Source organism: Periplaneta americana, chromosome 14 (assembly GCF_040183065.1).
Source record: "Periplaneta americana isolate PAMFEO1 chromosome 14, P.americana_PAMFEO1_priV1, whole genome shotgun sequence".
NCBI classification, from domain to species: Eukaryota; Metazoa; Arthropoda; class Insecta; order Blattodea; family Blattidae; genus Periplaneta; species Periplaneta americana.
In genome coordinates this window covers 142,345,452-142,403,439 of record NC_091130.1, presented here as the reverse complement: position 1 = coordinate 142,403,439, position 57,988 = coordinate 142,345,452, and the positions used below count along the sequence as shown (strand labels likewise).

The 57,988-nt window shown below is 36.2% G+C and overlaps 2 protein-coding genes across 2 annotated transcripts; one reads left to right on the top strand and one right to left on the bottom strand.

Annotated features, from left to right (window-relative positions):
- Nucleotides 1-578: 578 nt before the first annotated feature.
- On the bottom strand, nt 579-11,592 carry LOC138713777 (tRNA-uridine aminocarboxypropyltransferase 1). Its single transcript, XM_069846188.1, has 5 exons — nt 11,349-11,592; nt 11,123-11,260; nt 6,673-6,734; nt 2,585-2,721; nt 579-1,120 (listed from the first exon to the last, which is right to left on the bottom strand). The coding sequence occupies exons 1-5, from the start codon at nt 11,559-11,561 to the stop codon at nt 696-698; spliced, it is 975 nt and encodes a 324-aa protein (XP_069702289.1). The 5' UTR covers nt 11,562-11,592; the 3' UTR covers nt 579-695.
- A 406-nt stretch (nt 11,593-11,998) lies between these two features.
- On the top strand, nt 11,999-35,504 carry LOC138713776 (gustatory receptor for sugar taste 64f-like). Its single transcript, XM_069846187.1, has 10 exons — nt 11,999-12,133; nt 15,262-15,537; nt 18,328-18,446; nt 20,354-20,539; nt 21,521-21,798; nt 24,905-25,059; nt 26,711-26,873; nt 28,248-28,337; nt 29,999-30,210; nt 34,585-35,504. The coding sequence occupies exons 2-9, from the start codon at nt 15,380-15,382 to the stop codon at nt 30,098-30,100; spliced, it is 1,251 nt and encodes a 416-aa protein (XP_069702288.1). The 5' UTR covers nt 11,999-12,133; nt 15,262-15,379; the 3' UTR covers nt 30,101-30,210; nt 34,585-35,504.
- Nucleotides 35,505-57,988: the final 22,484 nt, after the last annotated feature.

The following is a 57,988-nucleotide window of genomic DNA, read 5'->3' as shown; positions in this document are numbered from 1 at the left end:
CTCATATGAGTGCGCTCTTTGAATAATGACATAATATATGTCAAACATGGTGTAATGCCACAAAGAGAGAAAACCAAAAGGAGAAAGATTCGATCCGGTGCTGTGGATTGAGCCTCGGCATAGCTCAGTGGTAGAGCACCCAATGCATAGAACTGGGGGTCCTGGGTTCGATACCTGGCACTGAAGCGAATTTTTCTCTGTCATTAACAATTGAGGACCGTTTTTGCAAAACTTGCTAACTGCAAAAATGAGATTTTGATGGATTCATTAACATAAGGCAGACCTCTACATGATGTTAAAGACGTTTTAGTAAAATCTGATTATTTCTCTTCACTGTAGTGTGTCAAAGTGTGATCGTTTTTCCAAAACTTGCTTTCTGCTATGTAAGAGTTACAGCAAAATTTTGCTTACTACAGTGTTTTGTCTCTCCTGTAAAATTTAGTTTTTTCAGTTAGCAAGTTTTGCAAAAAAAGGTCCTCAATTAGAAAATTCTGCTGATTTTTATATCTGAACCCTAATAATCACATATTTCTATACATTTTTGGGTACTGCTTTTGCATATGTGTCCTGGGATATAATCCTCAAGTGTGACAATAAACTCTTCATATAATCATTCCAAAGAAATAAGGTTTTTGGGAGAAGGGAAATGTTCTTTATTTGCCAGACTTACAACAATTTGAACAGTCTTCCACATGTCATTTTAAAGGTCTCTTGTATGCACGTAAGTCCTCATGATCATAGAGTTTGTGTATTTTACTGTACATGTAACGGAAAAAGAAAAGTAAGTTATCATATTCACCATCATACGGTCCAAAACATTCAGACATGTCTGTGATTTTGTTCTGTTCATTATTTGCACATTCAGGATTATTTACGTCAGTACTTGCACCATACCCTACATCAGTCTCCTTTTTTGTTTCGGTATCCCTAGTGTCCTCAGTTACAAGATCGTCACTTTTCGGCATTTCTGGTAGTTTAACTTTTCTTTCCCATGCTGCTGTGTGGAGTTCCACTAAAAACTGATGGATGGCTTCTACTGTAGCAAGATACCAACGTGGACTACCATTCTGATGTCTCCAAAACTGGGAGATTCTGGACTGCAGAACTACACATGGCAAATCTGTAACAAAAATAAGATTGAGTTTAGTAACAGTTCCATCTTGAAAAACTATGTACCGATACATGTATCATGAATTCTTCGAGGTAGAGGATACCAGCAAAAGGGATGAGTCAGCTTCTGAAACACGTAAAAGCCCTATTCTGTATAGAATTTTAATACTCTACCATTTTCTCTTATTTTGCAAGTTTGAGACTAGAGTATGCCATTAGGAAAGCCCAGGATAACAGAGAGGGTTTGGAACTGAACGGGTTACATCAGCTGCTTCTCTATGCGGATGACGTGAATATGTTAGGAGAAAATTCACAAACTATTAGGGAAAACACGGAAATTTTACTTGAAGCCAGTAAAGAGAAAGGTTTGGAAGTAAATCCCGAAAAGACAAAGTATATGATTGTGTCTCGTGACTAGAATACTGTACGAAATGGAAATATAAAAACTGAAAATTTATCCTTTGAAAACGTGGAAAAATTCAAATATCTTGGAGTAACAGTAACAAATATAAATGACACTCAGGAGGAAATTAAACGCAGAATAAAATGCCTGTTATTATTCTGTTGAGAAGCTTTTGTCATCCAGTTTGCTCTAAAAAATTTTGTTGGTTTTGGTCAGATCTGAATTTACTTTTAGTTAGTTGTTTTACAGAATAAAATGGAAGTTCGTTGTTAGATGGTTGTAAAATAATATCAGTGTGCTTTTTAGCCAGAAAGTCTGCCGTTTCATCTTCCTTTATATGACAATGGGGAGGAATCCACTGTAAACTAATTTTTTTATGTAGTTTAGTTAGGTAATAGATAATTTTCTTACAATCCTGAATTTTAGCCCTTTTGTAGACTGTTGTGAAATTATAGTTTGTATGGCTGCCATTGAATCTGATATATGACACAATTTGAAATTTATTTAATCTGAATAACAGGTTTTGCAAAGATATGTAAGGTGATTCAAAAGGGATGGTACAAAAGTAAACCTGATTTATTCACGACCGAATGAACTTGTCACAACTGTATTAACATAAAAAGAGCATTAACTTACAAATTTTATCTATACACTACAAAAGCTCGATTTAAGCCCCGTTGGTGACATAACAGATGTCGAGACAGTACTCCAGTTCTGTCCAGACTCATGTCAGTATGTCTTCTGATACTGACTCCACTGCTTTGTGACATGTCATCTCAGGTAGTTCAGGGTCTGTGGTAAGGGAGGTAACAGACACGAAGTGTTTGGTATACCCTCACAGAAAGAAATCACAGGTTAAGTCTGGCGATCGCGGGGGCCAGAGTGACATTGATGAGTCGTATCCTGCATGATCGATCCAACGTTTTGAGAGCAGACACAAGACACAAGCAGTAATAAAGCAATTCTGAAAGAAACACTTCCACACACTTTTAAAGTTGTATCGCATGTCAATATCAAAACTATATTAAAAAAAAAAGACAGACAGAGAGAGAGAGGAGTTAAGTGTCTCACCTCTTAACCGCTGATCCTTATAAATGCCACGGCTTTGATTCCAAGTACTGTCAATGAATATGGCTTTGGTAACTGGAAGTTTTGCACCAACATTTAACCTCTTGGGTTTTGGTTCAGGGCTGTCTGCTTGTGTCTCCCTACAAATGTAAAATATTACAAAGTAGCAGAATTGGTAGAAGTTACAAGGAAAATAATATATTAATTAAATGTAAATAAGAATGAATATAAAGTTTTGATTAGAGCTTGTATTTCATTCATCAGAACATTGGAAACAGGTTAGAAGTATAGAGGGTGTTTCAGAAATACTTTGACAAACCTTGGGGGTATGTTCCTCATACCAAAACAAGAAAAAAAGTTCATATAAACATATGTCCGAAAATCCTTAGTTTCATAGTTATCAATGAAAGAACATAATGAAACATCTGTTACATATTGTCAGCTTGGCAGCAAGTGTTGCAACTTTAATCAGTTCAGAAACTCATAACAATGAAAGTTTACGTATTTCGAGGTACAATCCAACAACTTAAGTTTGTAACCGATAATAATATTCATTTTGTTAGATAATCGAATGATGTTATTGATACAAGTCTGCTGATGCACCCATTGTATCCTAGATGGCTATATGTTGCCAAGGAGACTTGTTTACTACAGGAGAACATTTTGAACATCTGTTATGAGTTTCTGAATTGATAAAAGTTGCAACATTTGCTACCAAACTGACAATATCTAACAGATGTTTCATTATGTTCTTTCATTAATAACTAAAAAACTAAGAATTTTTGGGACATATGTTTATATGAATTTATTTTCTTGTTTTGGTGTGAGAAACATGCCCTCAAGGTTTGTCGCAGTATTTCTGAAACATCCTGTATACAGTATAGCCGGAGTTTGACGTAATGAGCTCTGAGTGGACACTACAAACTACAATATCAAAATAACAGTCGTCGCTCTTGTTTGAGCGAGTGTAGCATAAGCTTCTCATTTGATTCATTCAGAATGCATATTGTTATTTATTGTAATAGAGATACGTGAAGTAGTGACTAGTTTTGTTATACTATACAGGTGTACATTTAATTTATCTATAGGGTGTGTCAGAAAGAACGGATGGATTTCATAGTGCAAGAAAATTGTAAGGATTCATCAAATCAAAAATTTATTGTTATCAACAGATTCACCAATACATGCAGTTTATTTATGGTATACAACATCATCCATATGATGTCCTTGGCTTTTGATACAGGCATTGAGGCGTTTTCTGAAGTTCGCCGTCACTTTCAAAGTCATAGTTGGTGGGATTGCCGCGATTTCTTTACGAATCACCGTCTTCAGTTCGTCCAGTGTATGTGGTTACTTACGCCTTCAAATGGTCCCAAAGAAAGAACTCGCAGGGCGCGAGAGCTTACCATAACCTCGTACAATCTCAGTGCAATAGCATGTTTGCAGGTTGATCGTTGAGGTGGCCGGACAACCTACTGTCTGTCTCCACATTTGCAGGTGTACACGCTCTCCGTGTTCGTCCAGGTGATTTCTTCTTTAATGTTGAACCTGTGGTACGAAATGAAGCCACCCACCGCAAAATTGTATTCCGAGTTGGAATCCTAGCGTGACATCCGATGTCGAAATGAGTCCTGAGTGGCGATCACAGACTCTTCAGACTCTTCATTTTTTAAAAATGTCTCTGCAATGAAAGCACGTTGTACGCCAGACCAACACCATGTTCTCAACTGAAACTGCATTCTCTCGCTGACCAAACAGTCGTGGTCCCCCTCACTTTATCCCTCCCCTCGCTAAGTATCGATAGTTTGAAATCCATCCGTTCTATCTGATGCACCCTGTATTTATATTTTGTATTTTTTTTTAAGTCAGTGACCCAATCACTAGTTTCGTTATATAATAGGCCTACACAAATATATTTAAATTATGTATTTATTCTGTAATTCATTTAAGTCAATGAACCGATGACTAGTTTTGTTCTAAACAGAATACATAATTTACATATGTATTTTGTTTTTTTTTTTTTTTAAGTTAGTGAAACGCGACTAATTTTATTATGCATAAAAGTATATTTAATTTATGCATTTTTAATCCTTTTTAAGTACTAAGTTTTACATGAAATTTCTGCAAAATTATGTTAAATTTATTACAAAAGAAAACTGTGTTTCATTGCATTACAAGGTATTTGCCGGACTATACCTGTAGGAAAGCAAGCAGTTCCTCAGAAACTGGTTGCAAATGTGTTTTATTGATATTTTTTCAAGTTGAAATAATTTAACAGTAGTGAGTAATGAAATACGAGTTCTATTTGTGGTCTGTAGATTATGAAGTACACTCCTTGGTATATTTATTTCTGGTATGCAAATACAAACTTTTGCATTTTCAATTGAAACTTCTCCCTTCTGTGATGAGATGTGAATAATCAACAATAGTGAAAAGTGGAATGTCAACTCCTGATAAGGAATTCAGACATCAACACTCATTGTAAAAATTAAAATATAGAGGTTTACGAGAGACGTGGACCTAAATCCATCTGTGTGAAGAAAGAAACTATAAAAAAGATATGTCTGAGAAAAACAAAAAGAGAAATAGTTCGGGTGGCTGGTTCGTTTTGTTATCAGTTTCAGGGATGAGTTCACTTATGAATATGTCTTACAATGCATTTTAGATTCAGCAACAATGGTAACTTCCCTTCACACTTCCTCCAGGCTTAGGACTGGCAGCAACAATACATGTATGCTGGCGTGTTTAGAAGCTCTCATCTGGAGTATTTATGAAAATAACGTAGAAAGTACTGAAATAAAAATAGATATATTGTTTCAAATAACTATGATTCCAGCCAGAAGGGAAATTAGGACTTTTTTAAAAAAATTGGAAAGTAGAACCATTCAATGACAAAATAATTATAAAAAAATATGGATGCAATCTGCTTTAAAAATGAACAAATATAAACAGTTTATAATGATACAATAGAACCCTGATTATCAGTCACCCTATTAACTGATTGGTGGATTAAAGTTCCAGTTAATAGTTCATCTATCGGAATTTGGGGCATGATATTTTTGGGAGAGCAGGAAGTATAATCTTTTCGCTGTAAGAAAAATCCTAATGTAAACAATAGCACGTGACTGAAGTGAGGCTTCATTGGCCGCTGTTTGGAGATTCTCAGTACGTATTCCCGCCTACTGTTGTACATTCTGTTTTATGTTAAACATTTCCCGTTATTCATCAAGTAGGCCTAACCTCACTACTATGCATTCGTTTGCTTAGGAAGCATTTACTTTATAATTACTCTAATTAAAACTCACATAACTTATTATATACATTTAAGACTATTTGTTTTTCTCCGCTTTTGAGAGGGTTTCCACTCTTATGATTAATAACCACACACAACGAGGATGCAGAAGCCATACTTCAGTACCACGTGCTTACATGAACAACTACGAGCTCAAGTGATGCCAGCTTGTTACAAGAACAGACTACTTCGGTATTACTGTTTGTATTCATCTGCGTTCATAGTACATAACAAAATATAAAAGTAGCTTTTCTTTTACATATCGTTTTACAAATGAATGAAGTTATATGTTTCATTGTATTTAACAACTAGAATTCAATTTTTTATTTTCAAATAATACAAGATGATAGTTTCCAATTACGGACTATATTTTCCTGCGTCGTCTGAGTGTTTCAACTGGGAGCCAATCACGGGTATGGCAGCAACGTGCTTATGTTTACACTAGGATTTTTCTTACAGTGAAAACAGTATAGTTTAGCAATTCTAGGAGAAGAACAACTTTTATTGTTTAATACTTCAAATGTTCACCACCTAAATATGTTCTTGTATGGTTCAGTTCTGTTTTGTACTATACTTACTAATAATCTTGTAAGTTCCAATTGCTTTTCCTAACAAATTCGCTGCCATTTTTCAACAACTGTAAAACCATTCTACTGCACGAAATACCGACAAAAATTATCATGTTAAAACATTATTGACAGTGACAATGTCTGACTAAGTAATACAAAAATGTTTGTTGCATATCAGACACTGTAAAGCCATTTCATATAGTTTGATAAAAATCCACTTTTATACTTACCATTGTGAACTGAACAAATTTCCTACAGAAACAGCGTTCTTGCCAGGGAAAACCAACACTACCTAAAGAAAAGAAAATTAGGAATTTAAAATATTTATTGCATGTTTAATAATCGTAATAAGCTACATAAACACTTTATTGCTGACTTCAAAATGTTAAATTATGGTTTATTTAATGACGCTCGCAACTGCAGAGGTTATATCAGTGTTGCCGGTGTACCAGAATTTTGTTCCGCAGGAGTTCTTTTACATGCCAGTAAATCTACTGACATGAGCCTGTCGCATTTAAACACACTTAAATGCTATTAACCTGGGCTGTGATCGAACCTACAACCTCTAGCATAGAAGGCCAGCGCTATACCAACTACGCTATTAAAGCTGCTTCAAAGTGCTACATACATCATCATCTTCTAGGCCATTAAAGTAGCCTAATTTTGGGAGACCTATTTATTATTCTATCCTAATAATATTAAAAACACAGAATAAATATGGGAAATGCCTGTTGAGAAACTTTTATCATCCAGTCTGCTGTCAAAAAATCTGAAAGTTAGAATTTATAAAACAGTTATATTACCGGTTGTTCTTTATGGTTGTGAAACTTGGACTCTCACTTTGAGAGAGGAACATAGGTTAAGGGTGTTTGAGAATAAGGTGCTTAGGAAAATATTTGGGGCTAAGAGGGATGAAGTTACAGGAGAATGGAGAAAGATACACAACACAGAACTGCACGCATTGTATTCGTCACCTGACATAATTAGGAACATTAAATCCAGACGTTTGAGATGGGCAGGGCATGTAGCACGTATGGGCGAATCCAGAAATGCATATAGTGTGTTAATTGGGAGGCCGGAGGGAAAAAGACCTTTGGGGAGGCCGAGACGTAGATGGGAGGATAATATTAAAATGGATTTGAGGGAGGTGAGATATGATAGAAACTGGATTAATCTTGCTCAGGATAGGGGCCAATGGCGGGCTTATGTGAGGGCGGCAATGAACCTCTGGGTTCCTTAAAAGCCAGTAAGTAATAATATTAAAATTTCTAATTTTTATTTTCAATGGTAAGTAACATTCTTACATTGATCTTTCTGACGTAAAATACGTCTTTGCCCATGCTAAGTATAAGCACCTGTTCCAGGATACATGGCGAAACAAAAATGGCAAAATTTCAAATGCTTATTGTAAAAACACTGAGCCACAGCCGAATTCTAATGTTTTTATAGTTGGGCCATAAACCAATGTAACTTCTGTGATCGCGCCCAATGACGTCATTACGGACATAAGGGAGCCGAAATTGCGTATAAAATTAACCATGCTACACAGCCTCTCTCAGTAATATCTCGGCATCGAGAGCAGCTACAGATCTGTGCGACCATTCATTTGATTTGTAATCGCGAGTTCTGCATTATTAAAGTAATATTAAACACGTACAATACATTTTGAGTGTACGATAAATGCAAAATGTGCCCAAATGCTGTCAAAGTAAGCAATCTTATGTCTAAATGCACGGTAAGTATATTACTGTAGTTTTTTAATCTGTGGTAAGGCTGGAGTGGGTAAATGAAATAACTAAGTGACTGACTGAAGATTATGGTAAATTTTGAGTGGGTTAGATGGGGATAGTTTCAGTGACAGGAGGATGAATCAGTCAATCTTCTTAATGTATCCAGCTGTTTGCCGACAACATAAAGTCCACTATAGTCCACTATAGTCTATTCATTTGTTGTTTTTCACGAGAAATAAGGGGTATTTTGATCGGTGTTCATTACAGATGCCTGTTGCTAGTAGCCATAGTTGGGGTGTGTAGTCAATATATACTGCAGGGCTGTGTCTTCTGCAACTGGTACTGATGATTTTAATTTACTTCTTTTGTGGTTTATGGATGGACAGTATAGAAGAATGTGTTCCAGATCTTCATCATGATTATTACACCACAGACAAGTAGGATTATCAGAAAGGTGAAATCGATGTAGGTACAATTGAGTGACAATGTGACCTGTTCTGGCTCTTGTTAAAAATGTTTGAACATGTCTGGGCAAGTTTTTGTACATTCCCAGGTCATTTTGTTTCTTTTGTACAGACTAAAATTTTTCCTTTGTCAGAAGAGAGCCAATTGTTGATCCATAGGTTTGTAAAATGAGACTTTACTGAAGCAAAGGCACTGGATAGAGATATCACTTGAAGAGGTGTTGGTTGCAAATATGTTGCCTGTTTTGCAATATTATTGACTTTCTCGTTTCCATAGGTGTGGTACATATTTAATTGCATTAAATACAGGCCCCTTGGAGTCGGTAAGTATGCAAATAGATTTTTCAGAAATTTGAGTAACACACTGAAGAGCAGCATCAATAGCTAGCAATTCAGTGTCAAGATTGGAGGATGAACAGGGTATGAAATAACTTTCTTGATATTTTGGAATATAATACCCTGCTCCTGATGTCCCATTATTAGGATTTAGAGATCCATCTGTATAAATTTGAAGGTGATCCTTATATGTGCTGCAGAGTAGTTCCATGGCATCTAACTTAAGAATGTATGGAGGATCATTTTTGGGGTGATTTCCTGGAATTTGTATGCTGTGTTCTGGAATCAGAGGAGGATGAAGACAGTGACAAATTTTGAGTGAGTTAGATTATGGGATAACTAAGTGACAGAAGATAGAGGACTGTGAGAAGGTTAAAAGTGTGTTAGATGAAGGAATAGCTAAGTGACATATAGGTCCTATGTTGCATCATCACTTTTTCCTATATTTCGACCTATTATACAGTATGTGCCAAAACAAACAATGCTGACATTTAAAAAAAAATACTCTGAAAATAAAGATAAATCATTATAACGTGCAAGGTGACATAAAACTGATCCTGTACAATAGAATTTCTCGACAGCTAACAATGTTGTGTTACTTGGTGCCGCATTGTTAAATCGCTCCTGGTACTGCTCTTTAACGTGGCGCAAGCTGGGCCATTCTGACACTCCACTTCGTACGACCGGAAATAATGCTCGACAATAAACATCTTCTCTGTTGTGAGAACCATAATTGCAGAAAACAACACAACACTGAATTCGTAATATGTCAAACTATTATATTTTAAAATAAATATTTGTTTGCTGGGAAAACATAGACAGCAGATGAGCGAAAATTTCAGTATTGTTTGTTTTTCCACATACTGTAATTTAAAGTAAAAAATATCTTTATACTCCTCACATTTTAAACATAGTGCTATTAAAAAAATCAGGTTTTTGGGCAATTTTTTCATAAAAAAACTATACAGAATCCCGGTGACTCATATATATTTTTTTAATTGGTTATTTAGTATCGATGGAATTTGTGATAACACGATGGTATTTGGAGATGAGGATTCACCATAGATTACCTGACATTCGCCTTAAGGTTGGGGATAACCTCAGAAAAAACCCAACCAGATAATCAGCCCAAGCAGGAATCAAACCCGTGCCCAAGTGCAACTCTGGATCAGCAGGCAAGTACCTTAGCCGACTGAGCTACACCGATGGCTAATGACTCATATTAACCCTCTGATGGGCACCTGTGTTTTTTGGGACCCTGAGTTGATCTGTAATGTGCAGTGAATGATATATACATACCTGGGTCACCAGCATCCAAAATATCTGTCTTTTGATTGATTTTGTACATTAATTCACTTCACTAATTTAAAAATTTATTTTCTTGTGATCTGAATTTTAAAAATTCATCTGATGGATAATACACCAATCGAAATATAATTTAATTTTTGGTTTAACTGTATAATAAAATTGTTACAATAACTGGAAATAATAATTACAAGAGATTGTGACATGTCCTTAATAGTACATGAAGTGACAATTTATTACAAGTTGTCTTGTAAAAAAAATTGCAGGGTTCCTTAAAGATTATAAATGCCCGTCTAAGTAACTTCTCCAATATGCCCAGCAAAGAATAAGGATTTTTGTTTACCATGCTACAGCCCTTAAGTGCCCAGATCGACCAGAAGCTGATCAACACTAGAAGAATAAATTTAAATTTTAAATTATGTTTTATTTAACGACGCTCGTAATTGCAGAGGTTATATCAGCGTCGCCGGTGTGCCGGAATTTTGTCCCACAGGAGTTCTTTTACATGCCAGTAAATCTACTGAAATGAGCCTGTTGCATTTAAGCACACTTAAATGCCATCGACCTGGACCGGGGTCGAACCCGCAACCTCGAGCACAGAAGGCCAGCATTATACCGACTGCGCCACCCAGGTCGATTAGAAGAATAAATTATTTTTATAACAAGAATAATGTAAAGTGGATTAATTCAGATAATGACAAACACATCGATAGATCCACTGTCATACTTATTCCATTCTTTCGTAGCTGCTGAGATTTGTTCGTTAGGAACAAGGAAACTTGACCTGCATCTGCATAGGGTCTACTGCAAATAAATGTGGGTCATCCAGTTATTATTATAGCTACCTTCTCGTCCAGTCCATAATCCGGTATACATGGATACGTGTATATGTTGACATCTGATGATAGAACTGCTGCATGAGCTGCAGTACTCTTGCCATCTATTTCCCGCGAATGTTTTATAATATCAATCTTAATCGGCAACTGTAACAGTAACACCAAGGACTCACAATTCACTGTCATAAGTATCACGCAATTGGTTAACAAACTTTCTAAAGCCAGCAACACTAACCTTAACTTTCGGAACATGCCTCTGTAAATCTTGCACTGGGATGTAACAATTATAACAAAAATACTTTCTTGACTTTTTGCATTTCAGACATGGTTGTCTTTCATTCACCTCGTCCAAAATCATCCAATTACCTATCTTCAAACCTTCAAATGGGTCTTCGCCCTCAATTGGCCTCTCTTTTTTGGGATCCATAGCATATGCTTCTGCTTCCATAGTAAACACCAGTATTACCAACGCGTGGAAAAATATTCCAGAGATAGGGAAAAGACCATTTTTATTGCGGAAAAAGAAAATAATCGCATACTTATCCAACTCATGGACATTTTACAGTATTTTAAATTTATAGGGTTATGATAAGGTAAATAGGGAGATAAATTATCGGTATGTATTTGTGAAATTATGGAAAACTGCTGATAGTTGGCAATAGACCATCAATAATCGGACGTCAGAGGTAGTCGTTGCCATGGAGATCGCCATCTTGTTTTCTAAACAACTCCCATGTTTAAAATCGTGTACAGTAGAACCCCGATTATTCGTCACCGTATTAACCGATTCGTGGATTATCCGACTGTCTTTCTCTCGCCCCCCCCTTTTTTGGCTGCAGAAAAGATATGAAGTACTGTACAGTAGCCTATATTAGTACGAATTTTTTCTACAGAGTGTTCTTTTACAAACGTTTACCCTTACACAGTATGTTCTACTCGTCGAGTGGCCGTACTGTCTAACTTCTATGCAAAATGTCTTCCAGAGGTGTTAAAACGTAATGTGCTACAAAAAAAGTGCAAGTAAGTGAAAAGAAAAACTGAGACACCGGCGTAGCTCTGTCGACTAAGGCACTTGCCTACCGATCCGGAGTTGCGTTCGGGCGTGGGTTCGATTCTCGCTTGGGCTGATATTACCTGGTTGAGTTTTTTCCGGAGGTTTTCCCCGACCGTAAGGCAAATTTCAGGTAATCTATGCGAATCCTTGGCCTCATCTCGCCAAATACCATCTCGCAATCACCAATCCCATCGACGCTAAATAACCTCGTAGTTGATACAGCGTCGTTAAATAACCAAGTAAAAAAAAAAGAAAAACTGCGGTTCATCTCGTATCAGAATTAATTGCCAGTGTGGTAATGGAATGTCTTCCAAAAATGTTGAACCTCCATTGCATTTAATATTTTCCTATTTCTCAAGTAGTCTCAAACGACAAAGCATTCTTGAATATCTCCAGTCTTTTATGGGAACTAGTGATCTAAAGATGATAAATCCCTCTAAAACTAGGTGATTGGTGACGATAGAAAACAAAAGATGTGAAACAAATGAATGAGATGTATGAAGAATTGATACTCGTCCAAATGTATTATAATATAGGGTTACCATTTGAAATTTCAAAGGGAGAGGTTTCAGGGGAAGTGAGAGGGTGAAACCTAAAATGCAATTAACACTTTCCCCCTCAAAATCTAAATTGACATGTCTTTTGTTCAAATTAAATTTAATTGAAATAAATAGTTACTTAGACTGGGAAGTTTTGAAATGAAGGTCCTATATACTGTATTGCTAATGATTTGGACGTAAACCTTCCTGCAGGTGACTAGAACTGCTACCAAAAAAAATTGAAGTGTTAAAGATAACTTTGTTGAATATACAGAGTGATCCGTTTGGGTATGGATAAAATAAAAACACCGTAAAACATTTACTGCTGAATTTTATTTGTTGAAACTTTGTGCATACAACACTGAAAGATGGGAGATTCCTCAGAGCTCAACATGACCCCCATTGCGCACCCTGCACAACTCATAACGGTGATGCAATTCAGCCCATGTCCGTTGTAACATAAGAGGGGTGATTTGTTGAAAAGCTTGAGTAATTTTTATTCTCAGATCATCAGTGTTCCTGGGTTTCTGTGAATAGACAATATCTTTAACAAAACCCTATACGAAGAAGTCAGGAGGGGTTTAGTTCTGGGGAGTTTAGGGACCAAGTCAAGAGATAGCTGCTTCTCGTACTGGGTTTCGCCTGCGATCTCCCGCATGTTTTTTTTTTTTAACATAGAGCCTTTTTTTTATAAATGTTCGATACCACAACATTATGGAATCGTATTTAGGTACATTATGCACACAATACTCACGTCGAAATTCCCTTTGAACTCTTTTAACACTCTCAAATTTAGCATACCAAAGAACACATTGTGCCTGCTGTTGATTTGTAGTAGCCATTTTAATTATCTGTCATTTTAATTATCTACCATTTTTATTTGTCCTTTCAGAATATCATGCATTGTTGATTGTCATATATGGAAACTTACTTACTTACTGGCTTTTAAGGAACCTGGAGGTTCATTGCCACCCTCACATAAGCCCACCGTAGGTCCCTATCCTGAGCAAGATCAATCCATTCTCTATCTTCATATTCCACCTCCCTCAAATCCATTTTAATATTATCTTCCCATCTATGTCTCGGCCTCCCCAAAGGTCTTTTTCCCTTTGGCCTCCCAACTAACACTCTATGTGCATTTCTGGATTCGCCCATACGTGCTACATGCCCTGCCCATCTCAAACGTCTGGATTTAATGTTCCTAATTATGTCAGGTGTTGTGTAACTTTATCTATTCTCCTGTAACTTCATCTCTCTTAGCCCCAAATATTTTCCTAAGCACCTTATTCTCAAACATCCTTAACCTATGTTCCTGTCTCAAAGTGAGAGTCTAAGTTTCACAATCATAAAGAACAACCGGTAATATAACTGTTTTATATATTCTAACTTTTAAATTTTTTGACATCAGACTGGATGATAAAAGCTTCTCAACCGAATAATAACAGGCATTTCACATATTTAGTCTGTGTTTAATTTCCTCCCAAGTATCATTTATTTCTGTTACTGTTGCTCCAAGATATTTGAATTTTTCCACCTCTTCAAAGGATAAATTTCCAATTTTTATATTTCCATTTCGTACAATATTCTGGTCACGAGGCATAATCATATACTTTGTCTTTTCGGGCTTTACTTCCAAACCTACAAATATGGAAACTCCTATCTTTTAATCATAATATAACCAGCAAGAAATTTTTCCTACTATCATAATAGCTTTATAATCAATTAATATTATCCATACCCAAACGGATCAGACTGCAGTAGACAAAGTTTCTTTAGTAATTCATCCATTTCTTAGAATGTGATATTAATGGAATTCCGTTTGAAGTAATATAGCTGACCTTCTCAGTTCAATTCTCTCATTTATCATAGACGCATCTTGAGAACCTATACCAGAGAACAGTAGGCCTACTCATTCCATTTTTCACACTTACAGAGGTATAGGCATATTTCTTGTTACTTCCATGTAATTAGGATGACATGTGGAAGGAAAGAGCACCAATGTATTATCTTTATGAATACTGTTATTGTCGTCAATATCTACTGTCATAAACTCGAGAAAACATGTTATTATCTTGTGACAAGTCATTAGTCTTGCAAAAACAATGCCATGCACATACTTGGCGCGAATAATGTTTTAGTAAGTTATCTATTCTATAATCAGTAACCTAGGCAACCCACAGTTTTGTTTGCTATTGCATTACAATAAATTAATGTGTTTCCTCTGTCTATGATAGTACATGGGGAAGATCAACTGTTAATGTTGGTAAATCTTTAACTAATTTTCCCTTGTTTGTAGTCTTGATATCAGATATATTGATTGCAATATGCTATACTACATGAATATTAAAAGTTCGTCAGTGAATTATACTTCATTTGTTTCATATGCATTAACAAATCTTTAATGGCAAGTTAAATGGATATTGAAGAAACACGGTTGTAAAACAGCAGTTTTTGTCATAGTCATGTAAATTTTTTAAAGTGATAGAGAGATGTTTTGAGTACGTACTAATATTGTGTATTTTTTATTACTCTGATTATTGTTTTTTTTTAACCAGATCGATGTATTCACAAAATCAGGAGATAATGTGATCGAAATTGAGAAGAAAAAGTGGGGAAAAGATAAATATATTATTTTCGGCTGTTATGACAAAAAAAGAAGGAAGAGTGTGAGAAATGGATGGGAAGGAGTTTCTCCATCAAATGAAGATGAGAGCTCACTGCAGTAATCCCAATTCATTTCAGAGAGCCATGAAACCTGTACTAGTAACTGCACAGTGTTTTGCTTTAATGCCTGTATGTGGCATCACGAACCACAATGCTGCATCTCTTCGGTTAGTTTTGCTATTAATTCTAAAAGTAAATATTTACATTTCAGTGGAAATACACGTTTTGAGATTCTCTGAATACCTTTTCATTCATTTATCAATGATATTTGTATGAGTAACTACGTGATGCAATCTTGTAATTACGGTAACTCATACAGGATGTAAACAATATAAAGTGTCAAATTATATACATAGACAGTATGGGTCTGCTGAACAAAATGTCTAGTGAAATTTAATTATTTCTTACAGTTTTATTTTTAATTTGTGAAATACCATGTTTTTAAGATTGATAGTAGTCTAATTATTTCATTTTGAATCTTGCATACACTACTTTTAACACTTGAATATAATTAATTGATTAACTAGTGGACGTACTCGTGTTAATTATGTAAGATTTGTCCGGCTTACAGCTGTTTCAGTGCTTCACGCACCATCCTCAGAGCCTACTAGATCACGGCATCATCTCGAACTTCTCTGCCTGTTAAGTGGGTGTGTTTTATTGTTGAAAGGTGTTGAAGAGTGAAGTCGAATAGTGTGTGTGTACTGAAATTGATCTGTGTGTTGAGAATTTGATCGGGGTGGTTTTAGTGTGTTTGTATATTTCGTATTGTTCTAGTGTATTGAGTTTTTGGTTCTTGGGTTGTATGTGTAGTGTAATAGACAACATCATAAGGAAGACAAAACAAAAACTTAACAAACGCCGGAACACAACACAAACACAAGAACACAAGAAATACATCACACTAACATATGAAAACAAAAGCACACATAAGATCGCATCTTCATTCAGAAAACGGAAATACAACATAACATACAGAACAGAAAACACACTACAAAGACATCTCAACACACAAAAAACACAAACAAATAAATACGACCACACAGGTGTATACAAACTCACATGTAATAGTTGCGATAAGTTCTACATAGGACAGACAGGCAGATCATTCCAAACACGCTACAAAGAACACATTAAGGCAATAACCAGAGGACACAATAATCTACATATGCCGAACACATAACTAATGCTAACCACACATACAATAATATAAATATAGACATGGAAATCCTACACATACAACCCAAAAACCAAAAACTTAACACACTAGAACAACATGAAATATACAGACACACTAAAACACAACCTGATCAAATTCTCAACACACAGATCAATTTCAGAACACACACACTATTTGACACAACTCTTCATCACACGAATGCACCCACACAACAGGCAGCGAAGTTGAGATAGTACCGAGATCTACTAGGCTCTGAAGATGGTGTTGAATAGCACCGAAACAGCTGTAAGCCGCACATGCTTACATAATTAACACGAGTAAGATCGCCATTTAATCAATTATTTATATTCAAGTGTTAAAAGTAGTGTACGAAAGGTTCAACATGGATTATCAAGAAGAGAATAATTTGATACTTGTTTACGGCTATTCCAAAAGTACTCTGTAGTCTAATATCACTATGCCGTTTTCTTTTGAGTCTTCTATGGACTGGATCTTGCGGTGGATTGGTGACAATTACTCGAAGTAACGGATTCATGTGGTTTAGGAAAGAGTGATATAGTCTAATGTAGGTAGCTCTGTCTTAGAACCTCCATTACCTCAGAAATACATAGGTCGTCATGCAAGTTATTGTTGCAAATACGACTATACCAAGGTCTGGTTTCTTTTGTTCGTAAAAACATTGATATAAAACTCCCATCTTTAAACATAACATTTGAAAACAGAACGAGAAACACAGGCTATAGCATGACGTCATATTCTTAGTCATGACATAGCCAACTTTGAACAAGTTTATACCAAATGCACGTTTAACATGAGTTTAATATAGCAATTCCTTTGTTTTTAGGAATTTTGAACATGTATTTACATTAGGCTATTATCACAATGGCCACAACTATACGAAGATAACCATGTGACTCCGATTTGTGCTATAGCCTAGGAACTAAAAAACTTCCGTATCACTACTGATACAATTTTTATAAAGGTTTAATTTTATGTCTTCGTAAATGGGTCACATGGTATAATTACAAAGGATAAGTTTTAATGCTGAATATTACTTATGTCCCAGCCACTATAGGAACTTGATAAAACACCTTGAAAATTCCCTGGATTTATAGTATTGATTAGTAGAAATTGATGTGATCACTGGGAGAGCTGTAAGCCAACCCAACCTGCCCTAAATACGTACCTTACTTATGTATGAAAATCGTCATGCGTGAATGATGAATACGGCCATATTTCGTTAATGTAACAGTGGGTTTCAGTGTCGCCAACGTAGTAATAATACCACACACCTAATCAAACCTAACCTAACCTCTCTCATAATAACTACACACCTAATCTAACGTAATACACCTAATCTAACCTAACCTAACCTAACCTGTGACATAATACTACACACCTGTAGCAACATTCCTCACATTTAGTATAATTTCGTATGCATGTATTGCCGGCCCTGCTGCTAGTGTCGGTAGCCATCTAGTGAAAGTGGATCATAATTCCATGAAGAAAATATGGCGACTTTCATAATAATTACATTTAATTCGTTTAGTCTTTGTCTTGTGGTATATTAAATGTGTCAATGTAGTAATAATTCTATCTATATATATAGTACAATAAGAATTGAAATGTGTTGTAGTTGTGATAAAAGTATTGAAAATTGGTTTGTAGCGCCACATTGGCAGTGATAAAAATGTGCAGTATTCGTTCATTGGCCGGTGAATACTCTATATTGACCGTTTTAATAATTTAAATATTTACATTTTTCTTTTGTTTTCAGATTCAAATGGTTGTCCCTTCGTGTCTTTTATAGTGTCGTTATTATTATAGGTTTAATTGCCATGAGTATATTCACTACAATTGACCTATTTGATGGTGAAATTTCCTTCAGAAGAACTAGTAAGTTATTTACTTCATTTTGTTTTAATTTATTTTAATACATTACTATTATGCAACAAAAGTTATTTACTTGTTTTTTTTGCACACATCTTATTTGATACTTGTTAGATTACTCATTGCATAATTGTGTGTTGTAGTGTGAATTATATTCTTAGTTGATTTTCGTACCCATATACTGTAGATTTGCTTTTACAGAGCCACACTGTAATTCCAAACTGGTCCACCGCTATGGAGTAACGGTTAGCGTGTCTGACCGTGAAACTAGCATGTCTGGCTTCAAATCCTAGTTGGGACAAGTTACCTAGTTGGGGTTTTTTTTACGGGGTTTTCCCTCAACCAATTGAAACAGAATTGCTGGATAACTTTCGACATTGGACTTCTTGACTCATTTCACCATCATTAATACACATACCATCATCCATACTGTAGCCTGGGTTCAGTTCACGGTGCAACGTGCTGTACTTGTATATGAGCTGGGCGTTCGGCTATCCAATCATTCACACAATAGGAATGGTAAGCATAGTAACCCTCAAGCTGCAGTGTAAGGATTCGGATCCCTCCTCAGTACAAGAAAGAAAATTTCGAACTGATGTTACCATCGATGGATGCTGCTGTTGAATGGGGGATCTTTTCTAAATTGCCATCACAATACCTGCTGTACAGAAACTACCAAACCACACTTTACAAGTTGCAGACACAAAATGTTACATGCTTTGCAGTCGCCAAATTGATATGATATATTTCGTCACAGCATTTCTTTACATATAATGGTGTACCTCTCATTTCTGTATCCGATGCCACCATTAACATATTACAGTAACACATTATTTGCAGTATGCGTCTACACAAATACTCCCAATTACACTATGTACCTTTTTTGTTATTTGGTCAAACTCCCCTTCAGTATTTCTCCTACATTTCGTTTGCTATTCTCTATTTGTTCATTAATCCTAATATATCTAATATTCTATACTACTTTCACACCCCCTTTATCCTATTCACTAAAATCTCAATTTCAATTTATCTCGATAAATTATCATATTGAATTATTTGTCCTATTTGTTCTTTGACCTTTTCTCCTATCTTTCTCTTATATTCATTTACTGTTCCAACCTTCAAATGTTAGTACTAATTTTGTTCACTTCTCTTAACCCTTTCTCACTATTTTCTCTCATTCCTATTTGCGCTCACTTTCACTTTCTCACTATTCTGCTTACACTTAATCCATTGTCACTACTCTCACTTCCTATAAATAGCCTACTTATATTTTATTCAACACATCTGCTTATACACGTTCTCTCTCCCCTATACTTCTCGATCTTTTCCAGTTTCACTTTATTTGCACTTTTTGATCACATCCACATTTTTTAAACGTATCAAATATCACTGCTATATCCTCAGCTGTTGCAGATTTTGGCCTTTCTTTACTGTTCGTCTCTGCCTTATTTCTGTCTTTGTCTGTCTTTCTATTTATTTCTTCTTCTATTCCTCTTTTATTTTTCCCCCCCACGCTTTCACTTTCACATACTAGATTTCCACTTTCACTCGCATCCTTATTCTTTTCACTACTTCCTGCCCTATCATTTCCTGACCCTTGGTTTCTCTTTTTACCACCACTCGCCTTTTTTTCTAGCACCCGTGTTTCTTGTTCCGTTATTGTTAGCATTGCTTCTGGAGTGCACTAACCTTACCGCCATCGTATGTAGACTAGTCGCCAAATTATACAATGGCTCTGTCATGAAACAATCAGGCGGAAAATCATTTTTCGCGCATGAAACTTTAAACTTTCACAGCTGCTCTTTCATCACATGTAAGATACATCCATTTCCAACCATACCGACCATCTGAAACCTGGACAATCATTTACGAACATTGCATATTTAATTAATTGCATTTCCTGTGAACAGGAGGTGCAGTCTTTTGCAGCAGTGCAACTCTGAGCTGTGTGATGTTTCTTCATCTCGCTACCAAGTGGAAATCTCTTATGCTGGAATGGGAGTCAGTAGAACTCAGACAACAACGATACGGCTATCCAAAGAATTTGCTGTGGAAGATAAATGGCACTGCCTTGTTCATTATTTCGATGGCAACAGGTGTGTTCACATGGAATTTGACTGACTGTGAGATACGAAATTTGGTATTCAGTAATTGCCATGTAGATTTTTCTTTAGTCTTTCCTACAAGAAAATATTTGCTGTGATGTTCTACCCTAAATTTCATCTTTGAACACCACGTTGTCCATTTGTATTGCATCTTGATAGGCCACAATATTAACCATACGACTAAAATTGTGCCCTATATAAAATTTACTTATGTCAGGAGAGAAGTGCAGTCAGCAATTCTGTGTCACAGATTTGTTGCACACAACAGAACTTTGTCCACAGAGGACTGTAGACAAAAATTCACTTCCCATTTCTCGACCGTGAAATACTAGTAAATACAGTACAACCCCAATTATCCATCACCCTATTAACTGATTGGGGGGGGGGGGAAATCCACCTGTGGAGTAACGGTTAGCATGTCTAGCCGCGAAGCCAGATGGCCTGGGTTCGATTCCCGGTCGGGGCAAGTCACCTGGTTGAGGTTTTTTCCGGGGTTTTCCCTCAACCCAAAATGAGCAAATGCTGGGTAACTTTCGGTGTTGGACCCGGACTCATTTCACCAGACGCTAAATAACCTAAGCTGTTGATAAAGCGTCGTAAAATAACCTACTAAAAAAAAAAGAAGAAAAAAACACTCACTCTCTCTCTCTTTCTCTCCTCTCCCTCCACTCTCCTCATCTCGTCCTCTCCCTCCCTCTCTCCCACCTTCTTCTCCTCTCTCCTTCTCTTTCCCCCCCCTCTCTCTCTCTCAGAAAAATATGAAGTAGGTCTACTGTACATTATTGACTTGAAAAGAAAGATTGAATATATATGAATATAATCACAAAATTACAGAAAGAGTACAATTATTTATATACTGGTAATCAGTATTGTTGTTGTTTGATATATAAAATTGAAACTTTATATATAATAGAGAAAATATATCTAATTTTATTTATAATTTTTAATAACATTACATTTATTGCCTTGCAGCGGAAACAATCCTTGCAAATTTCAATTCAGTGATGTGGGGAGCTACCTGTCAGAGGACTGGCCAAGGAAACCTTCTATATTGCTATGCTATGAGCAGCTACCGTCACATCTTCAGATTTATCAGTTATTCGTCTGTGGTGGCCATTATTGCAATATGTATCAACTTCGTGGCTACATTCTCGTGGAGCTTCATAGATTTGTTCATTATTTTGATCAGTACTGCACTTACTGAAAGGTTTCGTCTATTCAATAATCATTTGAAATCTATTAACGGAAAAGTAAGTTAAACTGGAAAGTATAGTAAGATGTAGGATTTATTTACGTTAGTACCGGTATTGTAGCTTTGAGATATGGAACAAGTAAATTATACAGAAATATGTACCTAATACATAGAGATGGTAGATTTTTGCTATCGTGATAAATACAAAATATGACCAAATGCTGCGAATTTGAGTACAAAATGCGAAATGTATGTGTTTCTGCGAAATAAAAGCGCACTTTCAGTAGCTGATACAGCATTGTTAAATAACCAACTAGAAAAAATTAAAAAAAAATACTGAAAGCCAATCAGGCTAAAATTGCCCATGCTTATGTGAACACAAAGATCTAAATCAATAAAAAACGATCAGTTTTTAAACTGTTGTTATTATTAATCACTTGTTAGTCCTACATTAGCAACTTATTGGAAAACATGACTTTAAAAATATTTATTAATGTTCACAATTTCACTGCAATCTGAGTAACATTGAATTTCTACCATTAAACTTTCTATCCCAAAATACTACAACATGCTAAATTATGACATTAAAAGTGCTATGGTATCACTTGTGAGGTTTAGACCTGTCTTTAGACAGTTGACTAAACAACAAACAAAATGCTAACTTTGATTTTTTTTAGTTGGTTATTTATCGATGCTGTATCAACTGCTAGTTTATTTAGCATTGATGGGATTGGTGATAGCGAGATGGTATTTGGAGAGATAGGGCTGAGGATTCGCCATAGATTACCTGACATTCGCCGTACAATTAGGAAAAACCGCAGAAAAAACACAACCAGGTAATCGGGAACCAAACCTGCACCCGAGCACATCTTCAGATTGGTGGGCAAGTGCTTCAGCAGACTGAGCTACACCAGTGGCTACTTTGATTTTTAAAGTGCTAAATTTGTAATTTTAAGTTGCTAAAATGTACCATCACTAATAATATATAATTATTAATTCAAAGTAAATAGATTAATTTAATATTTCTTCAATTGGGTAAAAAGTACGAATATGAAAAAATTTTGTTAATTCTTTTTAAAAATATTTCTCTTGGCCCTTCAAAGATTCAAGATAATTAGACAGTGCATTGAAGACTGTAATATATGACTAGTGAACTCCATTTTTATAAAAACTGAGATTAAGGGGAGAGGGAATGGAGATCTAATTTGTATCTTGCATTAAAATTACGAGTGTTCTGATTAATACTAAAGGTATCATTAAGGAAAGACTTTACTCATTCCTAAGATAAGATCAGGATTTATAATTTTTTGGAAAATCTTTTTAAAAGATGTCCTTTTATGCAGGGGCGGCCCGACCTTATGTGCTACAGCACAATGATAATTTTGGCTCAAATAATGTATTTGTAATACCACCATAGTATTTGATCTGTCATTTGACAATTTCCCGTGGTTATGTTCATGACGCGTTATAAAGTGTTTAGTCTTCGTGCCTTCTTTGGTGCCTCAGGGAGTTCGTTGTGCTACTCAAAGCTCCACATGAAAAATGTAGACAGTTATGCGCATGTGCGAAGCTGAAATCACTGCTCTGATTGGCTATTTTTACGCGGGAAAGTGCTGTAGTCAGCTTCAGCACAACACAGCTTGGAGATTGCAAAAGTAAAGCGTAACGAAAGAATGCTTGTTTGTGGAAGAATTCGGAACTATGTACAATGTATTTGGTAATTCAAGTGTCCGACTGCTGCTGCCATCTACCAGTTAAAGTTGCTGTCAACAGCTATACTATACTGAACAAAAGAGTGTTCCAGATACAATTTGGATTTCTATACGGAAGACCTGACTTCTGAAATATAGATGGCTGTTCAATTGTTACAACACATAGTATCCAACAATTTACAGGATCCATTCTGTGAAGTATCGAAGTTGTTAAATATTTTGGTTACAACACCAATGACCACTGCTGAGCCAGAAATATGTTTTTCTTCCTTGAAACGCATAAAAACGTTTTTAAGGAACACTGTGTCCCAGGATCATCTCACTGCTCTTGCAATACTGTCAATAGAAAAGTGTATGATGTCCAAGATGGAGGGTTTAACACCAAATGCCAAGTTCTGCAGTACGAAAGAACGTCGTATGGACTTCATATTTCATCACTAGGCGAGACTCCAAATTAAGATAAATACATAAGTGTAGGCCTATACAGTAGGCCGATATAGAGATTGTAGCACACTCATTATTTTGACCACCAGCCGCTACTGCTTTTATGCACACATGTAATAAATTCATAGGTTTTCTTTTCTAAAACAAAAATATGTTTAGCTTCAGATGAATTAACCCAGAATGTTAATCCATATTTGATTATGGAATGAAAGCATGCAAGGCATACAATTTTAAGGATATTTATAACATCAAAATAAAGAATAAAGATCTTAATGCGTAACAGCAGATCTCAATTTAGTTTTCCAGTTCAAGCAATTGTCTAATTTCAAGCCAAGAAACTTTGTGCTTATCGATTCTTTGGTAAATTGGTACATTGCAACATTGGGACTAACACACATAATACACTAATTTTAGGTTTGAATATTTACTGAAAATTAAAGTTCGTGTGAACTTCCTAGTGTGGCAACACTGATGGCCTGAACATAACTAAATAAACATAAAAACTGTTTGGATTTTCTTTATTAAAACACATCACACAACACAAATAATACACTAATTTTAGGTTTGAATATTCACTGAAAATGAAAGTTCGTGTGAACTTCCTAATGTGACAAAACTGACGGCCCAGATTGTGGCAATGTGGCAGATTCAAACATTTTTTTTTTTTGACCCAGCCATAAATGCTGTTGTTTTGGTATTGCTGGTTATTTCGGTGCCGGTTATGAGGGATTTTACTGTACTGGAAAACAAGAGAGAAAATAACTCGATTTTTAAATCAAGAGCATTAGATACCTATCTACATTCTGCTGGTGTAATTATTTATTGAGCTCTTAGTGAAAATATTTCTGCTTCCATTTCATGGTCAGTACACTATAATATATTCAATATGGTTAATGTATGTAATGTTGCATTTTTAATATTGCTTGCTTTAAGGACTGAAGAACTTTCTAAAAATTAATTTTTATTTAAATTGTTAGCCACTGAAAGGAATTATTATGTCCGTTGTAGGTCATAAAAGAAGAATCATGGGAAAGACTCAGAGAAGAATACAATAGCCTTTCTTGTCTTACAAGAAGTGTTAATACATGCATTTCCAATATACTTTTAGTGTCGTTTGGCAGTAATTTATACTTCATATGTACCCAGCTCTTGAACAGCCTCATGTAAGTAAATAGATTGTATCGCCTGTGATTTAATTATTTGTGACTGAAAGAGAGTGGCGATATACCTACCATAATTTTTTCTTTCAAGTCACACACAATTCTTAGCAATTAAAAAATATGGCTTTACGTATCTTTCTAAACTACATAGACCTGATATGCAGATATGCATTTCTGATGCAATGTTGTCATAGAATTGAAGATTATTAAAGTATAAAGTGAGATTTTCATGGGTAACATTGTTTTAAGGCAATACTTAAAGGAAATAGCATTGTGTAACCATGAGACTAAGTAAAATTGTGAGTAAAACCCAAGGTACCGGCACTCCCGCAGTCTCTTGGTATTATCATCCTGTTCAATTGGTTAACGTGGGCAAGTCAAAATATTTCGATTGCAGCGATATTTTACTACTTAATTAAATTATTATTCCCAGAACATGAATTTTATCAGCTATCGAAAAGTACTGGGAATAAATTTGAATAAGGAACAAAAAAAAATTTTCCTTTCCAGGCAGGATTCGAACCACGAAAGTCTTAGTTACCAGTCTATCGTGCTCTGGAGTGAACAAGGCTCTGAAATCAGCTACAAGGGTCGGTCCGGATTCTTTTGCCACTACTGTACACTAATTGTTGGTGAAATTCTCTGTTTACAAAATTGTACACTTCTCTCCCAACCAAATCAGGTGAAATTATCGATTTTTTGGAACTTGGATATTTCGATACCAGACTTTTAGGAGTTGTAGAACTCCAGTGCACAATTCTGTCGTCGATTTGCAAAAGGGGTCATGTCCAAAATAACAAAGTGTTGAAAAATCGCAAAAACTATAACTAAGTTAACAAATTAAAATGTTCATATATTTTTTTCTAATTAGAACACTACGGGTACATACATTCAGGATCCATGAACATTTTAATTTTTAAGTCTGTTAGGGTTTTTTTGCGATTTTCCAACACTTTGTTATTTTGGACGTGTCCCCTTTTGCAAATCGAGGACAGATTTTACTAACAGTTTACTGACAATTTCCTACAGTCCTTTCATTTTCATTGGTTTCTTGACTAACACAGATTATTTTTTTATGTAACAATAAACACTACAAATTATTCTCTGCGATTGTTTGTTCAGCATTTCAAGAACAGTCAAGAAGTAGAAATGTTGCAACAAAGCATTGCACTCCACGTGGAGTCCCTTATAATTTTACTCGAGAAACTTCTTGAACCTGATTTGTTGGGACTAAAATACTATTGGTGCGGATTCTTAAGCGAACTTAGGGTGATAGTTAAGAAGTGAGCTCATTTTAATATGGCTAGTCTTTGACAGTATCACAGAGCAAGCAGCATATTAACATAATGAACAGGGCGATTATGTTATGTACAGTCTGCCAAGCAGATTGCCAGCTCTTACAGATTATGTTCTTGTCGTCACATAGCATTACAGTGTGGCAAGTGATCTTTCGCGTAACTAGTAAAGTATTTATTTTAAGAAATGGAAAAAAATCTTGCCTGAACTTCAGAGAAGTTGCTCAAAATTTCTTCCATTTCGCTGTATACACATGACGTTTCAGTTTCATGGTAGATAAGTTAATATAAACTTTGTTGAATGTGTTGTATATCTTTGGTAACCATCACTGACAGTAACCTAATATGTCTGTTTTCAGTCCTATGGAGAGCACTATAGAAAAAGTATATTTCTATCTATCATTTGGCTACCTCCTTCTACGAGCAGGAATGGTCTCTCTCTATGCTGCAAATGTTAATGAAGAGAGCCATGTACCAAGAGCAATCTTGTTTTCCGTGCCTTCAGAAAGTTACTGTACAGAGGTAAGTAAAATAGAGAAATATTACATTTTTCGTACTTCTGGCTGTTCTTTAATAAAATTACGATTAAGGAAAATATGTTTAAATGAATTGTCCATATTTTCAAATAGACACTGATTAAATTTCCAACTTCTTTACTATGTTAAACTTTAGGATTTATCTTGCTTGACTAGTTTCGAAGTCTTGTCCTTCATTGTCCAAAACCTAGTGGAGATCCCGCGCTGTCTTCTGGTTTCCTGTTGTGGTGGGGTGTGTTCATGATTGTGTCGAAGACAGCGCAAGATCTCCACTAAGGATTTGGACAATGAAGCACAAGGCTTCGAAACTAGTCAAGCAAGGTAAATCTTAAAGATTAACACAGTAAAGAAGTTGGATATTTAATCAGCTGCATATAGAGTGTTTCAGAAATACTTTGACAAACCTTGGGGGCATGTTCCTCACACCAAAACAAAAAAAAAAGTTCATATAAACATATGTCCGAAAATTCTTAGTTTTTTAGTTATTAATGAAAGAACATAATGAAACATCTGTTAGATATTGTAGCTTGATAGCAAGTGTTGCAACTGAAATCAATTCAGAAACTCATAACAAATGTTCAAATGACAAATGACTGTAGTAAACAAGTCTTCTTGGCAATACATAGCCGTCTAGAATACTATGGGTGCATCAGCAGACTTGTATCGATAACATCATTCGATTATTATCTAACAAAACGAATTATTATCGCTTACAAACTTAAGTTAAGTTGTTGGATTGTACCTCAAAATGCATTGAACGTAAACTTTCATTGTTATGAGTTTCTGAATTGATTAAATTTGCAACCCATGCTATCAAGCTGACAATATCTAACAGATGTTTCATTATGTTCGTTCATTAATAACTAAAAAAACTAAGGATTTTAGGAGATATGTTTATATGAACTTTTTTTCTTGTTTTGATGTGAGGAACATGCCCCCAAAATTTTTGAAATTATTTCTGAAACACCCTGTATAAGTGTCTTCGCTCTGATTGAGGTTCTGGGTGGCAGTACATCTCACTTGACGATATGTGTCAGAGAAAGAGCAATTGTTTGTATACATCTGAAGTCTGACTAGTGTAATATGTAGCTAGTCGGCAATGTATGCAATGGAGGGGAAAAGGAACTGGCCACCCTACCCCATTATCTCATAGTTGCCTCATAAGTGGTGCTTTCTTGGTATCACTTGTGAGGTCAGACCTGTCTTCGGACAGTTGACTAACCAACAACTAATATAAGTGTTAAAAGTGTACTATATAGAAAAATGAATTTTCAAATAGATCTGACAGACCAACTGACCAACCAACATTCTCGATATATAAGGATTAAATGGGAATATAACACACTTAATTTTTATTCAGGTGTTGAGATTTGAACGCCAGGTCACAACTGATGAAGTGGCACTATCAGCATCAAACTTCTTTTCTATTACAAGATCTATGATTCTTACAGTAAGTGATTTTTCCTACTTAAAATGTTGACAGTGCAATATACAAATAGATATATGAATAGAAATGCATGTGCCCATTATGCATGTATCTGAGCAAGTGTGTGTGTGTGTGTGTGTGTGTGTATCTATATATACAGTGCTTTTCTCTGGAGAAAAAGATAGCGGAACTCTGTATAGAATATACTGGGTGTTCAGTTCAAAGTGTGTCATGGTTCGCTGTATGCCGTCATGTGGCTAGCCGATGAGCCTAGAGAATTCAATCTTCCTACACTTCCGCAGAGGCGTATTACCTATATGCCAGAGAAGTTGCCTGGCAAGTACGGCGTTCGTTCTGAAGAGTACTTACCGATACGTACAGTAATGCCAGGTAGTGGCAGGAATGTGAACTGTTTGGAAACATGTACTGAGGTAAGTTTTTTTCTTACTGTCGGGATATGGGGAGAGGGTTAAGACGATTACTTACGTATTTGTTGACATTAACTTCGACAGTCAACATGGACACGGAGCATTTGATTTGTATTGTGGAATGTTGCCGTACGAAATCGATGATAACAAATACCCTGCGTACGACTTGCCCGCGCAAAACACAGTTCGAAAGAGGTTATGGTAGCACACAGACCGTACAGACTGCCATCTGTTGCTATGACATTCAAGTTATACTGTACACATTCTCAAGTTCAGATTGAACGCCTTGATTAATAGGCAACTTCTCTGACATAAAAGCTGAAACTCGCTTCAAATTGCTGACTCACAACAGTGACGTCATGACACACTTTGACATGAACACCCACTATTATAACGTACAGGAAGATGATTACTGTCCATTGCATGGGAAACTTGTCATTTTAAGGTACGCACTCATTTACCAGAAAAAATTCGTTCGGCACATTCGGATTTTTATTATAGTATCGCTGATTTGTCTGTATTACCGAATTAATCATCAAATTACAGTGTTATTGTTTACTGCAATAGCACATTATTTCATTGTAGTGTTCTCAACTGAACATGGAAATAAAATGAATAGCTCCGTAACTTGAACTATGAAGAACATACCTGGATGATTCAATATTTCCCCAATCTCATCCCAAAAGCTCTTCATACTGTTAAGCTAACAAAATAAGTTTTGCGTCATCCATTTCATTTATAGGCTACCTTTAATATTGCCGCAATTGGAGGCCCTGCAATCGGTATAATTTTCATGACATACTTTATTTCGAATCTGGCCCATACAGAAATCCGTCTAGAATGCTCTGGCCAGAATTCTGGACGAAATCCGGTCATGCAGACAGAGGTGATATGGCCAAGTGAGTGATGCTCCATTTAAAATAATGCAAAGAATAAAAGCCAAATGCATCCAACGAATCCATTCCTGTAAGTGAACTCTTACCTTTAACCTCCTTTTCATCCAACTTCACGATTTTCAACGCCTAAGCAGAGTTCAAAGAAAAATTATATTAAAAACGTAATTATTAACACATTTGTCGGTTCTGTGATGAAAAATAAAACAAAATAGTGCCGGAACACTATGTTCCGGTATCTTGCTCCAGAAAAAAAGCACTATGTGTATAGGAGAAATTTATCGATATATTTATCTGTTTATACATATGTTAAAGTATTTTATAATCTTAATTTAACACCTATGATACTTTTATTGCTTTGCAGCTAGTTGGAACGATTGTAACATATGAAGTTGTACTGGTACAATTCAACAACGTTAGTGGTGGAAGTTGTATCACTGTAGCGAATGTTACAGCATCAAGTTAATGTTCAAGACAAACTGAGAAGACAATATTCTCAATTACAATGACACACTGATTTGTGAATCCTTAGAATTTGGAGAAAATGATAGTTACAAAAAGTATACCGAAAATATAGTAAGTATAAACAAATATAAGTGAAATATTTTCAATGAATGTTATAAAAGTTGTGACATAAGTTACATAATATCACACTTTTACATTGTTAACTGTAAATAAGTAGTAAAATTATAGTGTTTGTGATAAATAGATAATAATAATAATAATAATAATAATAATAATAATAATAATAATAAATAATAATAATAATAATAATAATAAAAATTATAATAATAATAATAATAATAGTAACAATAATAATAATAATAATAATAATAATAATAATAATAATAATAATAATTAGTAAGTATAAACAAATATAAGTGAAATATTTTCTATGAATGTTATAAAAGTTGTGACACAAGTTACGTAATATCACACTTTTAACTGCAAATAAATAGTAAAATTATAGTATATAGATGATGATGATGATGATAATAATAATAATAATAATAATAATAATAATAATAATAATAATAATAATAATAATAATAGTAATTTATTTATTTATTGATATTTATGTGCTGGACAACAGCCATTGGCCAATAAAAGTCCAGCACAGTGATACAATTAATGCATTAAAATGAACAACTATGGTACAAATTAAGTGCTTGAGTTAACAACAAAATAAAGAACATAGATTACAATAATTAATTTACAAGAATTCACACTATAAAATATTAGGGAAAGGAGTTGATTCTTACTACCAATTTGTGTATAAGGATTATGCAAATAATATTAGGAAAGACATTGCCATATTCTAATACTTCTATACATTGCCTACATGTAAGTTAGCATTTTTAATAATCTGGAGACCGGCGAGGAAGATTTAGAATTTCTAATATAGAAGCGTTTGTGATGTGTCATGTCCTTCATAGGAATACGAAGGCTGACACTGTTTAAGAAAGATTGACAATTAATGTCACCTTTAAGGACCTTACATAAGAATAAGTAATCGAGATCATGACGTCTGGCATACAGGCTTCGACATTTAAAGTGCTCGCATTTTTTATCATAGTTATACCCAGAGTTATTAGGCAAGAATCTGTACGAACATAATGAAATAAATTTCCTTTGAATATTTTCCAGTTTTGCCGAATCAGAACTAGTAATAGAGTTCCAAACTACAGATGCATATTCGAATTTCGATCTCACTAATGTATAGTATAGTATTACAAGAGAGTCAGGTGTTGAAAAAGAATAAGTAATTGACCGCATTATTCCTAAAATTCTTATTGCATGGTTATGAATATAATCAATGTGGTTGTGAAAATATGTTGTTGTTGTTGTTGTTTTCTAATGCCAGGCATTTGACAATAAAGTCATTTGACCTCTTGCACTCCAATATTTTTCAAAGATATTATCATGGCCAGCCACTGAAGCACAGTTTTTGAGGTGTTCCGAATCCATTTCTTGATGATTGTGTACCATTAAAGTAGTCCCCGCCCGGAGATCCGATTGGGGGACTATTTTACCTCTGGATAATTTTACCTTAATGGTACTCATTTCATATTGGAGTGAAAATGGCAAGTTGTAGCCGATTTAAGTGAACACCATATTTTAACGTTTTGGTGGCTACTTCATTCACACACAACCCCCAGAATGTCTGGAGGACCACACCTGCTGTTGGTCGACGGGTCCATTGGACCTAGCTGGGAGATCTTGTTGATCACCAGATTTCCCTCCTTAAGCCACTGGAGGACGATTTTAGTGCCATAGCAGGTCAGCACTAGGAACAGAAAAGTAGAAAGAGGAGGAAGGAAAGGGAAATGAATCCCTAGGCCTCGAATGCTCTAATGCCGTCGGGATCGGAGAAAGTAAGTGTTCAGTCAGAGTACTGGATAGGAAAGGGTAAAGAGGGAATTAGGTATTGAATGGAGGAAAATTATACCAAATTCAGTCATTAACTCATCAAGCTGGCCAGTGCTAATTGATGAGTAGCCCCTCCCTTTAGTTCAGCTTGTAAAATTATGCTTACTAACAGCTGCACCACGGGAAGGTAGGGATGGGACATTGGGTATTTGTCCAGGTTGGTTCCTTAAAGCCTTCAATGGGAAGGATTAATGGCTCTCCCCCCTGTATCCGACAGATACCCTTTTGCAGCCGGTTGTGAAAATATAATTTATTGTGAATTAATACACCGAGGTCTCTAATACAATCTTTTCTGTTAATAATAATAATAATAATAATAATAATAATAATAATAATAACAGCAACAACAATAATAATAACAACAACAACAATAATAATAATAATAATAATAATAATAATAATAATAATAATAATAATAATAATAATAATATGGTAGAATCTCGTTTATCCGAAGCACTGGGGGTGGATATGATGTAGGATAAGCAATTTTTCGGATAAATCGTGAATTCCAGAAATTCCACATATCTCTGGAGGTAAAAAAAATTACGATTTAAAAATCTCTCTATTGTTATCTGTATATTCTGAAAATGTATTTTACATTAACAAGATCTACTTAAAGTAATCAGATATTTTGGTCTGAAAATTTTTTCCGCAACGTTTCTTTGCTGTTGTGTCCCTCCACAGCTTTATTAGTAAAACATCTGCTGACGATGCGTCCTTACTTTTCTTCACTAAATGTAAATCAATCTGTATTGGAGGATTTCACCATTTTTGTTCTCCTCACAGCCTCAAGTTTTTCTTCAACTGTAATCATTACACGTTTTTTCTTTGTCACGCACAAGATACATTCTTTAATTTGGAAAGTTTTGAAGAAACTACAGTGTCTGTACTTTATTACAGATTGTCCCATTCAAGTACCGGTACTGTAATGTAGCAGAAGGTATGGGAAGAACTTAGCAACCACAGGATTGTGTTCCATATATCATAATGCCATCTGATATCTTCTATCCCAAACTCTTTTCCCGTTCACCATTCCTTTCAATGCATCCTTCAGTAGGCAGTTTCTTCTCAGCCAGTGACCCAATCAATTCCTTTTCCTCTTCCTGATCAGTTTCAACATAATTCTTTCTTCACCCACTCTTTCCACTTCACACGTTCCATTTTTCTTCATATCCACATTTTAAATGCTTCTATTCGCTTCTCTTCACTTCGTCGTAATGTTCATGTTTCTGCCCCATACAATGTCACACTCCACACAAAGCACTTCACTGGTCTCTTCCTTAGTTCTTTCTCCAGAGGTCCGCAGAAAATATTCCTTTTTCTATTACAGGCTTCCTTTGCTATTGCTATCCTCTTTTTGACTTCCTGGCAGCAGCTCTTGTTACTGCTTACAGTACATCCCAAGTATAGGCTGCAAAACGGCATTTGTCGAATACAGGAGGGAGAGCCATTAATCCTTCCCATTGAAGGCTTTAAGGAACCAACCTGGACAAATACCCAATGTCCCATCCCTACCTTCCCGTGGTGCAGCTGTTAGTAAGCATAATTTTACGAGCTGAACTAAAGGGAGGGGCTACTCATCAATTAGCACTGGTCAGCTTGATGAATTATTGACCGAATTTGGTATAATTTTCCTCTATTCAATACCTAATTCCCTCTTTACCCTTTCCTATCCAGTCCTCTGACTGAATTCTTACTTTCTTCGACCCCGATGCTATTAGAGCATTTGAGGCCTAGGGATTCACTTCACTTTCCTTCCTACTTTTCTGTTCCTAGTGCTGACCTGCTATGACACTAAAATCGTCCTCCAGTGGCTTAAGGAGGGAAAGCTGGTGATCAACAAGATCTCCCAGCTAGGTCCAGTGGACCCGTCGACCAACAGCAGGTGTGGTCCTCCAGACATTCTGGGGGTTGTGTGTGAATGAAGTAGCCACCAAAACATTAAAATATTTTTTTTTAATGCAATGCCACCAGGTTGTCTTTTCGACATTTCTGGTCTTCTCTCCTGGCCGTGGCTTAGTTGTAACCCACTTCTGAGGTTGGGGCACCTGGAAGGCAGAGTTACATTACCCCGATGATGTGATAGGATGATTATGATAATGTGGTGCCAGGAGAGGTCTTAAATCTAAACTTAACCTAAATTCCAGACCATGGACGAACACAGGAATAATCCCCTTTAAGGAAAAATTCCTGTGCTCTAACCGGCGGGAATCGAACCCGGGACCTCATGAACTATAGCCAGAAGCTCTGACCACTTGACCATGAGGCTGGTCACATTAAAATATGGTGTTCACTTAAATAGGCTACAACTTGCCATTTTCACTGTCCATTGTGCAACTCAAATCAAGAAATGGATTCAGAACATCTCAAAATCTGTGCGTCATGACCATGACACTATCTTTGAAAATCATGGAGTGCAAAGGTCAAATGACTTTATTGTCAAATGCCTGGCATTAGAAAACAACAACAACAAAATCCCAAGTATTTTAAGCTGTCCACTTGCTCTACTGCCTCATTTAGAATTCCTATAGAATTACTATAAGCAGTAACATGAGTTGCTGCCAGGAAGTCAAAAGGAGGATAGCAATGGAAAAGAAAGCTTTTAATAGAAAAAAGGGAGCAATTTCTGCGGACCTCTGGAAAAAGAACTAAGGAAGAAACCAGTGAAGTGCTTTGTGTGAATTGTGACATTGTATGTGGCAGAAACATGGACACTAAGATGAAGTGAAGAGAAACGACTAGAAGCATTTGAAATATGGATATGGAGAAGAATGAAGCGTGTGAAATGGACAGGCAGAATAAGAAACAAAGCTGTGTTGTAAAGAGTGGATGAAGAAAGAATGATGCTGAAACTAATACTAAGAGCTCAATAAAATAGATAACAAATATTGCAGAAATACAAGATAAAATTTACAGGTATGAAATTGTTTAGCGATGAAATACATAATCAATATTGAGTTAGTTTGTGTTCCATTATTTTTCACCTGCGAAGAATGACACATGTCATTGTCAATGGTATGTTAGTCATAGCTTTCTTACCACCAGGACTAGAGACTGCAATGCAGAATGGAAACATAATAAACAATGCATGTATCGAACAGATGTAGTGTTAGTACTTATCTCCAAGTTCACAAAACCCTGTCGTTATTCTAAGAACGTGGGTAAATAATGTCACAGCCTGACAGAGTGGAAAGGTGAGTCATGTGAAAGAGAGCGTGCTCTACAACTTATTGATTAGTTGCATGTAATGATTCTTTGTCTTTGTCTTGTATTGTTCATATAAAAGACAAGTATGTTGTTAAATTATGTTCAGGAATGTATTGAATGTCTATGTGAAAGTGTTCAAAGGCCTCTGGTGGACACAGAAGATACATAAAGGAAATTGTAAAAAAAAGAAATAAATAAATAAAATAAAGAAATATAATAGGCTTTCAAAAGTCACAGAGTTTTTATTGTTAGCTTTAATGCTGATTGGAGATTAGAAAAAATCAGCAGTAAACTCCCATTTTCCTTTCCTCATTAGTTAATTTTACCTTCTTCATTAAGAGGTAACAAACGTAAGCAAGCCACCGGCGTGGCTCAGTCGGTTAAGGCGCTTGCCTGCCGGTCTGAAGTTGCACTCGGGCGCGGGTTCGATCCCCGCTTGGGCTGATTACCTGATTGGGTTTTTCCGAGATTTTCCCCAGCCGTAAGGTGAATGCCAGGCAATCTATGGTGAATCCTCGGCCTCATCTCGCCAAATACCATCTCGCTATCACCAATCTCATCGATGCTAAATAACCTAGTAGTTGATACAGGGTCGTTAAATAACCAACTAAAAAAACGTAAGCACTGTAAACCTGTAGTCTGCTATTTAGGAAAAACATGAAGGTAACATTTTTTTTCCCATGATCAGTATGCGATGATAATTGTCATCTTTTAAGTTGTTTATAATTTATTAAGAAAGTGTCTCATATTTGATGCTATTTCATTTCAGCGGAATTCAATATTAAGTTTAATTTTGAGAGTACAAATCATAATTACTACAGAGCCATTCAGAGCAAAAGTGGTGTAAGTCAAAATTGAGTACTGAGGTTTAAAGTAAAAATTCTGTAAAATACAGCGCAAAGTAGTAATTAATATGTCGTTCTTGCTATCCACTGATTACTAATAGTTTGAATAAATTGAATATTAATTGCTACTTTGCGCTGTATTTTACAGAATGTTTACTTTAACCCTCATTACTCATTTTTGACTTACACCACTTCTGCTCTGAATGGCTCAACTAATAATATAGGCAGAGAAAAAATATGATAATTATATATTTTACATAAATTATTAATATTTATAGTGTGCCAAGTGAATTGAAATAAGATACATTATATTTTCCTTTTATTGTTTTTTTTTTTTTGCAGAGAATTGAAGTGACATAACTGGGAAGTTGTTTCATAACTTTTACACTTTATAAATAGACATTAATTTATTTTTAAGAATTTGTTCCTCTGAAATATGGATCTAAAACTGACTACTACAACAAATAGATTCTATTAAACGTTTATATAGGGTCTGGCAGAATGATCTTTACGATTAGAAACATAAATAATAAGAGCAACATAGATCCTATTCAAAATTTTATTTTACCATCTTACAGAAGAATGTTTGCCATTTTGACATCACTTTGTTTTAAAGATAATATCGTCCAAATGCTTGCCCTTACGAGGCACTCCTTAAACAGTGACTGTGCGTCCTTCATCCTCAAAAAAGCATGACTCTATTATTCTAAATTGTGCAACAGGACACCAAACAAGTAACATGCTCGCTGTGGAGAGGTCGCTGATGCATTTCTCGAGGATTTTCTGGGGACCAATATAGAATGTACTGTTTAATGCAGCCCGACAAATGAAAATGAGCTTAGTCATTACTGAGCACAACAGCATCGCTTGGAACATTTTCCAATATGGTTTTGCTAGCATCTTGGCGGTTGAGCCAGTCACGTTGCCAAAGTTCCTGAACTAGCATAACTTTGTAGAGATGAAACTTGAGGTCTAGGTGTAAGATTCGTCTGACACTCCGATCAGATATTCCCAATATCAGAGCAGGTTTAATGGTTGAACATCGTGGAGATGTGGTAACAGCATGTCTCACTGCTGCGATATTCTCGGGAGCCCAAAAGTTGCGACATCTACCGGACGACTTCTGTTTGAAAGTTGAACTTTTTGTCTGACAGTCCTCACCCATATCAGTAAGGATTTTCTTATCATGAATTCTCACGTGTCGACATACTCTAAAATGGGTACGAAATTGCCACAGCATTGCAATCACAGTCACCATTTTTTTTAAATGCTCAACAAAATGCACGATGATCACCTGTCCACACCATGATAGTACGGCGTGGCTTGTGCTGCTCAAGCGCAACTATCAAGAAACCTGTATGACGGCCAATTCACTTAAACCAAGTAGTTAATACAGCATTGTTAAATAACCAACTGAAAAGAAAAAGGACGTGGACTTCAAATACCATTTCAAGTTACTGTATATACACATAGATTTGCATTTTATGTTAGTAATAATAATGAAATATGAATTCCTAAATGGCCATAATAAGTGTATAGATGTAGAAACTTATATAGTAGAGGCCTAGATGGGAATTAGGTAACTTGATAGGAGACGTGTCCAAGACTTATGTCGTTTTTAATTTAAATAATACCGAAAATTCTGTTGAGTTTTGTTCTTTGGTGCAGAGCACAAATTCAAGAAATAACTATATTTCTTTGCATTCAAATAAATTGCCCTGGACCAAAGACTTTAGAAGCACCTTCAGATTTCCATTAATTGGGTCAGGCGTATGCATTCTTTATTGAGAATCAATTTGCAGCACAAATTCAAGAACTTGCTTATCTTCAGTGCATTCGAATAGCCTACATTGGTCTAAATTCTAACCAAAGAACAAAAATCAACAGAATTTTCTGTATTAAAGTGAAACCGACGTACGTTCATGGCCACGATTCCACACGTGAGAAAACAAATGTTAATAAGTAGCCTACGCTTGAATAAGTATAATCTCCCGCTCATTTATTTCATCAAGTCATATTCAGCAATTATCGCGAATTTTATAAGAATAATCTGTGACGTCACGATCATTAGTATATTATCACAGTCTAGTACATACAGTTACGAAGCTTAATTCGTAGGGAATATGCATTCAGTGACAGTTGAACTTTGGTTGCTAGCCATTGGGATAGGTACTGTTGCCTCATCACAGACAATACGAAATAGTACCGCCACACTCTATTGTTCCTAGTCAAGAGGCCTATATATATATATATATATATATAATTATTATTAGTCCTCTTGTTCCTAGTACTCTCTGTTGCTAACCGCTTGGAGTACGTATTGCATCGCGAGAAATGCAAAAAATCACCTCAAGCTTCGTGACTGTACGATGGTATAGCCCTATGTATAGCCACGTCACGTACAGCGCTGAGAAACCAATCACGTGTCCAAACGCGCGCAAACTTCATGGTCGCTCGGAAATGTGTAAGGGAGAAGAAAAAATGAAAAACAATTTACTCAGTTTCAGTTAATTATGATGGCGGGCATTGTCGGCCGTTTAGAAGAGTTTCAATTAAATAACTTACAGTATGTGAAGTGATAATTGAGTATAACAGCAGCAGCTATGTTATAAACATGAAGCTGGTTAAATTAAGTTACCGGTACGTTAAATTCTGTATTAAAAAGTGTTTCGTAATAGTATTTAGTGGAAGAAATCATAGATCCAGAAGATATGACTAGAAAGAGGCGATGCAGAATAGGTAACGTACAAATTTGGAATATAGGCCTGCTCACCTAATGTGTACCTATTTTAAATTCAGAAGTATTGTAGCTTAGCTAATAGGTTATATGTTTGTGTTAAACTAGCGCTTAGTTTGTTTCATTGATTGCTGAAGTAAAAATCCGCCATTACACTACTATTGTCCTCAGTCCAAGTGGTTATGTCGCATCCCGGTTTCCATCCACCGATTTCTGCTGACTCTGTAAAGACTAGTGACTGGGCTGTTTAGTTCTTTCCTGAAAAGATTTGCTATACGGAATTGAAAGTATACATACCGGTAATATATTATAGCACTGTTTAAAATAATTTAAAGAAAAGGGCCCCGTTAAGTAAGGGACTGTCACGTGATTTCCCCCGTTTTGACGACCCTGTGACATAACCACTCTGACGGACAGACAGGTACTTGGAATATCACAAAGCAAAAAATCACCAGCCTTTGCCCAATGCTTGAAAATTCTGCACAGATCCGTATATGCAAAGCATAACAAAACCCTAAACTAACCTAACCTAACCTGTCACATTCGTATAATATGCAAGGCATAGCGTTGAGTGTACACTATCGTGAAACTTTCGTAATGTCACCAAAGTTATGTTGGTGTGACTGAAGAGAGAGCTCTGAACATTTGAAGGTAGGAATCGCCAAGCAGAGTACGAGGAACTAACTCAGCGCTAGTTTAGCCTATTTTTTCTATAAATATCTGTGAAGGCTACCAATGCATGTAGCTTAATTTAATTTTAACTATGGTCAATGTTAGACAGTAGTAAAAGGTTAACTGGATATTTCTATCTATTGATAAGTGGAAACTACAGTAGACTATAATTATATTTCTACCTACACAACAGTGCTCAAGATACCGGTAATTATTTATGGTTTCAGCAGTCTTCCATTGCCTTTTTTTTTATGAAAATGACCGAAATACCTTGTTTTGACGTAGAATATGCCTTACCTCGCACATCATATCAGCATTCGTGGTGAAATGAAAAATGATAGAGTTCCACTGTAACTAATACCAATGCTATTAGTAGTTAGGCTACGAACCATGTACAGATCTTGGATTATATCTTTGCTGGTCAGTGGCCGTTAAATTTCAAGTAGCTTATCTTACAACGTGGGCATGGACTTTTCTCCTATCGCCTCACCTCCCCATAGCAAATGTGGCATTCCACAGAGGCAGAGATAAAATATGAGATCTGCAACATGTATGACCACGTCCAGTGATGACCTATTCTCGCTGCGGGAATGAGGCCCCTGGAAGTTTCGTATAAAATTAGCCATGCTATGCGCCTCTCTCTGCAATATCTCGGCATCTAGAGCAGCTACAGACCTGTGCGACCACTCTTTTGATTTGTAATCTCGAGTTCTACAATATTATTAAAGTGATAAACTGGTAATAGACACGTACGATATATACTTTGAATGAACCATGGGGAAAAATTTGTTGTGAACTGGGACTAATTCCAGAATGTCGCTTCATATGAAGAGAAAATATATTACATAGCCCACTTCTCTTATCATAGAACCACACTCTCCATTTGTAGACCGAAACAAAAATAAAACGTTTAAACCAACACAAAAGTTTCATTACCGAAATTGGATCATTTATTCTACGTGCAGGTGTATCCCTGATAGCCTATAGAGCACAATTTTCTTCTTGTTCCCTCATCATCATAAAGAAAAAGTACGCGTGGGAAGTTTAACTTATTTTTGTACCTTTTTATAATTGTGTTACCAAAGGAAAGCGAATATCTGGAAAGGCAATTTTTCCTGGTCGTTCTCTGAAAGTCCTATTTTTCAGATAGTCTGCATCTGCAACTGAAGTTCTCTGCAGTTTGTAGAGAAGGCCGCCATGCCAAACTGTGTCAAATCCCTGTTGTATGTCCAGGAACATAGCTAGTTGCTGCTGTGTGGTCAAAATGATAGCCCTCTTTCTGTTGGAATGGAATTGAATTTTCGGGAGGAGGCACTATGACCTAGCACTACGACCTTTTACGATCTGTTGCGCTAACTCTCAAGCTAGGCGCATTCTCAAATCCACACCGGCTGACTACACAAAGGTTCGCTGCGTACCCAGGTTTCGAGCAGGCAATCCCTCTCGTCCCTAGGCCAGTCCCCTCCGTGCGTCGCCAGCCGTCACGATGTTCGAGGAATGCTATGGAATGTTGACGGAATAATGTAGACGCATAATATGGGGAAATGGGGGAACCCCGAGAAAAACTTCTTGTCCGCCATAAATGTCACTACCCTGCCACTCAGGCTCTCGGTGTTGGTATCCATTGCTTATGTACTTTTATTTTATTTTATTGGGTTATTTTACGACGCTGTATCAACATCTAGGTTATTTAGCGTCTGAATGAAATGAAGGTGATAATGCCGGTGAAATGAGTTCGGGGTCCAGCACCGAAAGTTACCCAGCATTTGTTCGTATTGGGTTGAGGGAAAACCCCGGGAAAAACCTCAACCAGATAACTTGCCCCGACCGGGATTCGAACCCGGGCCACTTGGTTTCACCGCCAGACGCGCTGACCGTTACTCCACAGGTGTGGACGCTTATGTACTTATATTTCTTTTTTTTTTTTTAAGATGGGACATGACAGGAGCGTCGCCATCGGAAAAACAACTGAATGTCACATAGAATGGTAGGTCTGTTGCTATGGTAACAACGGTTGAGTTGCCAAACTTACCTTTACCACGTGCCGAGTGCTTAATAGCTCTCTTGGCGACATTTATTGTGCACACAATGTTAGCATTGGTACGTTTCGTGTTTGATTCTCTGTCGATTTTTGTATTGTTTTCTTACATTCGCGTCAATTGTCAATGAATGTTTTATATAACTTCAGCCATCTTAACATCAATTGCTAGCTTCCATCAGCTGGCAGCATGGTAGTCCATATTGGCAACATAGCACTGTAGTTCCACGCTCGGCCGCTTAACTGTCATGTCCCATCTTAAAAAAAAAACAGGTATAGGTAGTGAGTGAGAAAAACTGTAACATCAACGCCACTTGGCGAAGTAAATTGTAACTACTTATTCAAAACACTATTATGGAAGGTTTTGTTGGGTAGGCTAGGAGCTAGATGCTAGTAAACTCCGCTTTATTATAGACAAAATAGAAAACAAACCTTCATCCATACAGTTGGTAGAAAAGAAACCCGAGATCATTTCATTACGTACAGCAACTATGTTGGACAATAGGCCTATTTGAATCATATGCGAAGATATCTCGAAATTGCTAGAGTCCTTGCGTGAAAAGTGTTTCTTCAAAATAATAATTTTATTACTACACAGTTAATACACATATTGGAAACTGTATTATAACATAATTTTTGTAATTAAAAATAAACTCTTTTATGCATTTTGAAGCAATTGCAGCTGATTAAAATACGTAGTTGTACTGGTATGAGACACTCACTATGAGTTTCTTTATTCAAAATTATGACACTTATTGTGTTTCAATAGTAATGTTTTATTTACGTTAATAACCTTCACAATATACAGTGGCTCCCTTTAATATTCGGTTCGTGATTGATCTTACAGAATTTTGCTATTGATGTTTTGTTCTGTGTTCAAGTGAACCTGCATTTCGTTGCAGATAGAACATTTGAACACTTTGTACATACCGTTAAAAAGTTTACATCGAAAGTTTAATGTTTACGATGTAATAACAAATAATCGGTAAGTAACATCAAAGTTCACCCTCTTTAATATTCGGTTTTGATTTATTTGCTTCCAATCTAAGGCAAGTTTTCTGCTGACAGTATTGTAGGGTTCAGTAGCGAACGTGCAATCATTCGGTCTACACGTTGTGCACAGCTCAGGCGAGGTTGGAGTACAAGTAGTAAAATGGGTCGCAAAGGAAAAAGCACAACTTTTGAACAGCGACAACTTGTGATCTATCATCACGAAAAATGGCTAAAATACACAGAAATAGCCAAAATATTACGTGTGAGTAAGAGTACAGTTGGGGATATAGTAAGAAGATACAAAAACGAAGACAGAATCGAGTCCACACCACAAAAAGGGCAGCCGAAAAAAATTAACTGAACGTGAAGAAAATAAAAGAAAATCCTCGACTAAGTGCAACGAAACTTGCAGCATGTGTTCGTGAGGAGTTTGGCAAGCAGGTAGGTGCCGAAACAATTCGAGGAGTTTTAAGGAAAGAAGGGTTTAAAGGGAGAATATGTAGGAGGAAACCTTACATAAATGAAATGAATAAAAGGAGGCGGCTTCAGTTCGCAAGGGAACATGTCCATAAAGAGGAGAACTGGTGGGACGATGTGATATTCGCTGATGAATGCAAATTTAAGGTCTTCTGATCGGATGGACAACAGTACGTGTGGCGTAAGAAAAATGAAGAACTCGAAAAAAATAATCTATTGTCAACAGTGAAACTTGATGGGAGCAACGCCATGGTATGAGGTTGTATGGCTGCAGGTGGGGTTGGTGAACTTGTTTCTATAGGAAAAAGGATGGATTAGCATGTGTATTTGGACATTATGAGAAATAATTTAAAACGAAGTGCAGAGAGTCTAAGAATTAAAAATAGTTTCAAGTACTATCAGGACAATGATCCTGAACGCACAGCTGAAAAAGTGCGTTTATGGCTTCTATACAACTGTCCGAACCCCAGCACAATCACCGGATTTAAATCCGATTGAGAATTTGTGGGAGGAACTTAATCGCAAGATTAGACTAACTCCTATCACTTCCAAGACAGAACTGAAACGGAGATTAAAGGAATAATTGAGGAAAATTAGTCCCCAATTTTCTACGAAGTTATCCAGGAGCATGCCAAGGCGTTTGAGGGCTGTTTTGAGGCAAAAGGGGTGTTCAACAAAATATTGTTTTGAACAAACCGAATATTAATGAAGCAATATTTTCTATTAGAAATAATGTAATAATGTTTATAACTTTTATTTATATAACAGAGGAGATTTTTTCATTTAGTTGTAAATCTATGTAATTTAACAGAGAGTATACTTTTGCTTTTATTATAGTGCAAATTTTTATTTTCATTAAATTTTTTTGAAAATAATTAGTGTATTTATTTTAATCTTACATGTCAGTCAAACCGAATATTAATGGGAGCCACTGTACATAAATATATGTTATGAAAAAAAAAAACGAAGTCAATGCATGTAATGAATGTATAAATACGAAAATAAAATTTGGAGCTCCCTTATTGTATGTTTCGCTGACAACACATTGCGTAGGTGCAATAAACAAGAGTTCTTGTATATATGCTGCTTGTGGACAGTCATGCGGAATTGTTGCCTACATACAGGTGGACTCCGATCAAGACTCGCTTCAAATTTTAATTCCGTACATGTATACCATTCGACGCGGAAATTGATCGCTGTTCACAATAAACCAGAAACGGAAACGATAACGAAAAGGGAAATAAGTTATTGTTAAAATAAATGTATTTAAATGTAAGCATTCACAATTAACTATTGTGAATGCTCACATTTAGATATATTCATTTTAACTATGGCTCATTCACAGTGAAAATTTTTTTATTGGGTTATTTTACGACGCTGTATCAACATCTTAGGTTATTTTGAGTCTGAATGAAATGAAGGTGATAATGCCGGTGAAATGAGTCCGGGGTCCATCACCGAAAGTTACCTAGCATTTGCTCGTATTGGGTTGAGGGAAAACCCCGGAAAAAACCTCAACCAGGTAACTTGCCCCGACCGGGATTCGAACCCGGGCCACCTGCTTTCGCGGCCAGACGCGCTGACCGTTACTCCACAGGTGTGGATCAGTGAAAATTAAACATAACGTAAGCGTTGACTTAAAAATGTAAACGTTACGGTGAAATCAAGAACATTCACGATGGGAACATAAACATAACAGCAAACATACTTGGTAACCATGGAAACATAACAACGACGCCATTTCCTCATATTCTGTCGTATACTTCAGCGCTCCACAATTGTGTACTGTTTGCAAATCACGTAAACATAAGCATGAAAGTTTGGAGTTTGCAAACTTTCATGTTAACGTCTAACGGCAATGTTAATGTCAGTGTTTATGTGAATCATTGTGAATGATCCCATTTGATAATCTGGCCGCAAACTTCTGTGTTTGTGTTACGGTTATGTTTAATTTTCGTTGTAAATGGACGGTTAGCTTTCCGAGACCTGAAGCGCTCCCTCCCTTCCTGTGTGGATGTTAAAGCGGCTAGCTTATCGTATCAGCCACCCTGCAAGCAAAAGCGTGCGTAGACCTACAAGTACAGTGACATTAAAAACTTTTTCCTTACATCTTATTTTTTGACTATACCATGCAGGCTTTACAAGTCATCTATGAGCCTTGTTGTCAGCATCTTGGAGCACAATACCACATCACACATTGGGCAGTTTTTGGGCTCATGTTCGGTGCCCGTGGCACGATCCCACGTGAAACTTTAAATCAACTTAAACAATATAAAATTTCTGATGCAACGATTGATGCCATAGGATCTCACGTGTTAAAACCATCTTTAGCTATAATTAGTAATCATTTGTACCCAACAAAATTTTTATTGTAAATGATTTCCTACGTTTTCTTATCTTAATGTTTTTTTTTTCTTTCCAAGTGTCACAAAATTGTTTTGTTTACTTATTATTCTTTATGAATTGATTAGTAGGCCTGATCTATCGTACCCTTATTTAGGGCGGCTTTTGTTTATACAAATTATTATTTTAGTTGCCATGGTAATATTTTACAATGCATTAGTACAATCAGGACATAGTTAAAATGCAAGGAAAAAGTTTTTCACTTTATTTTATTTCAGCCAGTATAAAGATTTCACATTGTCGCATAATGATGCAGACCTATGCATGTTTTGTTATGTCTCCAATATCATTGATTCCATTAAATGTTCTTCGACTTGGTATGAATTAATGTTAAACTCAATGTTAAAGCAACAGCTTTTTTACTGACCGTCCATATACAGTTATAGAGGATTTCACGTTAAGAAAAAAGCATTGAGCATAGGGAGCTATTCCATCAAATGACCAGTTGCCATAGAAACGCCTACCTACCACATAGCTTGTACAATGTATTAGGCAAGGTCCATGAAACCAATGCTTTTTTCTTAATGTGGAATCCTCTAACTTGTTCTCTTTATGAAGAAAGACGTTTCGGAATAATGTATTCCATCTTCAGAGTTCCTATTGATATTAATTACATTGTGTCAAATCCATAATTTTCAATATCATTATACCTTAGTAAGTTACGTTCATGTTATACAATTCCAAGTCACACAGAGTTTGTGTGCACTCGACGTGGGTCTGTGGCGCTTCGTCAGCCCACGCGAGTTGTGTGGATATAAAGGGAAAAGTTGAGACGGTTTCGGGTGGAGTTCCCGGGTAGCTCAGTTGGCAGAGCGCTGGTACGTTCAACCAGAGGTCCCGGGATCGATACCCGGCCCCGGAACAATTTTTTCCCTTCAAATTATTCGAACTAATGAATTATTATTATTTACATGTTGATTCATACTTACTTACTTACTGGCTTTTAAGGAACCCGGAGGTTCATTGCCGCCCTCACACAAGCCCGCCATTGGTCCCTATCCTGAGCAAGATTAATCCAGTCTCTATCATTATATCCCACCTCCCTCAAATCCATTTTAATATTATCTTCCATCTACGTCTCGGCCTTCCCAAAGAACTTATTCCCTCCGGTCTCCCAACAAACACTCTATATGCATTTTTGGACTCGCCCATACGTGCTACATGCCCTGCTCATCTCAAACGTCTGGATTTAATGTTCCTAATTATGTCAGGTGAAGAATACAATGCGTGCAAAAAATAATTAATAATTAATAATAATAATAATAATAATAATAATAATAATAATAATAATAATATAGCTAGTTTCTGTTAAATTCGTTGATATTGTTTGCATTGCAATAAAATAAACTTAATAAAAATCGACATATGACTGTGTTCAAACATAGTAATTAGAGAAACAACATATTTTTGTTTGGTTGTTTGTAGCAAAAGTAAACCATTGCGTATCGTTTCATGAAGTTTAGTTAAGGATCCTTATTTGCGCCTCACCCTGTGAAGTGGAAGATACTGTATGCTACATTCATCATGACACGTGACATACGATATTCTGTACTTAACTGACTTGTTTTGAAAGGTCGGACCCGATGTCCACTCTTTAGATCGGAGTAATGAGCAATTAACACGAACGGTTTGGAAGTGGTAGGCGTATTCAGGCGTAGATATTATCTCTCATTGTTTAGTCAATGCCACTTGAGTGCACCAAAACACAGGTATGTAGTTTCCGCCTGTAGCTTCTTTTGTAAGTTGCTTTTACAAGGTAATGTAAGTTGTAGTGTTTCATGTCCTAATTTATAAACAAATATTTTTATTACCCATATACATCCATTCCTTTTGTGCCATAAACAAATTTTAGACAAATTTTGAAAGAAGATTATAGGGAATGGAATTTTTAGGAAGGAGCATTATGACCAACCATTACGAATTTTCAAAATCGATTGCGCTAATCCTCGAGCTAGGTCTACCGCTGTGGAGTAATGGTTAGCACGTCTGACCGTGAAACGAGCGAGTTTGGGTTAAAATCCTGGTTGGAACAAGTTACTTGGTTGAATTTTTTCCGAGATTTTCCCTCAACCAATTGAAGCAAAACTGCTGGGTAACTTTCGGCGTTGGACCTCGGATTCATTTCACCTTCATAATTATACTTCCCCTCTTTCATCATAATCATATCCGTTTCTTTCCAAGTTTATCGGGTTTGTTCCAATGTAGAGTCGCTGAAGGCCGCCGCCGAACTTGGACTACGTGGATATGTGGTCATTCGTTGCTGGTGGTAGTTCTATGCACCGTGGGCTCTCCAGTGAGCTGGTCCACAGTAAACCGGGAACGGAAACAACGAGAACGGAGGAATTGTTAAATTACATATATTTAAATGTGAGCATTCACAATTAACGAGAAGTTTAGCAGAGCCCGGGAACAGGAACTTGAAGGTTGGCGAACTTTTGTCATTCTCGTTTCCGATCACAGTCTACTACACTCATTCTGTTGTCATCAAAAAGCTATTTGATTGTCGTATATTTTGTAGCAAGGAGGCCGTGACATAATTCTTGTTCATCCAACGTTTCCAACTAACTCAGAAATTCAGTAGAATCACTTTCAATATAGATCGTTACCTCAAAACAACAGTGGGATATCTTGCAAAAATCATGTTTTAAATAATGAGGATAAAAATTGCTATTGAACAACGTTCATCTAGTAAAATGAAATAAAAACATCACATTGTAATGTAAGATAAGTTTATGACGGACTTAAATAAAATATTGTTAAATTATTATTATTATTATTATTATTATTATTATTATTATTATTATTACTACTACTACTATTACCACAGTCTAATAGATACAGTCACGCAACTCATACGTATAAAATATGCCAACATTTGACAGCTGGCGCGACAGTAGCCCTCTAGCGGCAGGCAAGTTAAAAGTGTGCACACGACATATGATAACACATCAGAAAACGGGTTTTGCGTAATTTATTTTATATTTTTATGCTATACAATAAGTGTATATGGTTCTTACTAATTCTACCTTAGAATCCTGGAAGAATTTCACACGCAGTTAATCTACAAGTTTCAGAAGCTGGGAATAAACGTAATTCTTTCTGCTCCTTACAACTGAATCATGGCCCTGATCACGTATAATGGTTTGAAATAATATAATTGTTTGTACGTGGACGGTTAATTCAATTCATTCCTAAATATATTTATAAACCATTGAAACTCTATATTTCCTGTGAGAAGAGTCAAAATTGTAGGGCATATCTCGTAGGGTACATCGCGTGGTGAACTCCTCTCCCTATTTCCTGAGAAATTAACTATTTTCCATACCGCAAATTGGGGTAAACTCGGCAGCTGAGGTAAACTTAAAAATAAAAAAGGGGAAGATTTAAACCTTAATTTGACAGACATTGATTTATGAAGTTCATTATTTTTTAAATTTTTTTATTATTTTGAGTCGCTATTAGTGCTGATATTATGGTTTAAATTTTTATGGAAAGTTTACCGAATTTTACCATTACATTTCCAGTTTTCACAAATAAGCTTAATTTTAACTTACCCTAACCTATGTAATACGTAATTTACATGCACTTACTGTTATTATGACGTAGGTGAGAACAAAAGAATACACAACTTTGTTGAAAAAAAATTGTAACTTCAATTAACTCAGAAAATGTAGGCCTAATTTTATTTTCAGAGCAGAAGTGGTTAAGTCAAAAATGGGTAATGAGGGTTAAAGTATATATTCTGTAAAATACAGCGCAAAGTAGCAGTTAATATTGAATTTATTTAAACTATTAGTAGTCAGTGAATAGCACGAAGGATATATTAATTGCTACTTTGCGCTGTATTTTACAGAATTTTTACTTTCAACCACATTACCTAATTTTGTCTTATACCACTTCTGCTCTGAACGGCTCAAATAATCACTGGTAATGTAAAATCAACACCAATAACAGTCATGCAAATTATTACAGAAATACTACTTTTTATATTAAATTTAAAAAGGCCCTTTTATTTCTTGAGAACTTAATACGTCTGCCACACGAATCTACACCAACACATCAGAAATTTATCGACAGAGTCTGGATTTATTCAAGAAGTGAATATTTTGCATAAGGATTATAATAGGCCATGAATTCTTGAAAAAATTAACACCATAATCCCTACTTGAATGCAATATAATACTCAACTTTTGAAAAATATAAAGAAAAAAACACGAATACAAAAATTATGGAATTACTTACATTAAAAACTATAGATACATTATCCAAAATCGGAATGGTTACACATTTACACATGATCTCTGCAAAACAATAATATACTGTAACAGGTATTTACTTTGTTTTTATTTAACTCTCCTTCCTGACATACAAATAGGTAACTGATAACTAAAAAATGTTTTATAGAACACAATACGTAGGCTACCTACAGCGTGGATTATAGGTTATGACTGAGTTATGATTTTCTCTTGGTCTTTACGGAATCTGAAGAACAACAAATTCGGAGATTTAAACTTGTTGTTACTGCAATTTTCGTCATTGCACACATTGCCTTTATTCCGACGCATGATTAAAACGTTATTATAACATCTCGCATACCTTTAAAGCATGTGCTGACTGTATCAACCCTATGACCAGTGCCTTGCCTGCCGCTTGAGCGCTAGTGTCGTGAATGTTGGCAAAAAAAGTGTTGAAGTTGCGCGACTGTATATATTAGACTGTGCTATTACTTTCAGACTTTCTTAATATCTGCAAAACATGAGACGTTCCACAGTGCCTACAACTGACATGCCTCCGCGTCCACGAAACCCAAAAGTTTATCCTAGATTGATCAGAACGCCTGCAGAAAAAGTAAGTGGCGCCTCCGTCTGGGTAGTGGAGGTCGCACCTTCGTCAACATCCTCTGTGTCTACTCCATCTCTAACAACTATTGGAAGGGAACACGAAGAGAGCACTTCTATCAGAAGAGAATTATTACTGATTAATGCAACTGGAGTGAAGAAATTTCCTTCAGATTTGATTAGACGTAAGCAAATCTTACTTGAAATATACTTCTTCGTAAAGAATACGTGTTTATTATAAAATTATTCGTTTTAAAAGTTTTGTAGAAGTGTTCATCGAAGGGAATTCTCGGGAAAAGCATCAAAACCGGCCATTATGAGGGATTTCTCACTTAAGGCCTATTATAGTCCCGTCGCTCTAATTTCCTGCAGCCAATCGCGTTGCAGGTCGGCTACATTTAAACGTGTGCGTCTTGTGATTCGCTGAGGAAAACGTTATTCATTTCTTAAGACTCGATAAATACTTAATATAATCGCCCGTCATTTTGGCTCTTTCGTTGGCGTTCGCAGAAAGCACACGAAGACATTTGCCGCTCAATTATTTGCTGAATTACAGTGCGTTTGATTTATTATCATAGGAGCTACGACATGATAATGTTTAACGGTGTGGCAAATAGATTCCTCGTATGGTAGCTCAGCAACGAAAGAACAAAAATGGCGAACTATACTACCTACCTAAACTTTATAATGCCTTCACTTCCTAAGACGTAAGCAAAGAGGAGGAGTCATGCCAGGAATAACAGCGTCGCGACTATAGTATATAAAATTACAAATTTACATGTAATTTTCTTCGACGATGCTCTATGATATTAAACATACGGAGCATTCATTTTACCCGGGCTCGCTTTCAGAGGCGTGTGGCTGTAGGCACATACAGCTCGCCTGCCGATATTCCAGTCCTCGCGCGGTCGGCGGACCCACGCGACGTACACACATTATTATGCATCAAGATAAATAGGATGAACGGACATGCTAATTTAGTACCATTATTTTGAAAATTAGATTGTAAATATGCCTAACATTGCCTATCTTTTCAAAGAATCTGTTGAACATTTCCAAAAATGGATTCATATTGAAAATTGTTCATATTGATCATATCTACCACCTCTTAATGTTTGTAAAAATGTCACTGAAACTCTCTGCATAAAGGAAATTTAAGTTAGGAATTATAACATTGAAACATCTTGGGCCATATTCATAGACATTCTTAGCGCGGGCTTCCGGTGGATGATCAGCGAACTAACGTTTTTCGTATTCATAAACCAGTGTTAGCGATATGATATGATAAGAATCCTGTACTAGTAATCAGTCGATAGTCGGGGCTAGTTTAGCATGCTCGTAGCGCGGACTAGCGAAATGTCTATGAATAGCACCCCTTTTGTATAAGGTAGGTAGCTCTAAGTTCGCCGGGTCTCCAAAGTTCGCCACTCGTCATTTTAGTAAAGATATGATGTTTGGCCAAAAGTTGGCAGCAGTAACTTGATACATGATGCGTTAGAACTTCGTTGAATATGCAAGGTGCATTACCAGTATCTCTTGCTATGAGGTAGTCGCCATATTGTGTTAACTGTGGTTGCCGGTATAAGATATGCTCCGTAAGTATACATTTCATCCAACGAAATAAATCCATTTACAGAGTGTAATATATCATTTTAAAGCCTATTTTATGTACTTTCTAGCTGTATTTTTAGAATTACATGTAGGCCTACTATATTGTAGTGACGTCCTACGGTACTTCATAACATTATTATTAAATGTTGGAACTGCTCTTATGGCCAACTTAGGATCATATGTTGCTGCTTCTCTGAAATCGTTTTAAATACTTGGCAGTTTAAATAACTGATTACATTTTAACTTTACTATTTAAATGAGTGATATTTTAGAAATTTTATAGGTAAAGGAATACTAAGTCCCATGCAGTGGCGTCGTGGTCTAAGGCATCCTGCCTGGGACTCGCGTTACGGAATGCGCGCTGGTTCGAGTCCTCATGGGGAAGAAATTTTCTCATGAAATTTCGGCCAGTGTATGGGACCGGTGCCCACCCAGCATCGTGATGCTAGGTAGCGAAATCTGGTTATGCAAACCAGCTATAACGGCGGGGTGGCTCATCGTACTAACCACACGATACCTCCATTCTGGTTGGATGATCATCCACCTCTGCTTCGGCATGTGGCATGAAGCCAGCAGCCGGCTGGTCGGTCTTGGCCCTTCGTGAGCTGTAGCATCACGGATTATTATCATCATCATTATTATTATTATTATTATTATTATTATTATTATTATTATTAAAGGAATACTAAACTTATTAATCATGTGATAATTTATTAATGATGAAACTTTGTTTAATTCCTACTATGACCCTTTTTTCTGTATTAAAATATATTATAACTGTACTCTGATGATATTAAACTATTATTTTAATTTACAACAGGCACACAAATGGCGAATTTAGAAAACACATGCGTCCTAACTTCTCCAGTTGCATCATCCTGTCTCTTTTGTTTTAGTACGAGAAGGAGTACCTTATTCTGTACGAAATTTTTATTTAAGATGCTCTTTAGTATCAATATTGCAACGCAATTTTTTTTATACTTTCGAAATATGACTTCATCATCAATATAAAAATAAATTTGCTTAAAGCGGCGAACTTCGGGAGGCTTACTTTTTATCAGTTTTTAATGCCGACCATTAACAATTTCAGAAATGGCCAAGAACTCCAAAATTTTTTCAATTTGAAAATGACAATAACTTTCTTTTCTCTAAAACAGCATCCAGCATGGACATAACTGAAGGTTTACCAGATATTATGGGCACAACAGTTTCATCGTCAATTATGCCATATAACAAGTCAGAAGAAGAAATATCTACTGTCTGTCAGTTAAAATTTCAACCTGATTCTGTCTCAGAGTCCGATTCCTTCCATCAATCAATGAGATCTATTTTATTCGCTGCTCAGCTTTTCACAATTATGCCGGTTCAAGGAATTACTGGCCCGAATGCTTCGTCTCTCAGGTAAAATTTCACTCTTTTTCAAGTGTTTAGCAAATACGAATTTAAATTGATTTTACGAGTATTTATAAAATTTAAGTTATTTATTTGGTAGTGATTTAATTTCTTTTGGTTTAATTTTATTAAGATTATGGATTTGTGTTTTAATAATTATAGCAAGAGAATCTATTTTTCGTTATAGTTATTATAGAAATTTTATAGATCCACAAACTTCTTATTACCGATTAGAGATGAGGTCGCTATCACTACAAACAGGAAACATGCAACTAGCTCAGTAGTTCTGACTCCTGCCGTTGGTAATCGAAACTTGGCTGGCCTATAAGCCATTTATTATAATTGACAGTGTATAATACGATTGTACAGAGCGTTCGCCTACGGGTGGGGCCAGGAAAGCGGCCTGCCTGCGGTGTCGCTTGCGGGAATCGTCTATCCGTAAGCTTCCGCTTTCTATACTATACTCTGTAGGGTTTTAATTCTAAAAGTTTAGCAGCAGTAAAGACTGATGTTTTTGAAACACTAACTTTCTGTGAAACACTTCTTAGAGATTTATTAGGAGAGCGTGTAAATGATGCACTGGTTTCATCAATTTTTTCTTCCGTCAATACTCTCTGTTTTCGCTTACGAATTGTAGCATTTATCGACCCTGTTGTCCTTCATTTGTTAACAAGACGTCTAACAGTTTCTCTACCCTGAATTGGAGCACCCGAATATTTCACTTCAAATTGCCTACGCACCTCTCTACATGACTCTGTTTTCACATAATATGCATCATACATAATAAAAAAAACTCTCTGTTCAAGCGTGAATTTTGCGTTTTGCATTGTTAACAAATTTTACACACACGCTGAATATTTAAGCAACTGTGTCAAGAAACTGCACTGTACGTGTTAAATACTGCAACATCTGGCTCACAACTGATAACTTGTCGACCTTGATTGTCGAGCGTGTCTCAACAACTGCGCGCACAAAGCGGCGTATCAGTACATGCCGCTTTCCTGGTCCCACCCGTAGGCGAACGCTCTGTATTTTGTCTAATAACGATATTAGTGACTACTTTGTTGTACATCGTTGTTGTTCAGTTAACTGTCCGAAGACAGATTGAAATTTCATAAATGATAACAATAAAGCATCACTCATGAGGCAACTAAGTCAAGAGATAATGGAATAAGGTGGCCAGTTTCTTTCCCCCTTCATTGCTTACACCACTGACTAGTTACATATTAAACTAATCACATGTATACAAATCTTCAAGCGAGATGTAGGCCTACTGCCTGATAATAGATGTACAGATCCAGAAACAAAATTTGGATCACCTGAATTTTGTTTCTGGGTTTGTACATATCAGCCAGAACTTCAATCAGAGGTTATGTTGTACATTATGATATATAGGGTAAATTAGGGTCCGTTGGACAGTCGGGCATGTTGGACACTTTGTACTTTAACGTGTTACCTCGCCACTTGTGGGCACCACATTCTGCTAGAAGTCAATGACGGAAGTAGCCCCAATCGTGGCTACTTCCGTCATTGACTTCTAGCTGAATGTGGTGCCCACAAGTGGCGAGGTAACACGTTAAAGTACAAAGTGTCCAACATGCCCGACTGTCCGACGGACCCTAATTTACCCTAAATATCATATACTAGTCAGTTACGATAATTTTGTGAATACGAGTTATTAGGAGAATGAAATATTGTATTAAAGAGCTGAATGGAATTTGGTTTTAATTTTTCTTTTTTTTCGCACAGGTTTCGCTGGTTTACACTTCGGGTCATCTACACAAGTGTCATTGTTATAGGCTTGGTGATTATGACAGTGTTTTGCGTAATCAGATTTTTCCATTACAACTCTGATTTTAAATTCAGTCGTAAGTTGATATTTACTGTTGCTTCTTGATTGTATAAATACCGATATTTCAATAATTATATTGATCACAAATCCAAAATATCTGTAAATATTTATATGCAATTTATTTGATATTAAGGCCCGGTTGCAGAAACACAAATCAAATCAGTCCCTGATCGCCAATCAGTTGATGTCTGATTTATTTGATTGTTCATTGCGTTGCACAAACGTGAATCTCCAATCAACTTATCTCAATTTACTAATTGCTGATTTGAGAAAGAAATGCATTTGACAATAGCGCTATTTAGCAACCATAGCCAATTTGATGCTCTTTAAGAGTCGTGAAACGAATGCATCAAGTGGGCGGTGACTAGGAAAACAAGTGAATGTTTTGCTATTTTGTTGCTTTTTGTAGAAAGGAAACAGGCGGATTCTATTTGTATAGACTACAATATAGTGAAAAAAAAAAAATGAAGCAAACAAAAACAAAAACGTGAGGAGGCTTCTGTTGTGGGATTTGCTAGGGGAGTCGACAAGAAATTGGAATATGCATAGCCTCCATAACCCAAAATAATTCCATTTCCCATCTCTCTGTTTACAAATGGAGCTCGTAACCTACTCATTAAAAATAGTGTTGCCATGTGTAGAACCCTGTCAACGGGCTACAACATTCCAGAATTTCAATGATGGTGTAGACTACATATTGCCTGTATATTCACAGAAAAGAAACCTTTTCTATTTCGATAAAGTTCGGCATCATTTCAACCAGTGATTGGATGGGGATGTGAGCAGTCTATACAACCAATATTAGGCTACTCTTGGAAATCCTGACATGGCCGAAAATTCTCTCTGGATTTCAAATCGTTCCCTGTTTGAAGTTTGAGGATTTATGAGATCCTGCCATAACAAAGCAATTTCATACGTAACATTCCTAACTACGGGAAATAGTTGATTTGTGGACCCTAACAAGATAACCCAAGATCGCCTGAAAAATTCCAACAGCATAAAATCTCAGCATTATTAGAACTTTGTTCATAGGAGAAAGTGGAAGGTTTCGATTTGTCTGTCTGCATATATTTGTTTCAATTTTTGAAAGTAACAAAACACACGAATCCTTACTTAACCTAAATATTTGCTCAAATTCTCTGTCATTATACATAAAAACAATTCATGTCTATCACGGAAATGCCTTCTTCTTAATAATATTTTTTTCATTCTAAAATTTCTTCATCAGAAGAATCCATTATGTCGAAAACAATATTGTTACGCTATAACTATTTACTATATACATTACAGTAACTGCATTATAAACAGAACAACATAAATAGCCTACTTGATCGATGATCAGTGACTTAACCAGCAAAAATTTGTTGATCAAATCTGATGGAAGACTGATCTCCGATCAAACACTGATTGTTCTTTCTGCAACAGAAATAGAACTGATGGCCAATCAAACCCCCCTTGATTGCCAATCATATTTTGATCGGTGTTTCTGCAACTGGGCCTAAGAAAGAGAACGATTTTATATTCCTCACTTTACAATTCTGTGGCCGGGAGGAAAAAGGTCTTAAGTAAAAATTTTATACTTTTTTCAGGAGAGCAGTAGAAAGATTGACATTGGTGTCAATTATAGAGTTCTTTTAATGAAGAGGTTTTTGCTGGATATTATTTGTTTATATTTCTTCTAAAATAGGTAATGTTGCTCATTTAACAATTTTCTTGATTATTTCCAAAAATAGCCGCACTTAAGCCCTTTTGAGACTAGAACCCAAACTGAGAAGAAGGGACAATTTAAAGATAAGAACTTTTTCATGTCAAAATAACTGAGAAATGTAAATTATTAGGAATGCAAAGTTAGACCTTTTTAATAGGGAAGCTAGGAAAGTAAACATGTGATGTTTGTAAGGAATAAAGTATTAAATATTCTTAAGTCCTTTATTCTGTGTGTGCTCATTCAAAAAGTACTTGGGACATTTGGCAACGCTCTATAAATTCAGTCAGGAGTCTTATTTCAATTTAACCGTTTTACCAGATTGTAGAGAATTGTTTCCGCTTTCAGAATATATAAAAATCTCATTTTCACAAAAAATTGACTTAAGACCTTTTTCCTCACGGCCACAGAATTAAAGAGTGTAATTCCAAAACGCGTTCTGTCCATTTTTATGAAAGGACTGGGCTAGTTCTTTATCCACATGTCTATGGACTGAACAAATTTTCAAGTGACATGCACAATAACACAAACTTTTAGACAAGGATTGGCGTTGTTTAGGAAGATAGCAAGCTTAAAATATGATAGAGATCTCAAACATAATCATATATACAGAGCAGAAGTGAAATAATCTTGCAGATTTTCAGAGTATCCCCGTAACATGCCATGAAGGCACTTGGGGGGCATGGAGGTAGAGCCCCATGCTTTCCATGACCTCGGCACTAGAATGAGGTGGTGTGGTCGGCACCACGCTCTGACCGCCTTTTACCCCCGGGAAAGACCCGGTACTCAATTTTATAGGAGCCTGAGTGAACCTCGGGGCCGTTCTGAAAGTTTGGCAACGAGAAAAAACCCTGTCACCACCTGGGATCGAACCCCGGACCTTTCAGTCCTTCAGTCCGTAGCCAGCTGCTCTACCAACTGAGCTATCCGGCCGCCCTAACTCATGTTGTATGGAACAAAAAACTGTAATACCATATTGGTGGAAAGTTCATAGTTTTTTCAGATCCCCCCCCCCCCCAAATGTTTAACACCTTCTTATTCGATACTGGTAACTATTGCGACTAAGATCGTGTTTTTTGTCCATATCGATAGAAAATCTAATAAAGAATCATTTATCCCTCTGGCGTATTTCACTGGCATGAACGATTTTCGTG

Coding starts and splice junctions, on each gene's coding strand:
- LOC138713777 (XM_069846188.1), bottom strand. CDS start 11,561: ATGGAAGCAGAAGCATATGCTATGGATCCCAAAAAAGAGAGGCCAATT. Junction 2,722..6,672: donor AATTTGTTCAGTTCACAATG/GTAAGTATAAAA, acceptor TTACATTTGTAG/GGAGACACAAGCAGACAGCC. Junction 1,121..2,584: donor TAAGGATCAGCGGTTAAGAG/GTGAGACACTTA, acceptor TTTTTGTTACAG/ATTTGCCATGTGTAGTTCTG.
- LOC138713776 (XM_069846187.1), top strand. CDS start 15,380: ATGGATGGGAAGGAGTTTCTCCATCAAATGAAGATGAGAGCTCACTGC. Junction 18,447..20,353: donor AATTTCCTTCAGAAGAACTA/GTAAGTTATTTA, acceptor TCCTGTGAACAG/GAGGTGCAGTCTTTTGCAGC. Junction 20,540..21,520: donor CATTATTTCGATGGCAACAG/GTGTGTTCACAT, acceptor ATTGCCTTGCAG/CGGAAACAATCCTTGCAAAT.